Source organism: Barbatula barbatula, assembly GCF_947034865.1.
Source record: "Barbatula barbatula genome assembly, chromosome: 6".
Taxonomy (NCBI): domain Eukaryota; kingdom Metazoa; phylum Chordata; class Actinopteri; order Cypriniformes; family Nemacheilidae; genus Barbatula; species Barbatula barbatula.
Genome location: NC_136765.1, coordinates 11,350,720 through 11,422,808, shown reverse-complemented (window position 1 = coordinate 11,422,808; position 72,089 = coordinate 11,350,720). Strand labels below are relative to the sequence as shown.

General features: G+C 41.9%; 2 protein-coding genes across 2 annotated transcripts; both read left to right on the top strand.

Annotated features, from left to right (window-relative positions):
• Positions 1-2,950: 2,950 nt before the first annotated feature.
• Positions 2,951-6,277, top strand: LOC306895062 (uncharacterized protein). The gene is made up of 8 exons (XM_079457968.1): positions 2,951-3,531; positions 3,676-3,728; positions 4,048-4,090; positions 4,209-4,261; positions 4,581-4,623; positions 4,742-4,794; positions 5,111-5,259; positions 6,050-6,277. Exons 1-7 carry the CDS (start codon positions 3,366-3,368, stop codon positions 5,231-5,233), a joined length of 534 nt encoding a protein of 177 aa, XP_079314094.1. The 5' UTR covers positions 2,951-3,365; the 3' UTR covers positions 5,234-5,259; positions 6,050-6,277.
• Positions 6,278-24,211: 17,934 nt separating this feature from the next.
• eprs1 (glutamyl-prolyl-tRNA synthetase 1) lies at positions 24,212-41,375 on the top strand. The gene is made up of 34 exons (XM_079458559.1): positions 24,212-24,383; positions 25,988-26,072; positions 26,157-26,256; positions 26,500-26,656; positions 26,858-26,991; positions 27,608-27,708; positions 27,792-27,918; positions 28,103-28,295; positions 28,384-28,555; positions 28,857-29,090; positions 29,172-29,256; positions 30,283-30,342; positions 32,720-32,830; positions 33,035-33,171; positions 33,374-33,581; positions 33,727-33,839; positions 34,656-34,773; positions 35,260-35,646; positions 36,268-36,477; positions 36,551-36,787; positions 36,874-37,119; positions 37,215-37,480; positions 37,722-37,773; positions 38,091-38,300; positions 38,934-39,006; positions 39,091-39,170; positions 39,253-39,354; positions 39,467-39,622; positions 39,701-39,898; positions 39,996-40,169; positions 40,254-40,414; positions 40,568-40,646; positions 40,741-40,805; positions 40,888-41,375. The coding sequence occupies exons 1-34, from the start codon at positions 24,341-24,343 to the stop codon at positions 41,036-41,038; spliced, it is 5,025 nt and encodes a 1,674-aa protein (XP_079314685.1). The 5' UTR covers positions 24,212-24,340; the 3' UTR covers positions 41,039-41,375.
• The last annotated feature ends 30,714 nt before the right edge of the window (positions 41,376-72,089 follow it).

Below are 72,089 nucleotides of genomic sequence, written 5' to 3'. Positions count from 1 at the left end.
GCTGTCTGTATTTCTCAGCAAATATTACCAGCCTTTATTTGCAGCACTCTCGCTTCAGACTCAGAAACGCAGTGACAACCTAATAAGAAGCTTTGTAAATTTGTTCAACTGTGTCCAAATACCAGTGTGTTGTTGCTTGTTGTTGATGGTCTAGGCAACGGCGCCCCAGTGGCCTAATGGATAAGGCTAGCCTCCTAAGCCAGGTATTGTGGGGATTTGTATTGCTCGTACATGTCATTTCTAAGAGCTCCGAACTGTGATTGTGTGTGGAGCTAGAGAGCATGTTAGCTGATGGCAGAAACTCTTTGAATTAGCGCCCTTGGAGAAGCGGAATGAGGTATGAAGGAAAATGTGTGGATTTTATATTATTATCAGAACGGATTTTAAGTTAAAGAGAATGTCAGTACTTAATTTGTTTGTGAGTTTATTGCACATGCTATCAACATAAAAACATATTTTATTTCATTTCATATTGGTCATTTGTTACAATTATTTGTATTGTGTGTAAACATGATTCATATGTGAAGCCACATAGAAGCATTTTGTATTTCTTCTATTCTTCTGTAGTTTTCACGGTGTTCATGGTGCATGGTGCTCGTTAAGAGGAATAAATAAATTGACCCGTTTTAAACTCTCTGCGTCTTGATGAATATAACCAAGGGGCCGCTACAGACACCACCAGCAATGAAGCCAGTATCACAGCAGCGACCACCCCCGCAGAGACCCGAGCTTCCAACAAGTGTTCTGCAGCAGCAGACATTACTCGCCATGAAGCCAGTATCGCAGTAGCGACCGCCCCCGCAGGGCCCCGAGCTTCCAACTAGTGCTCTGAAGCAGCAGACACCATTAGCAATGAAGCCAGTATCGCAGCAGCAATCGCCCCCGGGGTGTATGCATACTCCGGCGGCTGTCCAGCTCTATCTGCATTTGGGGGGGTGTTCTGGGCTCGAGCCGGTTGCCCTGACCAGGGTAGAGTGCTCCGGGTTCGGATAGATCCAGCGAGCTCGGAGCACACTCCCTGCACAACAAGCCAAATACGCATAACCTTCATGCCCATGCTTTACCAATCTATCCTAACAAGGAGCTGTTTATTCACGAGGGCGAACTCGTGAAATTATGTTTTATTAACAAAGCTCGGGAGGAACCTAAGCATATAAATCTATTACAACAGTTGATGACTCTGTGTAACATCAGATTATTAAGAACCACGTATGTAAACATTTCAATGGGATCATTTTTGTTAATTCGGTAATTAGTCTGTCTTTTGGATAATATGTAAACATATGTTATGTTAAACAGCTTGTTAGTAGCATTGCAAAATTAAAAACTGAATTTTTCATACATTTTATGGATTCTGAAAGATGCATATATAAACTTAAGACCACAACTGTGTAAAAATGTCTTTATTTAATTGTTTTCAATAACCTATTTTCAGGACTCGGATAAGAACGACTTTGAGCACATCCCTGTTGGCATTCTGACAGTCATCAATGAAGATTCTCCTCACTCTCCACAGCCATCATCATAGAGGGAGATATCGCAATGGATGAAGTCAGAGATATGCCTCTTGCGGTTTGTCTCTTGTTTGGACCCTATCTAAACCTATTTAATGCTTACCTGAGGTTATCAAGTTGATGTACGTTTACTGTGAAAACTTTGATGAAGAACTTGTATGTTCAGTTTCATGTTTTTCAATTGATTCAGCTCTCAGTCTCTTCTGTCGCAGTTTATCAGTACGAGCAATTGTTTTATACTGTTTCAGATATGCAAGAAATTTAATAATTGTTTATGCCTCACAATGTTTTAACACATGTTTAAAAATAAATGTTTTGAAACGTTATGATTCGAGATCTGTGGCTTTTTTATTACCATATGGATTAAACAAAAAAAAGACTATAAAAGAATGCAAAGAAAAACATGTTATATTTTTAGTTTTAACTGTTAAAGTAAGCTTTACTGAACATGTTGGAGTAGGTTACGGTCACTGGTTCACATATTAAATTGAGTTACTTAACTTACTGTCTTTAATTTAATGTTAAAGTCTGAAGAAGGAAACATTCAATATTTTAGGAAATTGGACTTCAATTGATAAACTGACACTATATCCCGTCCTTGCCCCTGCTTAAATAGTCACTCACTGGTTTATGATGTACATTGTTGCCTGACTTTATGTGCATTCTGTATATTTGTGGTGCGTACCATTGGAATCTATTGCAGCTGGGAAGATGGAGAGATCCAAGTTAAAGAGAGGAAAAGGAAAAGTTGGAGAACTATGGTCAGGAATACTACATAATGCATTAACCAGCGAAGTACCTAAAAGCAATACTAGAGTAAAAGTACAAATATCTTGCCAGAAAATGACTCTGGTAGAAGTGACAGTAACATAGAATATAACTTGAGTAAAAGTCTTAAAGTATCAGATAAATATTGTACTTTAGTATCAAAAGTACTTTTTATATTAAATCTACTGAAGTATTTAAAGTAAAGTTGAAGCAAACGTTGTTAATATAAATGTATATTTTAGATAAAGATAAAAAACGGTGCTTACATAGAAATGTATAACTTTGGAAGAGCTCTGTCTCAAGCTCAGTAGTTTTATCTCGAACAACATGTTGGCAAATTGCTAAACTATCAAAATTCAAGTTCAGAAACCACATCTTTATAACTTCACTTTATAACTTATAACTTTATAAAAGGATAGTTCCCTCCCACCCCAATGTCATCCATCTAAGAGAACAACTTGGAACAAAATCAGAACAAATCTGTCTGGCCCTTATTTCTTTCTTTCCTTGCATTTCTCTTATACAGGAAGGAACAACAAGTCATTTGATAATTCAATGAAACGGAAACAATTTCGGTTTATCTTTAAAAGAAGCAGCACATTATAACCTTGTGTTGACATTAACCGCGTAGACATTGAGCTTTAAACCATAAGTGATTCAGGTTCTATGCTTTTATTTTGTAGTAACGCGCTTAGGGGAAACGTATCAGAGTAAACGTCTGCAGAAATATTTAGACTAAAGTAAAGTACAGATACTCCCAAAAATACATAATTACAGTTCTTGAGTATTTTACTTCATACATTGCAACACTGCTCTTGAGACCTTTTTTCACTTTGCAGATGTAAAGTAAAATTTCTACAAAAGTCTTGTTCTCGGTGTGCGGGTAAAAAAATATTATTTTACACTTTACAAATATCGGTAGTTTTTAAGATGTTCAGATTATTGAGATGAATTAAGATGAATGGACATTTTGTCCAACAATATGTTTTTATTCAATGTTTTGAGGTAACGTAACGTTACAAGCACAGCGCGCGCGGTCTACGTGCTGTTTTTAAGCGGACAAACGACTTTCATCGAGTGAAAATGAGCGCAACGGAGACTTCTCGACGCTGTCGGTTGGGAAAAGTGCTATACGAGTTATTTTGCATGCCGGTTATCATCGAATGCAACTGCGAAGAGTGTAAACCTGTAGGATCTCCTCAGCTCGACTCCTCGAGCGTTTCTAGAGAATCCGAGATGTTGGTCACAGGTAAAAAAAAAACATGTTTCTCTAACGTTATTTGTGGCTAATGTCTCATCTGCCAAGTATATACTGCAATTCATCAATGTTTTATACATTAAAATGACGAACGACGTCCGTTTAGTAAATTGATGTTTTTGTTTTCATATACAGCGGAAACAATCTTGGTGTCACTTATGGAAGATGCCACACAAGACAACGTGGAGGTAAATGTCCTTTCTTTTTATTTCCTTTAATATCAAAGTCAAAAGAAGACATTGCTTTGGAAGTGCTTGTGCTGTGATCATCTTTTGTTCCTTCATGATAATATTGAGCTGTTTAATAGCCTTGAAATTATTCATATTGCCTGTAAAACAATAATATTTGTTAACATTTATATTAACCAAAGAAAGTACTAATATAAAAAGTCCTTCAAGTTTGTCTAAAGTGTCATTTTTGTCAGTGTATCACACATGTATATATGAATGTATTGACAGCTGTACAAGAGCTTATTTTGACTTTTTTTCTCCAATTCTTTTTGATTAGATTGCTCTTCCTGAAGAAGGAAAATCTGAGGTGGTTGTCACGGGTAAGAACCTTTTTCTCTTTATGTGACTAATGTCAATTCTGCCCAGCGATGTATAATATACATTTAAATGAAGTACGATGTCTGTTCAGTAAGGGAATATTTTTGTTTTCATATACAGCGGAAACAAGCTTGGTGTCACTTATGGAAGATGCCACACAAGACAACGTGGAGGTAAATGTCCTTTCTTCTTATTTCCTTTAATATCAAAGTCAAAAGAAGACATTGCTTTGGAAATGCTTGTGCTGTGATCATCTTTTGTTCCTTCATGATAATATTGAGCTGTTTAATAGCCTTGAAATTATTCATATTGCCTGTAAAACAATAATATTTGTTAACATTTATATTAACCAAAGAAAGTACTAATATAAAAAGTCCTTCAAGTTTGTCTAAAGTGTCATTTTTGTCAGTGTATCACACATGTATATATGAATGTATTGACAGCTGTACAAGAGCTTATTTTGACTTTTTTTCTCCAATTCTTTTTGATTAGATTGCTCTTCCTGAAGAAGGAAAATCTGAGGTGGTTGTCACGGGTAAGAACCTTTTACTCTTTATGTGACTAATGTCAATTCTGCCCAGCGATGGTTAATATACATTTAAATGAAGTACGATGTCTGTTCAGTAAGTGAATATTTTTGTTTTCATATACAGTGGAAACAAGCTTGGTGTCACTTATGGAAGATGCCACACAAGACAACGTGGAGGTAAATGTCCTTTCTTCTTATTTCCTTTAATATCAAAGTCAAAAGAAGACATTGCTTTGGAAATGCTTGTGCTGTGATCATCTTTTGTTCCTTCATGATAATATTGAGCTGTTTAATAGCCTTGAAATTATTCATATTGCCTGTAAAACAATAATATTTGTTAACATTGATATTAACCAAAGTGCCAATATAAAAGTCCTTCTTTAAGTTTGTCTAAAGTGTCATTTTTGTCAGTGTATCACACATGTATATATGAATGTATTGACAGCTGTACAAGAGCTTATTTTGTCTTTTTTCTTCAATTCTTTTTTACAAGATTGCTCTTCCAAAAAAAGGAAATTGGAGAAGGATTGCAAAAGCGGTTAAAAACTTCTTTTGCATGCCGGTAGTAATCGACTGCTCATGTGAAGAGTGTAAAGCTCGATTCCCACAGCTTTAGTTGAGAATCTGAGAGGTTTGTCACGGGTAAGGTTTTTCTCTATATGTAGCTAGTGTCAATTCTGTACAGCGATGTATAAAATACATTTAAATGAGGAACGATGTCTGTTTAGTAAGCATAAATAGCGAAAACAAGCTTGATGTCACATGTGGAAGACAATGCAACACAACCATGAGGTAAAATGTTTGGTTGCTAATGAGTTACAGAAACTCATCACAAGACAAAATTGAAAACACAGTGTATGACATCCGTACAAGTGTGTTTATTCTGTCTTCATAGAAAAATATTCTCTCCTGCTCTTGTCCTTAGATCGAAAAATGTCCTCCAGAGGTAACTGAGGTAATTGAGGTGCTCCCCTGGTAAAAATCGTTCTAAGTTTACTAGCCACAGAAACACAACCCCCCCCCCCCCCCCACATTTCTATAGGATTCCTTAATAGCTTTTAGCATGTTAGTTAGAATGTGTATTATCTTTTAGCATGTTAGTTAGAATGTGAATTAGCATGTTAGTTAGAATGTGAATGAGCTTTTAGCATGTTGCCGTTTGTTGTCTTAGTGTAAATTAGATTTTAGAATGTGGTGTTCATTGGTTTTTCGCAGGTCTTGATTTCAGAATGTTTGTTATTGTTTGGCTTTGGGTAGGTTCGAGTAATTGGTGTTTGTTTGTGTATTTTGATTTGATGGTGTATTATCAACTTCTTCTTTTGTATCCATGTTCTATGCCTGGGTTGCCCGGGCACTCCTGAGATTGACAGATCCAGCTCTCCACATGATGACCTTTCTCTCTTTTTTCTCTTCTCTTTTCTTCAACACTTAGTAACCACTTCTGCTAACCGCAGATAGAGTCCTTGTCGTTGGAGACTTCAACATCCACGTAGATCAGGATACAGATATTTATGGACTGGCCTGCAAAGACATTCTCAACTCTATAGGCAATAAACAACACGTGTCAGGACCTACTGACCTTAGGAATCATAGTCTAGATTTAATACTGTTGTATAATGCCTATATCTATAAATTATAAACACGGTAGAACAATAACTTCAAATACCAAAGACTTGTTTTTCAATATTTTGCCTGAATTGTATCAATTCTCTAGCACAGGGGTCTTCAATCGGGGGTCCGCGGCCCCTACGGGGTCCTCTGTGGAACTGCAAGGGGTCTGCTAATTTCAGTTTACACAGAGGCAACTTTTTGTTAAATACATCCAGAAGCAATAGAAGAAACATTACATCTGCTTCTTAAATCTCCCTTACGATAAGTTGCAGAAAAATAGTCACAAATGTGTAAACTGGCATTTGCAAAATACATTGGCAGATACAAATGCATTGGACATATTTACACGTTTGCAACCACAAATAGGCATCTGCTACTTCTCAAACCAGTCAGTTTCAAATCTTCCCACCTTGACCTTTGCTATTATTTTCGCGTTTAACCTGTTGCAAAACTAACTTGTGTACTTGAAAGCTCAGAGGCCAGAGACAGGGGTGCATTTGATGAAGTCATGCGGCTGAGCCACACCGCTCCCATATGGCAGGAAAATCAAAATGAAAGGGTTAAAATAATACTGTTTTCAATTAAGTGAAACCATCACACTTATGTAGACTATCATGTATAACTATTTCATGACTTATAGTAAACATTCCTAAATGTATTTTACTGACATCACTCTGTTTACTTTCGTTATTCCGTTGTGTACAATGGTTTGTTTTAGAATTTAATGCCAGGTTGACTATAATGTCACCATAAACAGTATTGGGGTTGTGGGTTTAACTGGAAGTTTTTTTCTCATGGAAGGTTTAGATTTTTACAGATGAACTTAAAAATATTTAATCAATATTTGTTCAATTATTTACTCATGTTGTAATGACTAGCCGCAGGATAATGTGCCAGGCCACAATGACGGGCCGACTGTATATTTTCTGTTATTTAATATTGATCATTATCATTAGCAAACTTGCTAATTTATACATCTGCCTTATCAGATTCAATATCTTTATTGTCATTTATGCCTAAAATTATATTTATAAAACTCCTTTCAAAGTGATTTTCCTGCCAGTCGAGGGCGGTGTGGCTCAGCTGCATGACGTCATCAAATGCACCTCTTTCTCTTGCCTCTGAGCTTTCAAGTGCACAAGTTAGTTTTGCAACTGGTTTATCTTGAAAGTAGTAGCAAAAGTCAAGGTGGGAAGATTTCAAACTGCAATGACAGATTTGAGAGGTTATAGATGCCTTTTTGTTTATGCATACGTGTAAATATGTGCAATGCATGCTAAATCTGAATATTTTCCATGAGCACTAAAATATATTGTGATTTGTGGTCCTAATGTGTCTGTAGGCTAGTAAATCATGTAGATGTTAAAACATGGGAACTAGTTTAAACCAAATAAATATATTTATTTATTACTGTAATAGAATTTGCAAACATGAGCTTTGCACTAAATTATTACTGGAAAAAAGTAACAATAACAGGTTAACAGAACAGAAAAACGATATATAAAACAAAACCATTTCTCCTTATCCCAATACTACTTATCTTTAAAGTAGCACAAAATTATTACTGAAGAACAAAGATTTTAAAACTGCTTTTCCGTTTTTGTTCTGTGTTGTGTTTAGACACAATAATAGAACACATTATCACGTTTCCTTTTCATTACACTTTAAGGTAATTTATAAACAAAGTGCACACAACAAAGTAAATAAAGTGCCTAAATAATAAAGTGCTAAAAAGGTGCTTTCTTCACATTTGTGGATCACTTTCTGCCCTATTGGTCAACGAATGCGGAAGTTATCCGAAAGTCCACCTTTTTGTGGATTGTGCGCACACCTTGACGTTAGAAATGTTTAAAAATCCACAAATGCACAGAGAGCCATCCACAAATGTGTGCAGCGATCCACAAATGTGAAGAAAGCGATCTAGAAAATTAATGCCATTAAAATAATTTTTTAAATATTTTTTATCTGCAAATCTCATTTTATTTATTTGTGAATTCCATTTCTTCCAAGAAATGTATGTGAAACTCTCTACATTCATTTGCGGATTATAGTTTATTTATTCAGAGTATTGCAACAATTCTGATCCCATAGTTCCCGGGTTTTTATTCACCGAGCTCCTCTTCTTTTCGCTGGCTGCAGCAGCATCTGTGTGCTTGCGGTTATTGCTGCTGAGTCACGTGATAGCGGACTACAAAACGCAGCAGGGCAGAGCAACGTGTGCAAAACTAGATGTATGGGAAATCATTTTCTTCATTATACAATTATAAATAAAATCAGTAGTAAAACACATTAGGATCGATATTTTATGTTAGGATCGATCCTTTTCGATACAACCTCCGTATCCTCAATATCGAATGTTCAAAATGAATCCTCCCACTGCTAGTTGCTCGTTTGTGATGCGTGTGCATCACTGTGTTCTACGTTGTGAAAAAAGTCCATCTTATTTAAACTACCAAAAGAAGAACTTCTGAGGAAACAATGGTTACAATTAATTTTTCAAATGACACCAAAGGAGTATAACCCCAGGGTTTTACTGTGTGCGCGTCATTTCACAGAAGATTGCTTCAATAATCTTGGCGCGTTCACTGCAGGATATGTTAAAAGACTATGCTTGAAGCAAATACCAACTTTAGCTGTTAGCTCCACCGAATCGCAACCTGAAAGTGTGACGATTTTTTTTGTCTTAAATAAATATTTGTTTACCTTATGTCTGTGTTTAGCTAATGCATAGAACACTACCGTTAACATGTACCTTTATTTCTTGGGTATTATAGTTTGTTTATCTAGCTATGAACTCAGCTAATTTAAGTGTTTAATCTTATAACTCTCAAAGTATTTATTTCAAGAATTGAGTGGAGTACTATCTGTATTGTAATAACATCTGAAGATACGAACACCGTACACTGTATGCCGTGACAACTAGTCCAAGTATAATACTGTTACTAGAGAATTGTAAATGTCCTTTTTGCACCTATATAGATATATAGGGGTGAAACTAAAATCATTTTTTATAACGTCGACTTTCTGAAATGCAATGTAATGTAACAACAACACAGAGTAAAGACAAAATATTATTATTACTTACGTATAAACAGTATTTTAAGTAAAAATTATATTTTATTTCAATGATGAGCAAAAGCACAACATGCATGTGGTCAGACTGGAAGTTTTGATGACAAGAGTTGTCATTTGCCACTGAGAAACATCGTGCTCCAGTCATGCTGAAGTTTCTTCCCAGCAAACATGCCCCTTTGGACCCGGTGTGGGCCCACTGCAGGCCCTATACCAGCGTGAAATGTGGGGCACGCTGTGGGTACACTGGGGGAAGTGTGGCCTGGGTCTGGGTACAAAGGGGGGAAGTCTAGACATACACTGGGCACAGCGTGAGCTTACTGTAGGCACACTGAACAAGAGTGGGGAAAGTGGTTCGTCTTAACACCACAATATTACTATTGATGCATATGCAGAACAACTGCACTTGTCAAAGGTAACCGTTTTAAACCGATGATGATTTTAAAATAATTTATTTACAGCCCAAAAAATAAGCTTACAGGAAAGCTTCAAAATATCTTCTGTGCTATGCAGAAGAAAGAAGTCATACAGGTTTGAAAGACAAGAGGGTGAGTAAATAATGACAGAATTTTATTTTTTTGAGTGAACTATCCCTTTAAGGTACTCTGTGCATTTGTGGATTTTGAAACATTTCCAACGTCAAGAAGTGCGCACATCCACAAACAGGATTGTATCGTTTCCAGCATTTGATTGATTAAATTATTATTATTTTGTTGCTGGGTTGCTGTCATTTAATCAAACCAAACTTTTCCATTCAGTAAAGAAACTAACAAAGGCCTATGTATATAAAGAGCCACGGACCCTTTTGTTATGAGTTTGGGAAATTCTGTTAAATTTCAGTTCCCCTTCAGTCGGTCTCTCGACGTTGTGAGAGACTGACTGGGGTTTGATCTTGAGAACCTACCTTCTCCGAGATAATTAATTATAAAACGCCAATGGGCTTGGCAAATGCGCACGCCAGTCTCCGCATCGTGAATACGGGTATAAAGGAAGATGGCGGCGGTCATTCACTCATCCTTTGTTCTTCGGAACCTGTGTGTTTGCTGATGCTACACGCGATACTCGACTTCGAGAAAACTTTTAACCTGCTGGATTTATGACGCGGAGCAGCGGACTTCTCCTTTCGGTGGACTTCCCCTGGGCGTTTCAGCAGAAGGCTACAGACCTTAAGAGGTAAGTCCCTCTGGCTACGAGCACGTCCCCGTAGCTGTATCCTTGGGTGCGACAGACTCATCCCGGAGTCTGACGGCCATGATTCCTGTGTCACTTGCTTGGGGCTCAAGCATGCTGAGACAGGTTTCACTGAAGCAATGTCCCGTGTGTGCGGACATAGCAATCAGGGTGTTGCGGTCACGGTTGGCTACGTTCTTTCGAGCGCTGCCACCACCCCGTCTGTTTCCCAGGCGTGTTCAGCTGCCGTTCGGCGAGGTTGACCGCTTTGGCAAGCGGCGGGGGTGATTTAGGGACGCCGATAGATGTTGCTCCGTCAGCTTCACGCTCGCGGACCATCTATACCCCTTCACGCTCACCTGGTTCGTCCCCTACGAGCGGCAGACGGCCGTCTCATAGTGGTAAGACTTCGCAAACGGATGATGACACTATCTCTGTCGCTGCGTCGGACAGCTGCCTGCTGGCATCGGATGCGGAAGACTCCTCTGATCTCCTGTCGTCAGGCAGTCGAGCTCCGGAGGAGACTGATGCTGAGATGTCGGCCATGCTTTCCTGGGCAGCCGGGTGCATCTGGTTCCAGGGTGTAACAACATCCTCCCCGGAACGCTCGCGGCTAGATGCGCGGTTTCGGGGGCGTGGTCAAAAGCCACGCCCCGCTCCGTTACCATTCTTCCCGGAGGTTCGCCAAGTCCTGGAATGCGCCCCTTTTGGCGCGTTTCAGGCCGGATGGCTCTGTGGCTGTGACTTCCCTGGTTGGTGGGGCGGCTAGAGTCTATGTTGACGTTCCCCGCGTGGAGCGCGCAGTCGCGGGCCACTTGTGCCCGCAGACAGCTGCCACTTGGGGGGCTCGACCTAGACTCCCGTCCAGACCATGTAAGCTCTCTTCGACACTCGTCGAAGGCTTGCAGTGCTGCTGCACGAACCGCCTCCGCTCTCCACGCCATGACGGTCCTCCGGGTTTTTCAGGCGAAAGTCCTGAAGGATTTGGACGGCGGGAAGTTCGACCCAACTCGTATGAGTGAGCTACGTACTGCCACAGACCTCGCGCTATGAGCGACGAAGGCCACGGCACGTGCACTGGGTCGGTCGATGTCCACAATGGTGGTCCAAGAGAGGCATCTGTGGCTTAGTCTTGCGCAGGTGAGCGGCGCCCAGAACGCCCGTTCTGGATGCGCCCATCTCGCAAGCAGGGCTGCTTGGTGATACCGTGGAGGACGGCAGTTCTCCGCGGTCTGGCAGACTGAGGCGATCGAACAGATCCTGCCACGCAGCAACGTGCCCGCCAACAGGTCGGCATGGTCTCGGGCACAGCCTGGTTCCCAGCAGCCCTCCCGCGGCGGCCCTCCGGTTGAGGAACCTCCCAGAGGACGACCCACCAGAGACGTAGACCCCCGCGGAAGAGGGCATCTGTTCCCCGTCAGCAGCTCGCCAAGAGGTTCTTTAAGCGGCCCTGACGGGACGAACCAGGGGGAGATTATACTGGGCCCGAATCCCGGCCTTTCCAACGCCGGATCGGAGAAGGACGCTGCCTGCCGCGTTCCATCGAGTCTGGGCCCTTTTTAGGGTCCGGCGCCCACATACTCACAAAGAGAAAAATCTCCCCTGGGTTTTCCTCCACAACACTCTCGTCCAGACGGTGTATTGGATGGATCGGGCCGCCGACCGCAATCTCCCCTGGACATTGCGTCAGGCCGCCTGAAGCAGGTAAACATACAGAGCCGTCAACCTCCCGGGGGGTCCCCCCTGTGCGAGGTGACCGTACTGTCAGCCACCAAACCAGCCTCCCCCGGCACGGTGAGGCAGATTGTCCCTCTGGTCCCGTTGTTGCGGTTCTTGGGCGCTTGGTAGCGCACCAGCCCGTCACACTGGATAGAGAGGACAGTCCGTCTCGGTTACTCGATCCAATTCGCCAGGCGCCCCCCCAAGTTTCGGGGCATTCTGTACACCTTGGGGCGAGGAGAGAATGCTTCCGTACTTCGGCAGGAGGTCGCCGCCCTTCTGGCGAAGGGTGCGGTCGAACCCGTCCCTATAACCGAGATGTCGTCCGGGTTTTACAGCCAGTACTTCATCGTGCCCAAAAAGGGCGGGGGGCTGCGGCCCATTTTGGATCTGCGGCACCTGAACAAGCACCTGCACAAGCTGCCGTTCAGAATGCTGACGCAGAGGCGCATCCTGGGCTCGGTACGTCACCAGGACTGGTTTGTGGCGATCGACCTGAAGGACGGGTACTTTCACGTCTCTATTCTCCCCCGACACCGGCCGCTCCTACGGTTCGCGTTCGAGGGAAGGGCGTATCAGTACAGGGTCCTGCCATTCGGTCTGGCCCTGTCTCCACGTGTTTTTTCCAAACAAGTGGAGGCTGCCTTAGCTCCTGTCAGGGAGCAAGGCTCGCGAGTGCTAAACTATCTCGACGACTGGCTTATCTTGGCACACTCGCGAGATGTGTTGTGCACGCACAGGGACCTTGTGCTTCGGCACCTAGACCGTCTAGGCCTCCGGGTCAACCAGGAGCAGAGCAAGCTCTCCCCCGCGCAGAGCACCTCTTACCTCGGTATGGAACTAGACTCTGTCCGTATGTCAGCACGTCTCACCAACGAGCGTGCACAGTCAGTGCTGCGCTGTCTGAGGTTGATCAGTCAGAATCCCTCGACGCCGCTGAAGAATTTTCAGAGGCTCCTGGGGCACATGCCGTCCTCGACGGGGGTAATCCCTCTCGGGTTGATGCACATGCGGCCGCTTCAGCACTGGCACGCCGGCACCAGGCGGATTACGGTAACGCCTCAGTGCCTTCGCACTCTCTTACCCTGGTCAGACTTGACCTTTTCTCCGAGCGTGGGTTCCGCTTGGACAGGTTTCGAGGCGTGTCGTGGCAACGACAGACGCCTCCCTGCAAGGGTGGGGTGCGGTGTGCAAGTGGGCACGCAGTATCGGGTCGGTGGACAGGTCCCCGACTGCGTTGGCATATCAACTGCCTAGAGTTGTTGGCAGTCCTTCTGGCACTGAGGAGGCTCCAGCCCCTCGTGCAGGACAAACACGTGCTAGTCCGGTTGGACAGCACGACTGCCGTGGCGTACATCAATCGCAAGGCGGCATACACTCACCGCAGTTATCACAACTCGCCCGACGCCTCCTCCTTTGGAGTCAGCAGGTGAAATCCCTGCGGGCCACGTTTCTTCCGGGCAACCTGAACCAGACAGCCGATGCGCTCTCTCGACAGTGTACTCCCCACGGAGAGTGGCGACTCCATCCCCGTGCAGCCCGGCTCATGTGGGAAGCGGTTCGGCAGGCACAGGTGGACCTGTTGCCTCCCCGGACTCCACCCATAAGGTCCTGTGCAAGGTCAGGGAAAGGGGCATCAGGTTCTGGTGAGTGGTGCCATACTGGCCCAACCAGACCTGGCTCTCGGATCTGGTAGATCTGACGACGGCCCCCCCTGGCCCATTCCCCTGACGAAGGACCTTCCGTTGCAGGGGAAGGGCACGTTGTGGCACCCCAACGCAGGCCTCTGGAACCTCCATGCGTGGCCCCTGGACGGGACGAGGGCTTGCCCGTTAGCGGTCCGGGAGACTGTCTTACAGGCTAGAGCCCTGCCTCTAGGCGGTCATACGCTTATAAGTGGCGCCAATTTGTCCTGGTGTTCTCCCCGGGAGGAGAACCCACGGAGTTGCCTGATCGGATCAGTGCTGACCCGCTGGTAAGTATCCCCGTCAGCACAACCTGGTCACCAGGTTCCTCAGGAGCGCGAGAAGGGTGTGTCCACCTTGGCCGCGCTCCGTACCCTCTTGGGACCCTAATGTGGTCCTACAGGGCCTTGGTACGGCCCTGGTGAGCCCCTAAGAATTGCCAATCTTCCTCAGTTGGATGAAAGATGCACTCTTTGTGGCGCTCACCTCCATCAAGAGGGTGGGGGACCTACAGGCATTCTCTGTGTCCCAAAGGTGCCTGGAACTCGGGATCGGTAATTCTCACGAGATCCTATCCCGACGACGTGCCCAAGCTTCCCACTACTCCCTTCCGGGACCAGGTGGTGAACCTGCAGGCGCTCCCCTCCGGAGAGGAAGAGCCAACCTTTTTATGTGTTGTGTCCAGTACACGCGCTGCGCCTCGGTCTGGACCGCACACAGAGCCTCAGAAGCTCTGAGCAGCTCTTTGTCTGTTCTGGGAGACGGCACCCGGGGGGGGCTGTCTCCAAACAGAGGTGGCGCACTGGGTACCAATCCCAGGATCGCCGTGCCCGCTGGCAGTGAGAGCCCACTCCACTCGTGGGCACTTGCACAGGGCGCCTCTCTGGCAGACATTTGTAGAACTGCGGGTTGGGCTACGCCCAGTACCTTCACGAGATTTTACAATCTCCACGTGGAACCATTGCAGCACATGCCCTTAAACGCAGCCAACGTTTAGGGTGGGCTCCTGGTTTGGGCGTACGCCTGCGAAAGCACCTTCTCCCCTCACAGGTGAGACTAGTGCGCTATTGTAGCCTACCTACTTTCCCCTCTCGGGCGAAGTATAGGCATTCCATCCATCACTAAACATTGCACTTGGTAACAGACTGAGCGGAGCCGTCTGTTAGAACCAGGTCCGTTATAGGTAGAGTCATCCCTGCTCAGGCAGACCCCTGTATTAGGACTAGTGCCCCATACGTAGTGACTCCCCTCTGGGTCGTTCCGTGTGTTGAATTCCTCACTCAGGATTTCCCGATTGGTGAATCTGTGACCTCCCCGCCGGTGGTAATCCCACCTGGATTGTCCCCCTATTCGGGCTAACACCTTTCCGCATGTTGTTCTCCCTGCCGGGGAGACCATGTCATGTCTCCACATGTACCTCCCCTCCGGGTAGGATGTGGCCTCCGTAACACACTCTTCTAAGAGGAGAGCAGTGTTTCCCCAGTGTTCGGCTCCGGACAGCTCCTCGCTACTAGAGGCGTACGCCACTGTCCGTGAGGCCGTCAGTAGAGGCTTCTCAGTATGACCAATACTATATGACTGGAAGATTACGTCTCGCGGTAGCACTCTTGTGACTCGCTAGCCCAGTCAGGGTCGCTCCGCTAGAGGTTGTGATATCGGTGCAAGCGCTGTGGTGTTTAAGATTGATCCCCAGTCAGTCTCTCACAACTTAGAGAGACCGACTGAAGGGGAACGTCTCGGTTACGTCTGTAACCTCGGTTCCCTGATGGAGGGAACGAGACGTTGTGACTTCATGCCACAACGCTGCACCGAATCACTGCAGTGAACGGGAGTGCCCTCTCAGGTTCCTCAGTACAAAGGGTGAGTGAATGACCGCCGCCATCTTCCTTTATACCCGTATGCACGGGGCGGAGACTGGCGTGCGCGTGCCATTCGCCAAGCCCATTGGCGTTTTATAATTAATTATCTCGGAGAAGGTAGGTTCTCAAGATCAAACCCCAGTCAGTCTCTCACAACCGAGGTTACAGACGTAACCGAGACGTTATATGTGACAGCCTTCACAGAGAGAAAAAACAAAACAACAAAAGTGACATAAATCACCTTATTCATTTTGCGAATCTGATCTTACGGTGTATGTGAGAGAACTTTTTTAAGAACTGAACGCACTTTAAACGTTTTACAAACACTCACAGTAAATGAATTAAAGCAGTCTGTTTAATTAAACAAGAGTTGTTTTTTTATGTTCTATGTGTAATTGATACAGTTACTTTGTTGTTTTTTTACAATAAAGCAGATTTTGTAAAATAATTACGGACTTGAGTTTGATGTTGTTGTTTCTTTGTGTGATCTGCAAATGCAGACGCGCGCAACGTGGAAAAAAAGACAACATAAGTCCTTATAATCAGTAATTATGTTCCAATTAGAGGCAACAAATGTCGTGTTTATAATGGGGTTTATTGTCTTTGTTGAGTCGTGACGAGGCATGGTGTAACACTGGTGGATCAAGAAGGGCCGAAGCACTCGCGGTATTTATTATGTTACCATTCCCTGCTGTAAAATGAGCTTATTTCTATCTTGTATCGGCTTGATCTTCATTTTCCGGATCAGATTCGGGCTCTATTGATAAGGAAGGATCATTGCCATTTTATTTTGCAACCCGATGTTTAGAGGCGCTATATATTTCTGTGCAGTATTCGACCAATCACTACGCACTAGTGAACTGGCCATTCATAGCACACCTCGCTTTTCAGAGCTATGCGCTTCGTAAAATATCAGCACGTTTCAGAGAAGCGGAGGATATCTAATCCTGCACAGTATGTGGAAAATACCGTGTTTTTTTACCTTAAATCGTGTATACACATTGTATTACATCTAAAGCAAACAATAATATTAGTTTTAGCCGCGTCAAATGACCCCTTTAATACTGTTTAGGTTTTTCTTAGGTATATCAGTAAATAACAGTGCACAGTGCATGTAAAATCATCTAATCAAATCATCTAAAATCACTCAGAAATTACACAATAGGCGCCAGTCCCGTCGGCGGCTCGCTGGCTGCATGCTTACTAACAAAATCTCAGAGGCCGGCGACGGTGGTGTAATATATAGGGGTGGATACCACGCCCCTAAGCACATTTACATAGTCATTTAGCAGACGCTTTTATCCAAAGCGACTTACAGATGAGGAAACATTGGAAGCAATTATAACAACATAGGCAACAAAATACATAAGTGCATCAAACTAGTCCATTAAAGTCTAGCACAGTATACAAAGCTAAGAATAGTGAGGTTAGTACGTTTCTTTTTTCTTTTGGACAACAATGGCCAGTTACATTTTCATTTCTACTGGCATTATTCAATAAGATTTCAGTAAGGTTTAGAGAAGGGGAGTCCCCTAGCGTTTCACGCAATGTTGGGAGGAGCGTTGAAGGTAAGGGGACTAAAAGCTCACGTTACCCCAAGGCGTCCAACTATGCCGAAGCTGTAGTACACTAAGAACAGCGGGAATAGCAACCCGTTCGCGGGGTACTCCGGACTACACTCTTCGGCGGAGTTGAAACAGAACGCAAGGTGTCCGCCGATGTCTGACACCGCGGTCAAGCCAGCCGCAGTTCGAAAATACACGGTCAAGCCAGCCGCCGTTTAGATTCATTATGCGCCCATACTTCGTAAACTACGGTACTTTCTAGAAACACCGCTTTAAAAGCTTTATTTAAATGCGGATCGTCTGTGTGTCTCCTCAATATTATATATTGCGTTTTACGTTTAGAATATGTCGTTTTTGTAGTAATTTATGTATTTTTTCGGAATGTTTGCATTATAATTTCTGTAGGCTAAAGTAGGCCTACTTTATTGTAAAAACAATGTGTTCAAAACAAGTTTAGTGGTTTTAATACACGATTTCTAATAAGTTTCACAAACGGATGGTCGGATCCTGTAGGGGGCATCCCACACTATGTGCACACCATATATGGTCTCATTTTACTGAAGCATTTGGAAGAAATGGTCATTTTTTTCACTTTAAATGCCTATAGAAACTTGATTTCTAATAAGTTTCACAAACGGATGGTCGGACTCTGTAGGGGGCATTCCACAGTATATGCACACCATATATGGACTCATTTTACTGTAGCATTTGAGAGAAATTGTAATTTTTTCATTTTAAATGCCTATAGAAACATGATTTCTAATAAGTTTCACAAACGGATGGTCGGATCCTGTAGGGGGCATCCCACAGTATATGCACACAATATATGGACTCATTTTACTGTAGCATTTGAGAGAAATTGTAATTTTTCCACTTTAAATGCCTATAGAAAGATGATTACTAATAAGTTTCGCAAGCGGATGGTCGGATCCTGTAGGGGGAATCCCACACTATATGCACACCATATATGGACTTATTTTACTGTAGCATTTGGGAGAAATTGTCATTTTTCCAATTTAAATGCCTATAGAAACATGATTTCCAATAAGTTTCACAAACGGATGGTCTCTTCCTGTAGGGGGCATCCCACACTATATACACACCATATATGGACTCATTTTACTGTAGCATTTGGGAGAAATTGTCATTTTTCCACTTTAAATGCCTATAGAAACATGATTTCTAATAAGTTTCACAAACGGATGGTCGGATCCTGTAGGGGGCATCCCACAGTATATGCATACAATATATGGCCTCATTTTACTGTAGCATTTGAGAGAAATTGTAATTTTTTCATTTTAAATGCCTATAGAAACATGATTTCTAATAAGTTTCACAAACGGATGGTCGGATCCTGTAGGGGGAATCCCACACTATATGCACACCATATATGGACTTATTTTACTGTAGCATTTGGAGAAATTGTCATTTTTCCAATTTAAATGCCTATAGAAACATGATTTCTAATAAGTTTCACAAACGGATGGTCTCTTCCTGTAGGGGGCATCCCACATTATATACACACCATATATGGACTCATTTTATTGTAGCATTTGGGAGAAATTGTCATTTTTCCACTTTAAATGCCTATAGAAACATGATTTCTAATAAGTTTCACAAACGGATGGTCTCTTCCTGTAGGGGGCATCCCACATTATATACACACCATATATGGACTCATTTTATTGTAGCATTTGGGAGAAATTGTCATTTGTCCACTTTAAATGCCTATAGAAACATGATTTCTAATAAGTTTCACAAACGGATGGTCGGATCCTGTAGGGGGCATCCCACAGTATATGCACACCATATATGGCCTCATTTTACTGTAGCATTTGAGAGAAATTGTAATTTTTTCACTTTAAATGCCTATAGAAACATGATTTCTAATAAGTTTCACAAACGGATGGTCGGATCCTGTAGGGGGCATCCCACAGTATATGCACACAATATATGGCCTCATTTTACTGTAGCATTTGGGAGAAATTGTCATTTTTCCACTTTAAATGCCTATAGAAACATGATTTCTAATAAGTTTCACAAACGGATGGTCGGATCCTGTAGGGGGCATCCCACAGTATATGCACACAATATATGGCCTCATTTTACTGTAGCATTTGGGAGAAATTGTCATTTTTCCACTTTAAATGCCTATAGAAACATGATTTCCAATAAGTTTCACAAACGGATGGTCGGTTCCTGTAGGGGGCATTCCACACTATATGCACAAATAATTATTATTGTGACTTTTTTTCGGCCCGTAACTAGTCGTAACAAATCGTCTGGCTTATTGAGGAATGGTGAGCTATGACCTTTATAAGCGATCATGCGTTGGGGGTATGATAGGGGGGCAAAAACTCGCCCCAAAAATCCCATTGACTTAACTTTACGACAAATTTCAGCGGGTCGTAGCTCCGAGCGAGAATTTCGTTGAGATACATGCTGGTAACGACATTTGAAGAGGCTGGCAGGCCCTGTAAGAACATACCTCACAATGGGGTGTAAGTTGCACCCCTGGGGCGTAGGAGCACCCCCAAAAAGCCCCACTGACTATAATGGATGCCCATATAAAGAGTTAAAATGTCCCGCATGATATAACTTAGCAGTACCAGGCAACGAATCAGCATCCCAGGAACTTCAAAAAGATATGAAGCCACGCCCATAGCAACCATTTACATGGACTTAGCAACCGATCCTATAGACTTCCATTATAAATGGCCCACATTGATATCTTGTCCACACAGTGTCGTAGAGACAAGGGGTGTTCTCATTTGACTCAGGCATTCAATTAATCTGTCACAGGATCATTGTAAAGCTTTTAAGCCACGCCCATTGCAACCAAATAGGTTTACTTATTTTACAAGATGTATATCTCTGCATCAGAACATCGTAGAGACATGGGAGTTGGTTCATTTCACTTATACCTCAGAGTTTTAAAAAAAATTGTTTAATGCCAAGCCACGCAACCGTTAGGGCCAATAGCAAAACCTTCATCTTTGCATCAGAACATCGTAGAGACATGGGGGTTGGCTGTTTCACTAGTGGTTTGAAGGGTCATCCCCCTAGCCCAACACCAGCATTTTGCCACATTAGCACCACTTTACAATTTCTTCAGAGAATGTACCTTTCAATTTATAATTAATGTGTCTATAACTTTTGAAGCAGAAAAATGACAATTTTGGCCATCCGTTTTTGAAACTTATTAGAAATCGTGTTTCTATAGGCATTTAAAGTGGAAAAATGACATTTTCTCCCAAATGCTACAGTAAAATAAGTCCATATATGGTGTGCATATACTGTGGGATGCCCCCTACTGGAACCGACCATCCGTTTGCGAAACTTATTAGAAATCATGTTTCTATAGGCATTTAAATTGGAAAAATGACAATTTCTCCCAAATGCTACAGTAAAATGAGGCCATATATGGTGTGCATATAGTGTGGGATGCCCCCTACAGAATCCAACCATCCGTTTGTGAAACTTATTAGAAATCATGTTTCTATAGGCATTTAAAGTGGAGAAATTACAATTTCTCTCAAATGCTACAGTAAAATTAGACCATATATGGTGTGCATATACTGTGGGATGCCCCCTACTGGAACCGACCATCCGTTTTTGAAACTTATTAGAAATCGTGTTTCTATAGGCATTTAAAGTGGAAAAATGACATTTTCTCCCAAATGCTACAGTAAAATAAGTCCATATATGGTGTGCATATAGTGTGGGATGCCCCCTACAGGATCCGACCATCCGCTTGCGAAACTTATTAGAAATCATCTTTCTATAGGCATTTAAAGTGGAAAAATTACAATTTCTCTCAAATGCTACAGTAAAATGAGTCCATATATGGTGTGCATATACTGTGGGATGCCCCCTACAGGATCCGACCATCCGCTTGCGAAACTTATTAGAAATCATCTTTCTATAGGGATTTAAATTGGAAAAATTACAATTTCTCTCAAATGCTAGAGTAAAATTAGTCCATATATTGTGTGCATATACTGTGGGATGCCCCCTACAGAGTCCGACCATCCGCTTGTGAAACTTATTAGAAATCATGTTTCTATAGGCATTTAAAGTGGAAAAATGACAATTTCTCACAAATGCTACAGTAAAATAAGTCCATATATGGTGTGCATATACTGTGGGATGCCCCCTACTGGAACCGACCATCCGGTTGTGAAACTTATTAGAAATCATGTTTCTATAGGCATTTAAATTGGAAAAATGACAATTTCTCCCAAATGCTACAGTAAAATGAGGCCATATATGGTGTGCATATACTGTGGGATGCCCCCTACAGAATCCGACCATCCGTTTGTGAAACTTATTAGAAATCATGTTTCTATAGGCATTTAAAGTGGAGAAATTACAATTTCTCTCAAATGCTACAGTAAAATTAGACCATATATGGTGTGCATATAGTGTGGGATGCCCCCAACAGAGTCCGACCATCCGTTTGTGAAACTTATTAGAAATCATGTTTCTATAGGCATTTAAATTGGGGAAATCGCCATTTCTCCCAAATGCTACAGTAAAATGAGGCCATATATGGTGTGCATATACTGTGGGATGCCCCCTACAGGATCCGACCATCCGTTTGTGAAACTTATTAGAAATCATGTTTCTATAGGCATTTAAAGTGGAAAAATCGCAATTTCTACCAAATGCTACAGTAAAATGAGGCCATATATGGTGTGCATATACTGTGGGATGCCCCTACAGGAAGAGACCATCTGTTTGTGAAACTTATTAGAAATCATGTTTCTATAGGCATTTAAAGTGGAAAAATCGCAATTTCTACCAAATGCTACAGTAAAATGAGTCCATATATGGTGTGCATATAGTGTGGGATGCCCCCTACAGGATCCGACCATCCGCTTGCGAAACTTATTAGAAATCATCTTTCTATAGGCATTTAATGTGGAAAAATTACAATTTCTCTCAAATGCTACAGTAAAATGAGTCCATATATGGTGTGCATATACTGTGGGATGCCCCCTACAGGATCCGACCATCCGCTTGCGAAACTTATTAGAAATCATCTTTCTATAGGCATTTAAATTGGAAAAATGACAATTTCTCTCAAATGCTAGAGTAAAATTAGTCCATATATTGTGTGCATATACTGTGGGATGCCCCCTACAGAGTCCAACCATCCGCTTGTGAAACTTATTAGAAATCATGTTTCTATAGGCATTTAAAATGGAAAAATGACAATTTCTCCCAAATGCTACAGTAAAATAAGTCCATATATGGTGTGCATATACTGTGGGATGCCCCCTACTGGAACCGACCATCCGGTTGTGAAACTTATTAGAAATCATGTTTCTATAGGCATTTAAATTGGAAAAATGACAATTTCTCCCAAATGCTACAGTAAAATGAGGCCATATATGGTGTGCATATAGTGTGGGATGCCCCCTACAGAATCCGACCATCCGTTTGTGAAACTTATTAGAAATCATGTTTCTATAGGCATTTAAAGTGGAGAAATTACAATTTCTCTCAAATGCTACAGTAAAATTAGACCATATATGGTGTGCATATAGTGTGGGATGCCCCCAACAGAGTCCGACCATCCGTTTGTGAAACTTATTAGAAGTCAAGTCTCTATAGGCATTTAAAGTGGAAAAATGACAATTTCTCCCAAATGCTACAGTAAAATGAGTCCATATATGGTGTGTATATAGTGTGGGATGCCCCCTACAGGAAGAGACCATCCGTTTGTGAAACTTATTAGAAATCATGTTTCTATAGGCATTTAAATTGGGGAAATCGCCATTTCTCCCAAATGCTACAGTAAAATGAGGCCATATATGGTGTGCATATACTGTGGGATGCCCCCTACAGGATCCGACCATCCGTTTGTGAAACTTATTAGAAATCATGTTTCTATAGGCATTTAAAGTGGAAAAATCGCAATTTCTACCAAATGCTACAGTAAAATGAGGCCATATATGGTGTGCATATACTGTGGGATGCCCCCTACAGGAAGAGACCATCTGTTTGTGAAACTTATTAGAAATCATGTTTCTATAGGCATTTAAAGTGGAAAAATCGCAATTTCTACCAAATGCTACAGTAAAATGAGTCCATATATGGTGTGCATATAGTGTGGGATGCCCCCTACAGAGTCCGACCAGCTGTTTGTGAAACTTATTAGAAATCATGTTTCTTGGGGCATTTAAAGTGGAAAAATGACAATTTCCCCCAAATGCTACAGTAAACCATTACCATTAGTTATAAGTCATTATAGTAGGAAAGCATGTTTTTTCAAAACGCTATAATACGCTTTCAAAAGCCATTCCACAGTTAAACTTGTACAAATTTATGTTACTGCATTAAAATCATGTATTTGCATTTTGTAGCTAATCATTTAGACACTAACAACACATTTACTATAGGATACACATTAAAAAAATAATTTCACAGGAGTAGGCTACAGGTAAAACAATTTTAACACGTTTTATTTGATGGAAATATCAGTAACAGTAACTGTTAAACAAAAGTTGCAGACGGAGACATTGATAATGCAAACAATCTGACAAAAATGTTCATCAATTACGGAAATTCTAAACGTAAAACAAAATATATAATATTGAGGAGACACACAGATGATCCTTATTTAAATAAAGCTTTAAAAGCGGTGTTTCTAGAAATTACCGTTGTCTACTAAGTATGCGCGCATAATGAATCAAACGGCGGCTGGCTTGACCGTGTTTTTTCGAACTGCGGCTGGCTTGACCGCGGTCTGTATGAATACATATACATATATCATCCTATACAACTACAAAATATTTGATGTAAAGTTGAATGTTGTAAATATTAAGTTAAATATTTAATATAAAAATGAAAAAGTTACAACCAATCAATATTGTTTGTTTAACATCGGAACCTTTTTGGGGGGTTTGATGTTATCCGGTTCATTTAAGTGCAGCACGCGCACAGCAGGCGGAGCTGAGCGGCTTGTGGTTCCTGAAATAACTCGATACAGAAAGTGTGACAGTATCATCATTAGGAACGGATCGGGAGGAACGACATGGCCTTAAATCTGACTATCAACAGCAGCAACCCACCTTTAGGTAAGAACGCGTGCATTTTACATTTACTGCACTCGAGGCTCGGAAATACGTCAGCAAAGGGCTCAATGTATTGACACGCAGAATATCCTCCTCGTGCCATCGTGGCATAGCCTGCAATTACCCGTCTGCCTTTTATTGCACCTTTGGTCTTTATTGCTTTCCAACGCTATACGTTTGAATGAAAAAACAACAACGCAGGAGTGTTTATTGTAGTTTCAGATTACCTATTTAGATAATAACAAATCAAACGTATTTGTATGGTGCCATTATTATGAAGATCAAGTTTACTGTCACGCAGACTTCCGGTTATTTCAGATCTTGTCTATCACAACATGTTGGTATAAAAATGCTGTTATATTGTAGTTGCTGAATGTTAATGTTTGTGAAGTGCGCCGTCCAGTGCTGAAGAGCAGTGACACTGGCTGATGCAAGACACTTGAAACAGCAGCTGTCTACCCAAATGTGTCTATTCCACAGGACAACCTGGCATTACGTGCTGCAGTGCAGTGCAATGCAACTGTCTTGTTGTCCAGAATGCTTGTTTATTTATGTATATTAAAGTGAGATTATTTTGATTATAAACGAAGTAGACTGTCATCATAATGATTTCAAAACCAAAAGTTAAACACTGCAGCAAACCAAAACCAAATGTGTGCTTTATTTATTATTTCACTTGTGAACTCCGTATTGGAAATAAGTCCTATGCAGTCAAGTTTCTTTTCCGTAATGATGCCGTTCTTTACATTATGAATATGTAATGTTTTAACATAATTTCAAAGTTTAAGTTAAAATTGTTTTTAAAGTTCTACATGCATTTAATGATGATAAGGGTAAATTGTAATTTACAAAGGCTAAATGTTCTATTTGCAGTACAATCAAATTTGCACAGTGAATAAGTCTGGCTGGACCTGTTTTCTCAGTTTGCATTTGAGGGCCTTGAATTATGTAACTCGAAAACATACTTGCGTTTTATGTTTTCAAGCCTTCGCCTGCCTCACCCATGATTTTGATTCAGGATTAAAGAGAATGCCGTTGACACGGATGTTTCTTCAGTTCTATAACTTCATCAACACAATCTGTAATTTATGCACATCGGTATCATGTCTGTGTGCAATGAATGATTTAACAAACCCAAATCGTTTATTCCCTTTTGTTGCATAGGTCACTCAAGACTTATGCATGCGTTTTGTTAATCATATGAAGAAATGTTTATATTTTTTAAGGTAGAAATTATTAAACACCTTCTATCCCACACAAAAACACATTATTGTCAGTAAACGCAAGCAAACCAATGTAATTCGAATGAGTCGATGTCCCGTTTATGTCATGTTAAAGGTGTAGTTCACCTTCAAAATGAAAATCCTGTCATCATTTACACGCCCCCTTGCTGTTAATAACATTCCTCAAAATATCTTCTTTTGTGTTCTCCGGCGAATAAGTCATACAGGTTTGTAATGAAAGAGGGTGAGTAAATGATCACAGTTTTTCAATTTTTGGATAAATTATCACTTTAACTTGGTGTTCCTCTCCACTGGTGGTTACCCTTTTTTTTGGCATGTATTTGCATAATGTAAATTAATGAAAATGTATATATCTGCCTGTAGGGGCGCTGTTGGCTGCAGAACATGTGAAAGGTAGCATCAATCTTTCTGTGGAGGAGGGGAAAGACACCAAGCTTCATGTGTCTGAGTAAGTATACGATCACTAGAGGATTTTCTGATTCTAGACAAAAAACTAACTATTGATCTTTGATTCTACGTCTCTCCTCTTTAGTCATGTGCAGTTCAATGACGTGAACTCCATCACACGTTATCTCGCCCGAGTGGCTCCAGCATTAGGACTGTATGGTTCTAACATGATGGAGCAGACTGAGGTTAGAATCATACACTAACACTACAGTTCACTCGTTTTTATTATGCATTATTTTATTGGATAATGAATATTGGTTGAATTATTTGCTGTACTGACGGGGATAAACAAATCTAGGATGCAAAATTTGGATTTAACTTAGAAATAGAAAAAGTGATAAAAACAAAACAAAAGATGTATGTATTGCTAGGCCACCAGAAATCAAGTAAACCTTGTTTGATTATTAAAGTTGTTCTCTTTCTTGCAGGTTGATCATTGGCTGGAGTTTAGTGCGTGTCGTCTTTGTGGTCAGTCTGATCTGTCTCTTGCTCTGCTTGAACTGGATAAAACTCTGGCGTTGAGAACCTTCCTGGTTGGTCACAGTGTAACCCTGGCTGACCTCTCCGTGTGGGCCGCTCTCAAAGGTGAGGCTATTAGCTGTACAGTTCATAAAGAAATGGTTTCAAGATCTAGGAATGCATATTAAATGTACTATGGTGATGTAATCCCTGAGATATAAATCTGTAGTTAATCTTCGTGTATTCTTGTAACTACAAACGTTGTTTTTATATGATCTGCTCTGCTAGATGTCAGGACAACTAAAACTATTATGTTTCCACTCAAAGGTAATGTAGAGTCACAGGTCAAGTCAGGCTCTTACCCAAATCTCTGCCGCTGGTTTTCATTCCTGAGCTCTCAGGTGCCATTCAGTTCTGTAGGCAGTAAATGGGCCAGCAGGATCAACACCAGCAAAGCTGCAGTGAGTATAGCATTGTTTCACTTGCCACGAAGGTGAAACTAAAATGTTTACATCAATACACTAAAAATAAATTTAATGGGACTGAGCTTTGAAATGGATTGGCTTTCTTGAGGTATTTCTTTTTATAGCTTCAGATGTGAATAAAAATAATATCCTTAAAAGTCCAGTGTGTCATTTTATTTTTACAGGATCTATTGAAAGAAATGCAATAAAATAGACATAACTAGGTTTTCAGAGACCTTACATAATAAAGCGTTATGCTTTTATTACCTTACAATGAGCTATTCCTGTCTACATACACCACGGGTCCTCTTGCATGGAATTCATCATGTTGTTTCTACAATAGCTCTAAACGGACAAACTGCTCTACAGATGGCGTGTCGTAAATGTTATCTCCTTCGGCAAAGAAGTTAGCCACCGTATTGTTTTGAAAGTGAGGAGGGAGGGAGCCGTTGGTTGCAATTCACAATCTCACTGCTAGATGTCACAAAATTTCATACACTGGACCTTTAAAGCAAAAAAGTGAATAATTTGCATGATTTTGAGGAAACTTTAAACGAACATGCAGTGCATCGTGATGTGCTCGCCATAAAGTCTCAATGCCATGTGTTTGTAGCCTGTGGAAAAAGAGAAGAAACAGGATTTGGGAAAGTTTGTGGAGCTTCCTGGAGCCGAGATGGGCAAAGTTGTGGTGAGGTTTCCTCCAGAGGCTAGTGGGTAAGTAACCCTAACACCCCCACATTGTTTTTATCTTTGGCGGTAAAGATATGAGTTTCTGAGGTAAACCACCACCTCCACAGATACCTGCACATCGGCCACGCCAAGGCAGCTCTCCTTAACCAGCACTACCAGATCAGCTTCAAGGGCAAGCTTATAATGCGCTTTGATGACACCAACCCTGAGAAGGAGAAGGAGGACTTTGAGAAGGTATGACATAACGCCCTTTCCTCATTTTGAGATCAAATAAATAAATCTGATTTCAGTAATATAATATAATAATATTGGTGCCATGATATAGCTTGCATTCATTCAGTGTAAACTTATTGGGTCTTTTATCATCCACCATTCTGAAAATACAAAGTTTCTTACAATGGATGCTCTCTTGCTGCAGGTGATCCTGGAGGACGTGGCCATGTTACAGATCAAACCAGACCAGTTCACCTACACCAGCGACCACTTTCCCACCATCCAGCGGCTGGCAGAGAAACTTCTGCAGGAAGGCAAAGCCTACATAGATGACACTCCCCCAGACGTTATGAAGCAAGAGAGAGAGCAAAGGGTCGAGTCTCAAAACCGCAGTAACTGTAAGGGCACATTGCTGGCTGTTACTTCCACAGTTTATTCCACACTACAGAAACTATGATATTGAATGTGCTCTTGGTTTTGCTGCAGCTGTGGAGAAGAACATGCAGATGTGGGAGGAGATGAAGAAAGGCTCAGAGTATGGCCAAACCTGCTGCATGAGAGCAAAGATTGACATGAACTCCAACAATGGATGTTTGCGTGACCCAACACTGTACCGCTGTAAAAATGCTCCTCATCCTCGCACTGGCACCACTTACAAGTAAGGAAATAAATGCTCAGATCAGCTGAGCTCTACTTTAAAGGCCTACATGGGGCTGAATGTTACCTGATATTAAGTTTTTTATATTTTCACCCTCAATACAAAATATTGTTTGAGAAACAGCTGTGTGCCTGTTCAATGCAAGTCAATAGGGTCCAATAGGGTGTTTTTTTGTTTACCAACATATCTTCAAAATATCTTCTTTTGTGATCTGCAAAAGAAAGTCCTACAGGTTTTCATTGACATGAGAGTGAATAAATGATGATTAAAATATGTTTGTCTTATTGTTTTCTTGTCCTAGAGTGTACCCCACATATGACTTTGCTTGCCCTATCGTGGACAGCGTTGAGGGTGTGACTCATGCTCTGCGTACAACCGAGTACCACGACAGAGACGAACAGTTCTATTGGGTGATAGATGCTCTGGGTGTGCGTAAACCATACATCTGGGAGTATGCCAGACTCAATCTCAACAACACTGTGCTATCCAAGAGGAAACTCACCTGGTTTGTCAATGAGGGCTATGTGGATGGCTGGTGAGTTGATGACTTTAATAATAATAATTAAGAAATATTAGTGCACTTAGTTCATTTTATTTTGTCTGTTCTTTCCTACAGGGACGACCCACGTTTCCCCACAGTCAGAGGTGTGTTGCGAAGAGGAATGACTGTTGAGGGACTTAAACAGTTCATTGCTGCGCAGGTATGTGTATCATCAACACAGTCCAAAAGATGAGCCAAAAGATTATGTCCATTTGCATTTCTCACACTTTCAGTGTCAAATTTTCCTTACACACACAGTTTCAGCCAATGTCATGTTTATCTTGACTACCTATAGAGTAGTATTGCATCCTTTATATCTCTGAAGAGTCCTTAGTTTTATCACATTTAGAAAAGACCGATACAGCTGTACTGCATCTTTCCAAAAACAGACAAGTTCCTGGTGGCGTTCAGGGGACGGAGCTAAAGAGTCACAAGCATACATCATCACATTATCCCTGGATAACATTCAATTCACAATACATTCATGTTGTTTATATGATATGGACTTATGGGCTGCTTGTCAACAAAACACAGACATTTGACAAAGTTTTACCTAACGCTTCATTTATGACGGGGACTGCCACATCTTTCAGTATCAAATGATCTGCACATCCTAGGTTGAACTAGCTGTGGTTTATAAAACCAAATGACTAGGGATGTAATGATTCACGGCAAGCTGGTTGAAAATCAATTATTATTATATTTGACGACAAGTCAGATGAGATTTTATATGAATCGCAATACATGTTTTGAACAGCAGGAGTCACTGTGTTTACTGCAAACTTGGAAAATGCTGAAATTTTTCTAGATGTAAAAAATTCAGAGAAAAGCACAGACAAACTCTTTTTATATTAAATACATTGTTTTGATTTTTATTTCATATGGAATTTCTTTTAAAATAGCAGTTTGTTTTTGTTTTTATAATGCTATCTTTTATTTTACAAAGAAATGTGCTGCATTTGAGATGATAGAACAGCAGTTGTTCTTTTCTAATATGTCTCAACTCATTTTGTAAATATAAATCATATTGCATTGTGAGCTAAGTGAATGGTTACATCCCTGGAAATGACAAATCTTCCAAGGATTTCGTTCCTAATGACATCTTCAGGGCCATACTCGAAAAAAAAAGACCTTTTTCAGACCTTTCGCCACATTTAACCTCAGTCTCATTCACTCTCTATTATAGGGAGGTTCAAGATCCGTGGTCAACATGGAGTGGGACAAGATCTGGTCATTTAACAAGAAGGTAAATGTTGCGACCACACCTGAGATCCACCGTCCCTGCACCTGAACTCCAGCTGGTCCTTGTGATCCCATTTATTCCCTAGCTATAATGCCCTAAACAAATCGGCTGCCTAATATCTTCTCACATTATCAGCAACATTATTTTGAACGAAGACTAAAGTTAATCTGAAAGTATCAAGACACTAATCTCTCCAGCCCCAACAGCCAAGTCACCATTCACCTACTAACTCACCTCTGCATCCGTCTTTTGTTGTGTCAGATGTTGTAATGTTAATCATTTGTGTGTTTTCATGCCTATTTATTTCCATCTGGTTCATGATGTACTTCCATGTTCATTCAAAATTAACAGGCATCATTCAAAACAATCTGGAAACGTGTTTGTTTTTTAGTGTCTGTCTTTGGTCATCTGCACTTCATTTTCTGCATCAGGCATGTCTTGAGCCCTATAACACTGCTCGCTAGTTGCAAGCTTTATCAACCATCTTCTCTTTACTTTTTTGTGCTGTTCATTATTTCATTTCTTTCTTTGACACCATCATCTCTTGGCACTGTCTTTTGCCTAAGAGGAGAAATGTTGTTGCATTCATGGCCAGGAAATGGAACAATCAAAAACATGATAATTCTGGCCATTACATTGAAACCATGGCTTTTTAATTTTATAGTAGCCTGTAATGGGCTTGGTCTAAAATTATTATAGGTCAGGAATTTGTGACCTTCTATGACTAATGGTGATATGCACTCTGGAACACTTCCTGTTCTGTCCATCTCTGAGCTGTGTGTCCCCTGTTCTGCATTAAAATGCATCTCACTTCTCTGTTTACAAGCTGCCAGTTAGCTGTAAAAAGGTATTCCTACTCCTCCTCTTCCTCTTTCCCACTGTTTCTTTTCCTCACGTCTCCCCTGCATTGTCTCTTTCCCTCTCAGATCTTATTCGCTAATCTTACACTTAAACACAGAATGTTGGTTGAAAGGTTCTCAAAAAGTGAACTAAAGACAAATTCCTTCACCATTTTCTCATTTGAAAATGTTTCTTTCTTTTGTGCAGCACGACATCTTTGTCCACCTTTATTTTTATAAAAAAAACAAGCGGGACACACTACTGTTTATTATATATTGTATTGTTCCTCCTGTATGACATATCGCTTTTATAGCTTGTAAAAAATCAACTATTATTACTCATCGTGGTGATTAGCATATTCATGACGTCATTACGCTGTACTTGCGTTTAGTATCTGAATTTGCTGTATTTTAATACAATTAAATGGCCAATAAAGCCGTTGTTGTTCATATTCATTTATATAATATATTCAATGTGCTGTCTGCAGCTCACTGAACAGAGAAGACGTAGAGAAATGTTTCCACTCACTGAAACTTTTTCTTCACTGCGCGCCTTTGTGTGTTTGCGTGCATGCGATGGGGGGGATGCATCTGCACCGCGAGTCTCTGTTTATTATATTTATTTACAAAACTATTCTTTAAAGTCGATATCGGTACTTATGCATACTGTTATCGATACTTCGCTCTATAATTTGACGCGAAAAGATGTTAAACATTTTAAGTTTCTTTATTACAGCTGAGCTTTAGAACTGCAGTTTACAAATGCTTTCGAGCAAACAGAAAATGCTACATAACAAAATGTATTAGTGTTCCTTGGCATACCAATTATGGCACTTAGCATGTGCATAGGAGCACATCGTAATGTATTTCACAAAAATCACTATGGTATTTGGCTGGTAGACCATATTTCATTTTTCCTTTCTGGTTTTAGGTCTACATAAATCTAGCATCGTTTGTCATGAAGCTTATCGATACTCTGGTATCGACCCTATTATGTACTGGTCCATAAAAGTTCCGTTTCTCTGTACCCATCCTTAGTGAGGAGACTCCCCTGTGCAGTCTGTGTTTGTGCTATAAATCATCCCCAATAATCACCCCGACCCCGCCCCCCACCCCCTCATACAGCTTCTGGCAGATTTCATAGAAAATGCTTTGAACGAATTGTGATGTCTTATTCTAGTTCTCTGTAGACGCATTCCAAGTCAAATAGAAAAGCTTTTGAATACAAACTTCCAAATTAAAAACTACACATTGTGGGCAGTATCATGGTTATAGAGCATTTCTATGATTTACAGAGTGTTCAGTTAAGTGTTTGGCTTTCCCTGCTCTTCATTTCACACTTCTCTCCCTCCTCTTCTTTCTTCATCCTGTCACATTCTTGTCTCCATCATGTATTATATGTTTAAGTTGCTCTTTTGGTCCATGCAGAACAATGTTTGAGCTGTAAAGCCGAGAGAATTTGGTCTCGCTTTACTCTCTAATTTGATCTGAATACCTGTCATTGAATGTCTCTTCTCTCTGTCTCTTTTGTCGCTTTGTAGGTCATTGACCCAGTAGCCCCTAGGTTCACTGCGCTGCTGAGCTCTCAGGTCATTCCCATTTTCGTTTCCGAAGCCAAGGAGGAGATGAAAGAGGTTGCCAAACATCCCAAGGTAATAAATACTGCATAAGTAAAAGTTGGTTTATTATTTGACATTGACAGGAGTATCAGCAGATCATTTTATTGGAAATCCAAAATTTGCCTCTGTTTGGTTGAAATTTGCTTTTATTTGACTTTTGTAGTTTAACTACTCAGGCTTGGTAAACCTTGTCAAATAAAAAAGATTTTCAGTCCTATCTACTGTGGGAATTTTCAGAATGCAGACGTAGGAATGAAGCAGGTGTGGTACGGGCCGAAGGTCTTAATCGAGGGTGCTGATGCCGAAACACTTACAGAGGGAGAGATGGTCACCTTCATCAACTGGGGAAACCTGATCATCACCAAAATCAACAGGTAAAGCTAAATTCACAACAGAGTGTTGTGTATGAAAGGGATCAACAAATGTATTAATAAAATCCTCTCTCATTTCACTCGGTTCCATACAGAGTTAGATGGCCTCACAATAGCTTTTTATTTGGAGCAAACCAGCAGCCTTCAATTTAACCACTTTGCTACTTTTCATCAGTTAAACTTTTTTTTGCCTTCCTTTTTACAGGGACAGCAGTGGAGTGATAACCTCTCTGAACGCCCGTCTGAATTTGGAGAACACAGATTTTAAAAAGACAACTAAGATCACTTGGATAGCGGAGACTGCCCGTGCCCCGCTTGTGCCCACTGTATGTGTGAACTACCAGCACCTCATTACCAAACCAGTGCTAGGCAAAGATGATGATTTCAAAAATTTCATCAACAAGAACAGCAAGGTATGTCATGCTTGATATTGTATGATACGGGAGACATATGAAATATGGGGCTTTAGGACGGGGTTGAGAATCACTGTGATAGGTAAATGGCAATATGATACAGAAAGTTCTTCTTGCCCATATCAAACTATTATTTTGTTTCCAGATTGAGGAGAAGATGCTGGGAGATCCTTGCCTGAAGGATTTGAAGAAAGGTGACATTATACAGCTGCAGAGGCGGGGCTTCTATATCTGTGATCAACCCTATGAGCCAATCAGGTTAAACCTATAATCTATTCTAACAAAATCATCTTTTAAATGTACTGTAAATCTTGTTGCCAGAAACACATCAACCAAGTACAGACAGAAACGACTCTTTACAACAGCAGCTGGGCTTTTCTCCACATGCTCAGTGCCAGCGCTCTGCTCTTTTTTTTTTTCCCACGCTACGCGCACCAGAGCCCGATTAGGCAGCACGCGATAAGCGCATGCAGAGCTCACCAGAAAACTCCATGGAATTTAACGCTTGTTATTGACAAGTATACAGACACAACATGAGCGCATCACTATAAGGCACTGTTTGCTGTGACAGATTTTAGTGAGCCTGAGGACGAACAATGTGATATTTGAGACGATCAAAACTAAACTAACCACGAAAAGTTCAGGGAATGTACACACAAGAGGATAACTCATATTTTTAAATGACGTACTTTTAAGTATATGGGGCTCTTAAAAAAAGAATTTTGGCGCCTTTGTTTTTTCCTCTAAATGAGCCAATGGCTCCTTAATTGATTAATTTTTTTCTGCAGCCCTGGCTCTTTAGATTTTGTTCTAAAAAAACATATGACTGCTCCCGCATGACAGTAGCTTGCATAAAAAACAGTGAAAGAAAAATTTATATTTTTTAATATAATAATGCATGAAACTGGCCTTGGGTAGCTAGAAACTTATCTATTTGGATACTTGCATAGAGAACGTTTCAGGAAAACAATAACGTTGTCGTACACATTGGTATGTGTCATTTCTCTTCTCTCATTTATTGTTTTAATAATTATGAATTGTATTTTTGTCTCAATTGTTTTTGACCTTGTTCAGCCCTAACAGCTGTAAAGAGAGTCCCTGTGTCCTGCTATACATCCCAGATGGACACACAAAAGAGATGCCTACAGCTGGTTCCAAGGACAAGAGCAAAAGCCAGGCAGCTGCCAAACCTGTAAGTACACAATATTGTCCATATTCCATCCACCATATTCTATGCCTCTTAGTTTTATACATAAGAGAGAGACAACTGTATAAATATAATTTTTTCCTTTATCACACTATAACCCATCACGCTCTCGAAGATCTCAAAACGCAGGACTTTTGATAATACCTAGAATAACTAAATCCACCAAAGGGGCCGAGCTTTCTCATACGTAGCACCTATTATTCGAGGATCAGACACACTCGCCCAATTTAAATCTAGATTAGACACATCTTTTCAGTCAAACATTCACTTAATGCTAAATATGCTAAATAAACCACCAGGAGATGCTGACATTAGATATTACTTTTTTATAACAAGTTAAACTATTCATGTTCTGTGTTTTACCCTTCTGTGTTTTTTGTTTTTCCCCTGTAAAGCTGCTTTGGAACAATGCAAATTGTGAAAAGCGCTATATACTGTAAATAAAATTGAATTGAATTGAATTCTCTGCAGAAGGCCGAGTCTGAGGCTCCCACTAAAGTCAAACAAGCTCCCACCTCCAATCCACCATCTGCCGGAGCAGGAGATGCTTCTGCCCTGTTCTCCAGCATTGTGGCTCAGGGAGATCTGGTGAGGCAACTCAAGACTGATAAAGCCCCTAAAGAGCAAGTGGACTCCACTGTTAAGCATCTTTTGGCCCTCAAAACTGAGTTTAAACAGCTGACTGGACAGGAGTACAAACCTGGCATGGCCTCGCCCACTTCTGCTGCAGCACCGAAGAGCTCCGCCCCCACGCCAGCAGCAGGAAGTCCAAGCCCTGCTTCCTCTTGTTGTCCTTTCACTCGTGTTGCTGAACAAGGGGAGGTGGTTCGTAAACTGAAAGCAGAAAAAGCACCAAAGGTCTGTATAAAACTATAATAGAAAATATAAAAAGTATTAAAAATATATATTTTTAGAATAAAACATTAATATTCAACATTATAGATGGACACTACAGTTTTATAGTTCTATTTAATTAACACTGCATATAGGATTTTATAGTCTGATATTTGACCTGTGTTTTGACTTATATTGACTATATGCAAAACATATAAGGTTATACGTTTTCTTGTACAGCTGCTTTGTAACAATGAAAATTGTAAAAAGCGCTTTTATAAATAAAGCTGACTTGACTTGGTCCTAAGTGAACTTATGTTTGGTTATAATATAACAATATTAATATATTATTTATATTAATTAATTTTTATATTTTATTGTATTTTAACTTTATTAAATTAAATGAAAACTACTCAACATTTATTTATTCTTTGTGGAGTTCTCTGCAGAAGTAAAGTTTGGGCCACCTAACGTTTATGTGGTTGCAGGTGAAAAAGTCTAACATTAATAAAGAATTCTACATAATAGACTGTAATACAATTCAATATTTACTAAAACTAAAAACATTTTTTTACCTTTTTTACTTATTTATTTTTGTTTAACAGTCAAATAATTCTTGACCATGTTCACATCACCTTCTTGCAGGAGCAAATAGATGCTGCAGTGAAAGAGCTCTTGGCTCTTAAAGCTGAATTTAAACAGCTTACTGGTCAAGACTACAAAACAGATATGGCTCCACCCACAGCATCATCACACCCTACCCCTTCATCTGACTCCCCCCCAGCTTCCCTGTACAGTCGTGTGTCAGACCAAGGAGAGGTCGTCAGAAAGCTGAAAACTGATAAAGCACCAAAAGTGAGACGAATGCTTTGATATTGCTTTGTGGTTTATTGGTCAGTCAAGCAGTAACATAACACATTCTCTTCAGGACCAGATTGATGCAGCAGTAAAGCAGCTTTTAGCCGTAAAGGCAGAGTATAAGCAGGTGATTGGCCACGACTACAAGCCCGGAGCTCCACCGACCGGTGCTTCTGCTCCAGCCCAGCCCGCAAGCACCGCTTCTACTATATCAAGATCCTCTGACGGCTCGCCTATGGCCATTTATGAAAGTGCAACTCAACAAGGAGACCTTGTGAGGAAACTGAAAACAGACAGGGCACCCAAGGTTTGAATTTGTTTTCAATATTGGTCTAATTTGTTTTGTTTCTCAAGTTTTCATCAGTGAAATTTGAAATCGTTCACTTTGTTCAGGATCAGATAGATGCAGCTGTGAAGCAACTGCTGAGTTTGAAAGCCAAGTACAAGCAGCAAACTGGACAAGACTACAAACCAGGTGTGCCTCCTTCAACAGGCCCTGCCCAATCCAGCCCTGCCCAACATTCCACCAGCTCCTCCCAACCTCAATCCAGCTCCTCCCCTCAGGCCCAAGCCCTGTTTGCAGATATAGCTCAGCAGGGTGAGCAAGTGAGACAACTCAAAACAGAGAAAGGCCCTAAGGTTTGTGTTGTGTATTCAGCTGCACCTTTACTACAGTATGTCATTGTAAAAGTGGTATTATTTAACGCTCGTGTCATTGTAATTCATTTCTTCAGGAGCAAGTGGATAAAGCAGTGAAGACACTGCTTGAGCTGAAGGGTCAGTATAAAGCACTTACAGGAGAGGAGTACAAGCCTGTGACCACTCCAGGAGGAAACACGGGAGGAGAAGATAAAAGCCGTAAAGAGAGAGAAAACAAGTCTGAAAAGCAGGGAGGAGGAGGTGGTGGACGCAAGCAGCAGAAGGGAGGAGAGAAACCTCAAGGTCAGGATGCTGGAGCTGGTGGAGCAGGAGATGGCCAGGGGCCGAAGAAACAAACACGGTGAGACTCAAACACTCATATAGACACTAAATATTGCTACCTACTTTACTGGATGGGAGGCTTGAGAAAGTTTTGGTAATGTCACAACTGGTTCTGTCCTCCAAGATGAAATCTCAGTCTAAATAACATAAACTGTGTTTGTGTACACCACTAATGTCATTGAAACCTTCAAAGGTTGAATCATGTGTTGGAAATGTTCTGTAAAAGCAAGAATAATACATTTACTTTGTTTGGAATATAGGTTGGGACTTGAAGCAAAAAAAGAGGAAAACCTGGCTGATTGGTATTCTCAGGTACGCTTTGTGCCATCAGTTTCAAGTTGTTACTTCCAGAGATCATATCACCTTCTTGTTGAGTAAAGGTTTTATGTTTTTTTTGTATTTGTCATACAAACAATTTGTCATGCACAGAAACCTTGCACACTGAGTCTGATGCGTATTACTGAATCCATTGCGAAAAAATGCACAAAACGAAAATATTGAAGGCAGTGTTTCAATGTGATTGACACAACGTGAGGGCATATAATTTTTTAACGTGTGAAAATTTTGGGTGCAAAATGTCAGACTCTATGTGCAATTACCTTTAATCTTTTGCTTTACTCTGTGTTCAGGTGATCACCAAGGCTGAGATGATTGAGTACTATGACGTCAGTGGCTGTTACGTGTTGAGACCCTGGTCTTATGCCATCTGGGACACCATCAAAGAATTCTTTGACCGTGAGATCAAAAAGCTGGGTGTGGAGAACTGCTACTTCCCCATGTTTGTTTCTCAGGCTGCTCTGGAGAAAGAGAAAACACACATTGCAGATTTTGCTCCAGAGGTGAGGAGATTGAAGGGATGAGGGAGGGCAAAAATGTCTGGAGTGTGTTGTCTAAAGCAGTATTTACAAGTTTGTAGGAATGAGCAGGGTATAATTGACTTTCCACATCCATGTCCTTCTCGTGCACAAATGTGTCCGCACATCTTATTAAGCATACTCAATCGTGGATAAGCACGGATGGACGAGTTCGACATATGGTGATGCAGTACGTCACCTAGTGGACTCGGCCAATAAATTTTTTTGGATGTGTGGACGACCGCAGATGTCAGTTCATTAACAGTTCATTTTCAACATATTGACACATGTTTCCAGTTATTTGTCAACTACCCCTTTCATCGGTGCATTTATTTATCAGTCAGTATTTCTTACTTTTATTTGACAGAAGAGACACTCTGAACACTTTCAATGAGCTCATCAGAATTAAATAATGATAACGTAAATTTGAAGAAATGATAACGTAAATTTGAAGAAATGTGTTAATGGATTTAAACGCATTAACAGCATTTTATTAATTGTGTGTGTCAAAGCGATAAATTTGAAGTCTCCAGCTCCATGTCTGCCCTCAATTAGGACCATGAATGATAATTATGATCTGTGGCACAAGTCAACTTTTAATCTGCAAATTCTTATTAGGTTGCTTGGGTGACTAGATCAGGAAAGACAGAACTGGCTGAGCCCATCGCTGTACGGCCCACTAGTGAGACAGGTGAGCTAAAGTTGATGGAAAACACCTGAAATAATCAGATCAGACTCTGCTTGTCTCATATACCTTTAATCTCTGTTGTTGCAGCCATGTACCCGGCTTATGCCAAGTGGGTCCAGTCACACAGAGACCTGCCAATCAAACTCAACCAGTGGTGCAACGTTGTGGTCAGTTTTATATCTCCTTTACCAACATAAAATCTTAAATAAGCAGCAGTTGGATTCTTAAAGCTTTATTTTTTCCTTAAAGCGTTGGGAGTTCAAACACCCACAGCCCTTCCTGAGGACCAGAGAGTTCCTTTGGCAGGAGGGACACACAGCATTTGCCACAAAGGAAGAAGCTACAGAGGAGGTTAGATGTGGCTCATCATACCTCACTTATGACTTACTATTGGTGTATGCATCCGGAAACAATTATACCATGTTTTTGCAACCTCCCTCCACTCTTAATTCATCTTCTACAGGTTCTACAGATCCTGGAGCTGTATGCTCGAGTGTATGAGGAGCTCATGGCCATCCCTGTGGTCAAGGGTAAGAAAACTGAGAAGGAGAAGTTTGCAGGAGGAGACTACACCACAACTGTGGAAGCTTATATCTCAGCCAGCGGCAGAGCTATTCAGGTAAGCCTTGAATTTCTCAAAGCCCCAGCACTTTTATTGTATTGTAGTAAGATTAAAGTTCTCCAATCACTCCTTCAGGGTGCTACATCACATCACCTGGGTCAGAACTTCTCCAGAATGTTTGACATTGTCTTTGAAGATCCTAAAAAGCCAGGCGAGAAGCAGCTTGCCTTCCAGAACTCATGGGGCATCACAACACGTACCATTGGAGTCCTGACAATGGTCCATGGCGACAACATGGGGCTGGTGCTGCCACCCAGAGTAGCATGTCTACAGGTATGCTGGATGTCCATTCATCTCAAACTATCCACATGACCTTCTTGTTTTTTCAAATGAAAACACTGAATTCCCAATGGCACACTCTGTTCCACAGGTGATCATCATTCCTTGTGGAATCACAGTCACTCTGCCAGAAGCAGAGAAAGAGCTTTTGTTAGCCCAGTGCTCCAAGTATCTATCAAGGCTGCAGAAGGCCGACATCAGAGTGAAAGCTGACCTACGTGATAACTACTCACCTGGCTGGAAGTTCAACCATTGGGAGCTAAAGGTATGGAGGATGTCTTTTGGAGTGTTTAAGATTTTGAAGGATGTCACGTTGACTAAAGTTGGACTACCTGTTTTATCGATGCAGGGTGTGCCCATAAGGTTTGAGGTTGGGCCGAAAGACCTAAAGCAGGGTCAGTGCGTGGCAGTAAGAAGAGACACGGGAGTGAAGATCATATTGCAAGATGCTGAAATAGAGAAGAGAATAACAAGCCTCCTCGAGGAGATTCAGAACAATCTATTTAAAAGGTACAACGGTCATCAGATGTTAATGTGCAAAAACATTAGTTAATAAATTCCTACAGATTTTAATTTGCACATGTTCACATTGAAGCTCTTCTGTTTTTCGGGTGGCCAGATGTTTGATGACTTTATTAATTACTTGTTTTTCACTTATTTCAGGGCATCTGATGACCTAAAGAAACACATGGTTGTGGCAGATAGTATGGAGCAATTCCAGAAAGATCTGGACCAGGGAAAAGTAAGTAGATGTAGATTTTGGCTAGAAAAGGTAAATAATGTCGATTTTATTTTTTTTATTTTGTTTGAAAATCAACCCGTATATTTTTCCTCAGATTGTACAGATTCCCTTCTGTGGCGGCATTGAGTGCGAGGACTGGATTAAGAAGACCACAGCCAGGTTAGTGACTACATAATAACCAGAGATACTGTATGTTTGGATGCAGTTATCCATTAGTTGAGTCCTTTATATCTGTCTATAGGGATCAAGATCTGGAGCCTGGTGAACCTTCAATGGGAGCCAAGAGTCTGTGTATCCCGTTTGATCCCTTGAAGACCCTGCAACCTGGTCAGATGTGCGTTAGTGGCAAAGAACCGGCCCAGTACTATACATTGTTCGGCCGCAGTTACTAAGAGTCTCTCATTCCTGTCAGAGTTTTGGCTTCCCTTTTTAACAAATGCACTAGCAGGATTTGTTGTAACTTAGGATGCTCTCATAAGATCGCTACCACATTTAGAAGAAGCCCCGGAATTTAAACGGAATTCTCTGTGGCTGTACTAAACCTTTGCACATCTTTGTCCTTGACAACTGTAATGACCTAATATTTCCTGTAATAAAGGGATTCTTACTTTTTATCATTTTTGTGACTTTTGTATCGTTTATTGCCTTCAACAATAAATCGAATTTGGTCCGTTCCCATTTGGGTACTCAAAGTTGCCATGGATGAATAAACCTTGTTTCTTTGTCCTTCTCTGTCAGTTTTCTTTGTTTGCAAGATCAATCTCCTCAAGAGGCCATGAAGTAGCTATGTTTGACAGTCACTGGACACATTTTATTAACATTTATGTAATGATTATACACCATATTACGTGTGTGCGTACAAGTTTGTGTGTCTATAAGAGGAAGGATGTATGGAGGAAAAATAGTGGCAAAACTAAAAAAGTCCAACTATTTTTGCAAAAGAAACTCAACTCTGAAACAAACAAAAAAGCGTTTTATAAATACATAATGCAATTTGAGACAAAATGCCGTGTATAACGTGTGTAAGTCTCACCCTTTAATGAGATTCTCTCAGCTTGATTTTCTCAAGAATGGAATCATGCAGATTTTCTCACAAATGCATCCTCTTAAAAAAACAGCAGGTGGTGCTATTGGGAATTTTAGGAAGAAGCCATGAACATTACCTTGCGTGCCAGTGCCAGTGCCACCCATGCCAGAAACTGAATGAAGAATTAAAATTTCATTTATCAAGTTTCATTCAATTAGTCTCATGAAATATATTGAAGCTGTTAATAATAATCAGTTGCTCTTCTTAATAAATTATTCATTGGTTTTAATATAAAAATAATGTGCAACAAACTGGATGCATTTGCAATGATGTGACCCCATCTCATCATCTCGATCTTGTTTCCCAATTGATAACATTCACAAAACACACTACTTTTACAAGGATACTTTCTTATAAGGGAATTTTGACATAATTTAGTTTAGTTTAAAAGTTAGTTTACATAAAAAACAGCTGACACGATGTAAAGTTCTTTGTTCAATGTAATCAGATTAATTCATTCAATTCATTAAACAAAAACCTCAAGAGTGACTATGATTGAATTTCTTTTACTTTTTCTAACATGTACAAACATTAGTTTTGTGTAGCTTTCCTGTAGCTCAGTGGGAAGAACATTGCGTTAACAAGGCAAGGTCGTGGGTTCTATAAATACTTGTAACCCAGAAGTGTGGATTCAGTTGTTTTGTCTCATATGTATGTTGAGAGAACAGCCCCAGCTGGAAGAAGCTTTTACATCTGATAATAAATTCTACTTAAACTTATTGGGAAAAACGATCTCTTTGACTTTTCTTCAAATTTTGAACACGCGGGACTCGAGTTTCAAAAGTCCAATAGTTGGTGACCCCGACGTGATTTGAAGACAAAGAGAAGTTTTGGCGCCACATTTCGGCGGACCCCGTGGGGGAGGGAAAAGATATCGAGACGGATTCAGATTTAACACAAAAGCCGGCTAAAATAAATAAGGTAAGGGCAGAAACCTGTTATTCCGAATTCTGCTATTGGATATACTAAATTTCTGTGTTGAATTTGATGAACATCTCGATGAATAGACGAGTAAAATTGAAATAAGGAAAATCAGATTTAAAAGATTCTTACGGGTTAGAGTCCCTTGGCTAAGGAAGCCATAAATTAAAGGGTTAGAGTCCCTGAAATTAAAACAGTTAAAGTCTGTTGGGAAAGAAATCCCGTGATCGGCGTATCACAAATTCTGTTGGGTTGAAGTCCCTTGGATTAAAGAGTAATCCATAAATTCGATACTTTGGTATGAATGGTATTGGGGATGAAAGTATTTAGACGTGGTGTTTAGTTGAATGCATAAGTAAACGGAAAATTTGCACGTGGTGTGTGTGGGCTTTGTGTATGTGTATAATTTAAGTTGGGGTAAGGAGACGATCGTAAAGAAACTAGTAGGAAAGTTATATTGAATACATATATATATATATACAAGTAAATAAATAGAATGGCAGAGTTTCAAAAGGAGTGTGATGAGTACGAATGTCCGACCGTATTAGCGCAATGGCAGAGTATCGCTGAGATGATGATAGCACAGGCTGAACCAAAATCCAGTAAAGCGACACAAAGAGAGGTTGAGGAATGTTGGGTAGAATTGTGTGATAATTATGCATGGACGAAAGAGGCAGAGAAACTTAAAGTGGCCCTGGCCCCGAAAATAAGAAATATGGAGAAAAAGGCTCATTGTAGGTTAGTCAGACATAAAGGTGATGAAAAAACGATTAAATGGTATAATGCAAGTCGATATAAAAATAAAGGGTGTGACTTAGAAAAACAGTTAAGAAAATGGAGTCGTGTTGCCCTCGTGGCAACAGCTTTATCGCCCATTAGACATAGGAAGGAAGGGAAAGCTACAGAGGATGATGTTAGACTGAAAGTGAAGGATGGAAACAGGGAGACCGAGTCACTAGCACCGCCCCCTGAACGGTACCGCCCATTGTATCCGCCTCTTGCTCCGCCTATTGCTCAGCCCCCACCCTACATCTCACAAAATACGACTGACAGCAAACAACAGGTCGTGCTTGAGGTACGAGAGGGAGTTTTAGACTGTAATTTAAAAGAATTAGAAGAACTTCGACAGGAGGTACAACACCTGGGCAAGGTAGTGACAGAACAGGTACATGCGGCACGAGCTCAGGTGAATGAGACAATGCGCCACATGGCAGAAAATATGGAACTTCCAGAGGGAAGTGATGGTAGTGAGAACGGAGTAGGAAGTGAAGATGAAAGGGGAAGTTGTAGAGCAGCTGGCCCTATAGAAACAACAGGTCAGGCCCAGGGCACGATGCATACAGTATGTATTAAGGGAACGATGGTAATGGATGAGGAGCCAATAGCAAAACGAACTAGGGGAAGGGAAAAAGAACAGCAGCTGTCTAATTTTTCAATTGATCATTGCCCCCCTAACGTACCAGAGCAGAGAGAGCAGGCAATGAGTCATCATACTAATCAATTATATCCAGGCGTACAAGCCCCATTGTTAGCAAAGAGCACTGGGGTGCAGTACCAGCCCTGGTCACACAGTGACATGACTGCTATTTCCAGTAAACTTCCTCCAATTACATCAGGGGGCTCTAAGTGGTTGAGTAAATTAACGGCCTTGAGTCATGGTACCGTTTTGGCTTTGGGTGACATAAGGTGTCTGTTGGGTCAGATTTTGACAGCCTCTCAGATGGGGAGTTTTGAACTCGAAGCCCAAACATTACAATATCCAAATGATCTTGATTTTTCAAAAGTAATCACAATGGTGGGCAGGGCACTCGGTCGATTGTACCCATTGCCACCCACCGTATACCAAAACATAAAGTTTCGCATAAAACCAGGTGAGACAGGCGCAGCATATTATTTCAGGTGCGCTGCTGAGTGGGAACAGATGGTGGAAGAAAATAGTTTAATCAACCCAATTACACGAGACATATTCAGAGCAGCAGTCATGGCAGGTGCCCCTAGTGGTGTTAAACAAATCATGGAAAATAACCCTGACATTCCAATTGCTAGTAACGAAATATGGGAAAGGCATTTAGTCCACCACACAGATAGGGCTGTAGAGAAAACAGGAAAAGAGGAAGAACAATTAGAAAAGATAAAAATAGAGTTGCTAAAACTACAGTTAGAACAAGCAAAAAATGAGGGAGGAACAAAAAAAGAGTAAGCAAATGCCACAACAACCCTATCAGCCACCCCCTTACCAATATAACGGCCCACCCTATGGTACAGACGCCCATGCAGCAGGTGGGAGGGGAAATAGACAAAGGAGCAATTGGAGGGGTAGTAATAGAGGGAGGGGGTCTTATGGAGGGAGGCAGCAGGGCGAGGGAAATTGTTACGTGTGTGGTGAGGCAGGCCACTGGATGAGAGAGTGTCCACAGCTTTCAGGTCAGTTTAACGGACCACCTGCGGAGGGATGGGGTCCTCGAAGAGGTGGTGCCGGTGGTCGCGGCAGGGAACCACAAACCCCATACAACCCGGGGCAATACCCTCCACCACCCTCCAACCTACAGGTGCCGATGTTCCCGCCATCGGGCCCCGAGGGTGGCGCGAGCGTTTATTGAAGGGGCCCCCAGAGAACTGAAATGAGGGCTAGGGCCGAACCTCTCATTTCGTTAATGGTAAACAACAAACCATTAATAGCTCTGGTGGACACCGGAGCCACCTATTCGACTGTCACAGGCGGCATAAAACAATCTGATTTGAGTGACAAGACTATGACGGTCGTCGGATTCTCTGGGGGCAGAGAAAGCTGGCAAATGACACAACCACTTAAAGTTGAAGTGGCAAATCAATGCTTATCACACTCGTTCCTTTTCTCCAGCAATGCTCCCATTCCTCTTTTGGGTAGAGATTTATTAATAAAATTAGGGGCTAGCATTTTGTGCTCAGCAGAAGGGGTAATAGTTACATTTCCAGATGGTACAACCATTAACTGTTCCCTATCAGGTAATACGACAGACAGCCAGTGGATGCTGACCTCGTGTGGGGAGGAGGAGGCAGCTGATCTTTACTGGGTAAAATTAGATGATGACGCACAGTGGGGCACCACAATGGAACTGTATAACAAATACCGTTCATGGATTTCAAATTTAGATATCTATTTACCCCCCATAGACCCATTGCATTGCACATTGTTTTATGACAGAAATGACATAACCATTTATGAAGACATGTTTCAGGAAGTGGAGGGAGACAGATGGGTGTTGGAGGGAGCTGGAATTTTTGTGAGTAAAGAAGGAGTGATGGCTCCAGTGAAGCTGACAGAAGAGCAGTTGAAGTGGTATGAGATGGCAGACACAGCAGCACCTCACATATCGTTAGCCTTACACCCAAGCCATGAAGCCAGGGAGCTAGGTAAGATTACAAAAACACTGTTGGCCACCCAGGATTGGGAGCCCACGGAAAAAACAGATGTTAAATATTCACCTAAACACAAAGCCTATTGGATAGAAGGTGCCACACGAGACACTGGAGCTCTAGAGCATGTGCAGGTTTCTAGATTCCATGGTAGGGAGCTGTCAGATAGTGTGGGAGCACCAGACATCATAAAAAATTTACCTGAGGATCTTTGGTCTCAGGGCCCAACAGATGTAGGTTTTTGTAACATGTCTCCAGTTTACTTTCAGTTAAGCACGCCTGACCCCATCTGGATTCCACAATACCGCAACAAACCTGAGGCGGACGAGGGTGTGGCCGCAACAGTAAAAGGTCTCCTAGAGAGGGGTGTTATTACACCATACAAATCTAGGTGGAACACACCTATTTTTCCGGTGCCGAAACCAGGCACGAATAAGTACAGGTTGGTACATGATTTGAGAGCAATCAATGCTGTTGTGGCTACACCATCGTTAACAGTGCCTAATCCGTATACTGCACTCTCTGTGATAACACCTGAGCACAATTGGTTTACATGTATTGATTTGGCTAACGCATTTTTCTGTATCCCTTTAGCAGAGGAATGCAAGGCGTGTGTGGCTTTTACATACAAAGGTTGTCAATATTCTTACAACAGATTACCCCAGGGGTTTGTTTTATCACCAGGAATTTTTAACCATGCATTAAAACAACAATTACAGGACTGTAGTTTGCCTGGAGACTGTGTGTTGATCATGTATGTTGATGACCTCCTTTTGGCAGCCAAAACAGAGCAAGGATGCCTGGAGGGGAGCGAAGCTGTGTTAAGACAATTACACAAAAGTGGCTTCAAGGTAAGCAAGGAAAAGCTGCAATTTTGCAGACCTTGTGTTACATTTCTAGGTCGCATGATCACCCCAGAGGGCTCCACGCTAACTGTAGCACATAGACGAGGAATTCTGAGTCATCCAAAACCAACCACGGTTAAAGAGATGTTGTCATTTCTAGGCCTAACAGGGTATAGTAGACATTATATTCCAATGTATGTTTCATTAACAGCCCCTTTGAGAGATCTTGTAAAACAACAGGGTATGAAGAATTTGAGAGCAGACATTGAGTGGACACAGGAAGCTGAACGGACGTTCATTAACTTGAAACAACAGATGGCACATGCAGCTAATCTCAGCAGTGCCGATTACAGATCACCATTTCACTTAGACGTCTCTGAGACAGGGTCAAGTGCACATGGGGTACTTTATCAAAAAGACCAGGGGGGCAGAAAAGTGTTGATGTATGTTAGCATGTTGTTGGACAGTGTAGAACAAAGACAGCCACCATGCAGCAGGTTTGTCGCAGGATTGGCAAAGATAGTGAAGAAAACGTCTCACATCGTTATGGGCCACCACCTAATTGTTTTAACCACGCATTCAATCGCATCTTTTGTTAATTCTGAATCATTCACATTTTCCCCTTTACGACAGCGACGCATTGCAGCAATTTTGCTCGCCGACCATATCATGTGAGCACGTGTGAAGTATGTCAGCGATATAACGTTAAACCGACGATTAAACCAACAAGGGGTTCGTTTCCTTTGACCGGTGGTCGGGGGGACGAAATCGTGATTGATTTCACAGATATGATCACGAGGATACAGGGTAAGCGTTATCTTCTGGTAATCGTAGACTATTTCACTGGATGGCCTGAAGCTTATCCTGTAGGCAGAGAAGAGAGTACGGCGGTGATAAAATGTTTAATTAACCATTATATTCCGCGCTATGGTTTCGCCCGGCGTTTACGATCAGATAATGGCAGCCATTTTAAGAATGAACATTTGCGAGTCGTCGAAAAGGCCCTAGGCCTCAAACATGCATTTGGTGCAGTCTGGCATCCTGCCAGCCAAGGTAAGGTTGAACGAATGAATCTCACACTAAAACTCAAATTGGCTAAAATCTGTGCACAGGCAAAACTAAATTGGTTGTCAGCTTTGCCATTGGCCTTAATGTCAGTAAGATCATCTGTTAACCGAATCACAGGATTCACCCCTTTTGAATTATTTACAGGTCGCCAGTTTCCAGGGCCACGGAATGCACTGTCGGATGCCATTGTGACACCATTATCTCACGCTGTCTATTTTGATAAACTGACTGCTCTCATTAAGACTTTTTCATGCCAGGTCAATCCATCTCCAGCAGCAGACCCCCCTCCAACGACGGTACAGTGGGTGAGGCTGAGGACGTTCAGGAGAAAGTGGAATGAGCCGAGGTGGTCGAAACCCCATAGGGTGACAGCAAGGACATCACACTGTGTTCGATTGCAGGGCAAGGGTGACACTTGGTTTCATTTAACCTCATGTGTAGCTTGTGACCCCCCCCTCAAGGGATCTTGCAGAGACACGGGTGGACCTGCGTAGACAGGTCCAAGAGAGGGAAGGAGAATCAGAGGCTGAAGAAGCCACAGGTGAAATCACAACACCACCAGTACAATAACAATTGCAAATCGTTCACAAGACAGGTGTCCCAGGTGAATGTGCTGTGACCAAAGAGAAGGACGGTAGAATCATTTTCCAAAAGTGCAATAAATTTTGAGTGAATACTCACGGAGGTGGAAATACGTATTACCATATATTCTTTATAACCATATTATATATTGTTCTTATTGTGATTTTCATATTTATTATTTTCATATCTATTGTTTATCTATTGTTTTCATATCTATTGTTTTTCATATTTTTTAATATTTACTATTTTTTATACCTTTATATTGCTATTGTGATTTTGATATTGTCATTCCTTACCATTTTATTTTGTGTGATTTTAACCATATATTTTTCCTTAATTGCATATTCCCATTAAGTATACTGTGTGTTTAACCATTTTGATTTCCAAGAGTGTGTTTATTATTCCTTTAAAGTCCAAGAGAGGGCAACAAGATGAAGCTGTGGGAAAACTGTAAGCTGTCGGGGATCCTATTAATAATTTCAGGAGTTATAGTAGGAATAATTTTTAGCCTAACTAAGGGTCAGGAAAGCAACAACACCATATCAAAATCGAGACATAAAAAAGCCATAGCCGATACGAGGTTACCGTGTGAACAACTCGTAATTAACTATGTTTGGGGTAAGACTACATCATTTACTTTCGACCTATGCGCTGTCATAAATTGTGGGGGAAAAAATAGCTCATGGAGGGGGTACAATATATATATATGTATGGATGGGAATATGGACAGTGTTTGTAAGGTGTCCCAGTCTAGGCAAACCTATAGGGGTGAATGGTGTCCATCATGGAATAAGGTAATCGCATATACAGGTGCTTGGACTCCGGAACAACCTAGCCTTTGGACCCGTACCTCGGCAAAATTTGATTTCAAAATGCAGAGAGATTACAGTGCAAGTCAAAATCCACTCACCCTTTCAATATCCACCAGAACGGGATCAGCCAATTATACAGGGGAGTTTTTCCTTATAATGGGGGTGCACAGCCCAGGAACAGATAAAAAAGCAGTAATAAAATTTGTTGTGGACAGTTCACCTGAGGAGGAAAGAAATGAGACAATAGCTGGGCCATTATCGGTAGGACAAAAGAATGTAGTGGTGGAAATAGATTACACCATGTTAAAACCAGAAGATATGATAGAAAGAGCCACAGGATATGGGGAAAATAATTTGTGGCTGGAATGGATAATTACCACAGCCAGAGAACAGAGGTTAGATGATTGTGTTGGATGTGCTAATGCAAGACCACATTTATACATTGAACCAGCCCCGTTGTACCAAAATGATACGTGGGGCTATGAGTGTATGCTGGCATTGACACGGATGGCCAGTCCAAAAAATTGTACCACATTGGCAGCAATATTCCCACCAATAACCAACCTTTCACGGGCAGGTCCATTTACACCAAAGAAAGCAAATTATACCTGTTTTGATATTAAACGTCTATCACCAACCAGCAACCTGGGGGAGATAAATAAGGAGTGGTGTGATCAGATCATAGTAGATAATGGGACTGAAATAGGTACGTGGGCTAGAGCAGGTTTGTATTATTATTGTGGAGATCGAAGATTGTTTACTAGGATACCTGAGAAGGCAAAGGGAGTGTGTGCTTTGGTAAGACTGGGAGCCCCAATAACTCTGATAGGTGACAGAGCAGTCAGAACGGAAACCATAAATTCAGCAACATTGACAAGAAGACGTAGGAGACATATCATTAAACAGAGAGCAATAGGTTCAAGTGTAGATTTATCATTAAATAGTCCGACATACATCGATGCGATAGGCATTCCACGAGGTGTTCCAGATGAATATAAGCTAGCGAACCAAGTGGCAGCAGGTTTTGAGAATATACCCATAATAGCTGCTCTTTTTCCAGTCACCCCAAACAAGAATGTAGATAGGATTAATTATGTGCATTATAATGTGATGAGGTTAGCAAATATGACAAGGGATGCCGTAGATGGTTTAGCGGAGCAGCTAGCACCAACTTCACTGATGGCTATACAGAACCGTATGGCTCTGGACATGCTGTTGGCAGAGAAGGGAGGAGTATGTGTAATGTTTGGTGATCTTTGTTGTACGTACATTCCCAATAATACTGCCCCAGATGGATCAGTGACGAGGGCATTGGAAGGTTTGAAAACTTTGTCTATCGAAATGAAGGAACATTCAGGAGTAAATAATCCTATAGGAGATTGGCTAGACAAAACATTGGGAAGATGGAAAGCAATAGTAATGTCTATTGTGATGTCTATAGGGGTATTCATAGCAATTTTGATTACGTGTGGTTGTTGTTGCATTCCTTGCCTTAGATCACTGTGTAATCGTTTAATAGTTTCAGCTATTGAGAGACCGGAAAGCCCCAAACCATTTAATATGCCATTGTTATCCAGCTATACTGACGACACGGAGGACCAAGAATTTTGACCTCTGTCGAGGTCAAGAGAGGGATTATTGGGATTATGATGTTTTATGTATTATAAATTCATGTTTACTGTTGTTTTACTGTTAAATATAATGATATGAGTATGTCCATGCTGTGCTGGGTTTTTGTCTTGAAAACTAGTTGGCAGAAGTGTGTAACACGAGCTCTGAGGAATGCAGAAGCAGGGTCTCAGATAACAAGTGTGTGAGTGTATGTGTGTGTGTGCGTCAATCGCATCTCCCGGCAGGACCGGCTATTTTCAAAATGTTTTGCAGGAACCAATGGTTGGGGGAGAATGGAGTCAGATTTACATGTCCCGAGTTGATAGGTTCCGGAGGATTCAACGCCCGTCCAATGAAGGGGAGGAGCCGAAGAGAGAATCGACGTCACATATTTTATAAATACTTGTAACCCAGAAGTGTGGATTCAGTTGTTTTGTCTCATATGTATGTTGAGAGAACAGCCCCAGCTGGAAGAAGCTTTTACATCTGATAATAAATTCTACTTAAACTTATTGGGAAAAACGATCTCTTTGACTTTTCTTCAAATTTTGAACACGCGGGACTCGAGTTTCAAAAGTCCAATAGTTCGATCCCAGGGGATTGCAGATACCTATGCTGTGAAACATGTATAGGATAATGCAATGTCAGTCGCTTAAAGCATCTGCCAAAAGCATAAATGTAAATGCTTAGAAACACAGCAAAAAACCATTTCACATTTAGTTTTATTTTAAAAACACAGATCATATATTTTCCGTTGTTTTGACCTGTTTTTTCAAGTTAATTGTCTGCATTTTTTAATGCACGCCACATTGTGGGAGGTGAGCGTCCCCCCTCCAGGACATCTACACCAGGCGGTGTAAAAGGAATGCCCGGAGGATCATCAGTAACCATTCCCACTATGGCAAGCCATTTCGACATCAAATACTCCTGGCTGTACTAGTCATAATATAGTTTTGACCAGTCAAAATTCTAATTACAGAAATCTCTTCAGTAATATTGACTCGTGATAATTGGAGTAAGTGTATCTGAGGATTTTTACGGTACTCGGAGGAAAAGTTTGTTGTTTTCCACCTCTTAGAAAGTTGCGACGAACCGCGTGCTAACATGGCGGAACAACGGAGGACGTACAGTTTGCCTCGACTGACATTAGACGGAGATGAGACTAAGTATGAGATTTAGGAGACCAAAATGTTGGGACGTTTTCATTTATCAGGGCTAAAGGACAGGATTTTACTGTTAGATAATAAAAGCCTCTCGTTAATTATGAGGGATGCGCCCAATAACGGAAGAAAAGCTCAACGATGAAAGTGTAATGGACTATATCATCAGAGCAGAGACTGCCATCACAGCACTGCGAAACGCAGGTGAAACATTAGGAGACAGGCTGCTAGGGGCTATGGTCTTAAAGGGACTGCATGAGAGTTTTAAGCTATTCACAATACATGTGGTGCATGCAGATGATAAAATTACGTTTGCGGAGTTCAAGACTAAACTATGTAGTCTTGAAGAAACAGAAAAGATAAAAGCAGCTGAGTCGAGTGACAGTGTGATGAAGACTCAAGGGAAAGCCGGACGGCGGTCTGCAAAGTCAAGCGCACGTGGCTGGATCAAGGACGACGCAGGGCTAGTGTGCTTCAAGTGTGGTACTAAAGACCATCGAGCTAGAGGATGTCGACAGAAAGTGTGGTGTAGTATCTGTAGAAGTGACACACACAAAGACGCAACGTGTAGACATAAAGACAAGAACATTAAAGACAAATAGGATGGTGCGGGAAAACATCAGAAGATGTCGAGGACTATGTGTTCAAGATGAGAGACGGAGGGACCGGTGTCCAGCACCAGCCGACATTCAGCCTCCGGGAGAAGGATCTAATGGTGGACACAGGAGCTACTTACATTTTCATTTCATTTGGTACTTCTCATATCATAACGGACATGTTCAAGAGTTTTGACAGGGCGTTCAGACCAGAAACGCACAGTGTTGAGCTGGCAGACGGCACTCGGTGCAAAGGGGTCGCTCAGCGGAGGGGAAATGCTGAGGTTTCCCTCATCGATAGCAAAGGACAGCAACTCAAGGCGGTGCTGAAAGACGCTGTTTGTACCGTTGTACCCCCAAAACTGTAGGACCAGAGAAACACCATGCGAGCAAAAGTTAGTTTATACTGAGGATGCAGTTAAGATGAAAGATGTCAGAATGTACAGAGAAGCTGTGGGAAGTCTAATATACCTGACTACTTGCACCAGATCCGATTTGAGTTTCGTAGTGAGCAGGTTATCACAGTATTTTGCTGACCCTACAGAGGAACAGTGGGTCACTGTGAAGCACGCACTTAGGTATCTGAAAGGTACAGCAGGGAAAGGGTTACGTTTTAGGAGAAACGACTGTTAGAAACTAGGTATACAAGCCTACAGTGATGCTGACTGGGCAGCTGATACCAGCGACAGATGCAGTACTACGGGGTACTGTGTGAGACTAAACCAAAACGCTCTCTAGTATCGTGGAAGACTAGAAAACAGTCAACTGTGGCGCTATCCACATGCGAAGCGGAATATATGGCACTCGCTTCAACCATACAAGAGTTACTGGGAGGTATAGATAACAACAAGTACACGCAAACTGTAGTACATGAGGATAATCAGGGAACAATTGCACTCGCCAAAAACCCTATAAACAGACGGAGTTGCAAACACATAGACATAAAGTATCACTTTATCATGTCTATTGTGAATGATGGAAGAATGACCTTGATGTATTGTCCTATCCAATCCAACTTTATTTGATTAAGCGCTTTACACAGCCAAAGCTGACCAAAGTGCTGTACAGACAATTAAGAAATTATATGAAAAAATCTAGAAGCTCGCACAATTATACACATATAATACAACAATAAAAATTTTATAAAACAGAGAAACATGAAAAAATTATCTTAGCGCAATTAGCAATCCAAAAAATTTTTTTTACTGGAGTATATAAAATCAACATCTTACTAGGTATTCGTTATCCTACTGATAACATGATTGCTGATGTAATAAACAAACTTGTAAATAAGATGAAACTGGATAGGTTTGCAGGTGCTCTCTTTGGGGATTGATATGTGTATGACAGGGGTCCACATTCATTATACTTTATATATATATTTATTTTTTTGTAGCAACCTGAGTACAAGTGGGGGTGTTAAAATATGTTCATTATGTCCTCAGTTGTATATTTATGTAATGCTGTACTGGTCTGTATTTTTGTATATGTGTATGCCATAAGGGGGCACTAAAGTTTAAGCCACAGAAGACGTGTTTGAGTTATTATGTTTGTTCAAGTTGTTTTACGGTACTCTTACTGATGGCTGTGTAGTGCATCTCGGGAAACTATGAAGTTAACCACAATAAGATATGTATAATTAATGGTGATTTGACAGACTTTTTCGCTTCAGTCCTGCATGTTCAAAAATTTGAAGAAAAGTCAAAGAGACAGTTTTTCCCAATAAGTTTAAGTAGAATTTATTATCAGATGTAAAAGCTTCTTTCCAGCTGGGGTTGCCTCTCAACATATATATGAGCGAACAACTGAAAAACACACTTCCGGGTTACAGATATTTATAATGTATGTGACGTCGATTCTCTCTTCAGGCTCCTCCCCTTCCTCGGGCGGGCGTTCAATCCTCTGGAACCAATCACCTCGGGACATGTAAATCTGACTCCATTCTCCCCCAACCATTGGTTCCCTGCAAAACATTTTGAAAATAGCCGCCCTGCCAAAAAATGTGATTTATGCACACACACACACACACGTTATTTGAAACTCAGCTCCTGCATCCGTCACGGCTCTTGTTTCACACTCCTGCAAACTAATTTTCAAGATAAGAAGCCAGCACAGCATGGACATACTCATATCATTATATTTGACAGTAAAACAACAGTAAACATAAACTTATATTACATAGAACATCGTAACCCCAATAATCCCCCTCTTGACCTCGAAAGAGGTCAAAATTCTTGGTCCTCCGTGTCGTTATTATAGCTAGATAACAATGGCATATTAAATGGTTTGGGGCTTTCCGGTCTCTCAATAGCTGAAATTATTATGCGATTACACAGTGATCTAAGGCAAGGAATGCAACAACAACCACACGTAATCAAAATTGCTACAAATATCCCTATGGACATCACAATAGACATTACTATTGCTTTCCATCTTCCCAATGTTTTGTCTAGCCAATCTCCAATAGGATTATTTACTCCTGAATGTTCCTTCATTTCGATAGACAAAGTTTTCAAACCTTCCAACGCCCTCGTCACTGATCCATCTGGGGCAGTATTATTGGGAATGTACGTACAACAAAGATCACCAAACATTACACATACTCCTCCCTTCTCTGCCAACAGCATGTCCAGAGCCATACGGTTCTGGATAGCCATCAGTGAAGTTGGTGCTAGTTGCTCCGCTAAACCATCTACTGCATCCCTTGTCATATTTGCTAATCTTATCACATTATAATGCACATAATTAATCCTATCTACATTCTTGTTTGGGGTGACTGGAAAAAGAGCAGCTATTATTGGTATATTCTCAAAACCTGCTGCCACTTGGTTCGCTAGCTTATATTCATCTGGCACACCTCTGGGAATTCCTATCGCATCGATATACGTGAGACTATTTAATGATAAATCTACACTTGAACCTATTGCTCTCTGTTTAATGATATGTCTCCTACGTCTTCTAGTCAATGTTGCTGAATTTATGGTTTCCGTTCTGACTGCTCTGTCACCTATCAGAGTTATTGGGGCTCCCAGTCTTACCAAAGCACACACTCCCTTTGCCTTCTCAGGTATCCTAGTAAATAATCTTCGATCTCCACAATAATAATACAAACCTGCCCTAGCCCACGTACCTATTTTAGTCCCATTATCTACTATTATCTGATCACACCACTCGTTGTTTATCTCCCCCAGGTTGCTGGTTGGTAATTGACGTTTAATATCAAAACAAGTATAATTTGCTTTCTTTGGTGTAAATGGACCTGCCCGTGAAAGGTTGGTTATTGGTGGGAATATTGCTGCCAATGTGGTACAATTTTTTGGACTGGCCATCCGTGTCAATGCCAGCATACACTCATAGCCCCACGTATCGTTTTGGTACAACGGGGCTGGTTCAATATATACATGGGGTCTTGCATTCGCACATCCTACACAATCGTCTAACCTCTGTTCTCTGGCTGTGGTAATTATCCATTCCAGCCACAAATTATTTTCCCCATATCCTGTGGCTCTCTCTATCATATCTTCTGGTTTTAACATGGTGTAATCTATTTCTACCACTCCATTCTTTTGTTCTACCGATAATGGCTCAGCTATTGTCTCATTTCTTTCCTCCTCAGGTGAACTGTCCACAACAAATTTTATTACTGCTTTTCTATCTGTTCCTTGCATGTGCACCCCCATTATAAGGAAAAATTCCCCTGTATAATTGGCTGATCCCGTTCTGGTGGATATTGAAAGGGTGAGTGGATTTTGACTTGCACTGTAATCTCTCTGCATTTTGAAATCAAATTTTGCCGAGGTACGGGTCCAAAGGCTAGGTTTTTCCGGGGTCCAACCACTGGTATATGCTACTACCTTATTCCATGACGGACACCATTCACCCCTATAGGTTTGCCTAGACTGGTACGCCTTACAAACACTGTCCATATTCCCGTCCATACATACATATATGTTGTACCCCCTCCATGAGCTATTTTTTCCCCCACAATTTATGACAGCGCATAGGTCGAAAGTGAATGATGTGGTCTTACCCCAAACATAGTTAATTACGAGTTGTTCACACGGTAACCTCGTATCGGCTATGGCTTTTTTGTGTCTCGATTTCGATATGGTGTTGTTGCTTCCCTGACCCTCAGCTAGGCTAAAAATTATTCCTACTATAACTCCTGAAATTATTAATAGGATCCCCGACAGCTTACAGTTTTCCCACAGCTTCATCTTGTTGCCCTCTCTTGGACTTTAAAGGAACAATAAACACACTCTTGGAAATTAAAATGGTTAAACACACAGTATACTTAATGGGAATATGCAATTAAGGAAAAATATATGGTTAAAATCCCACAAAATAGAAACGTAAGGAATAAATGGTTATACGTTAATAAATATGACAATATAAAAATCACAATAGCAATATAAAAGTATGAAAAATAGTAAATATAAAAATAGTAAATATATGAAAAATATGAAAATAAATAAATATGAAAATAATAAATATGGAAAAAATTGAATATTTAAAATATGAAAAATCAAAATTATAACAATATATATTGATTATAAAGAATAAATGGTAATACGTATTTCCACCTCCGTTATTATTCACTCAAAGTTTGTTGCACTTTTGGAAAATGATTCCACCGTCCTTCTCTTTGGTCACAGCACATTCACCTGGTTGTCTGTTCTGTGCAATCACCTTTTCAGTACCATATCTGTGTATGGACTTGTGAACACGACACCAGTCTTGTGAACGATTTGCAATTGTTATTGTACTGGTGGTGTTGTGATTTCACCTGTGGCTTCTTCAGCCTCTGGTTCTCCACCCGCACTTTCCCCCTCTTGGACCTGACGACTCAGGTCCACCCGTGTCTCTGCAAGATCCCTTGAGGGGGGGTCACAAGCTACACATGAGGTTAAAAGAAACCAAGTGTCACCCTTGCCCTGCAATTGAACACAGTGTGATGTCCTCGCTGTCACCCTATGGGGTTTCGACCACCTTGGCTCATTCCACTTTCTCCTGAACGTCCTCAGCCTCACCCACTGTACCGTCGTTGGAGGGGGGTCTGCTGCTGGAGATGGGTTGACCTGGCATGAAAAAGTCTTAATGAGAGCAGTCAGTTTATCAAAATAGACAGTGTGAGATAATGGTGTCACAATGGCATCCGACAGTGCATTCCGTGGCCCTGGAAACTGGCGACCTGTAAGCAATTCAAAAGGGGTGAGTCCTGTGTTTCGGTTAACAGATTATCTTTCTGACATTAAGGCCAATGGCAAAGCTGACAACCAATTTAGTTTTGTCTGTGCACAGATTTTAGCCAATTTGAGTTTTAGTATGAGATTCATTCGTTCAACCTTACCTTGGCTGGCAGGATGCCAGACAGCACCAAATGCATGTTTTAGGCCTAGGGCCTTTTCGACGATTCGCAAATGTTCATTTTTAAAGTGACTGCCATTATCTGATCGTAAACGGCGAGGAAAACCGTAACGAGGTTTATAATGATTTATTAAACATTTTATCACCGCCGTACTGTCTTCTCTGCCGACAGGATAAGCTTCAGGCCATCCAGTGAAATAGTCTACGATTACCAGAACATAACGCTTACCCTGTAACCTCGTGATCATGTCTGTGAAATCAATCACGATTTTGTCCCCTGGACCACCGGTCAAAGGAAACGAACCCCTTGTTGGTTTAATCGTGGGTTTAACGTTATATCCCTGACAAACTTCACACGTGCTCACATGTGCTGAGACCATCGCTTTTAAAAAAGGATGCCACCAATATTCAAGCGCTCTCATCATCTGTTTGTCCCCGACATGGCTCACTCCATGAACCTCTACCATGATGGAATAACACAGACTCGCTGGGAGCGCCGGACGTCCGTCCGGAGCTTGCCACAGTCCGTCAGAGGCACGAACGGCTCCATGTTGGGCCCACACAGAGACTTCTTCAGGGGTACAGCGCTGATGCTCTGTATGTCGCAAGGCTTTGATCACTGCTACCATTTCTGCCCTCTGTGCTGACTGCTTCCCATCTAACCTTGCTGCATCCCTCGTAATCATCTCATGTCCTACCTGCTCTACCACTGCATAAGCCGCTTTCAAACTTCCGTCCTCAGCCCTGAAACAGCACCCGTCAGTGAACAAAGTCATGACTGGCTCAGGGCCAGTCAATGGTTTTGCAAACAAACCTGGTCTGACCACTGATGCCCTCTCTGTGATCGGTGTACAGTCGTGTGGTTCTCCCTCCTCCACCAAATCTGCCATGTTAATGCCCTCATGTGTGTATATGATATGGTCGGCAAGCAAAATTGCTGCAATGCGTCGCTGTCGCAAAGGGGAAAATGTGAATGATTCAGAATTAACAAAATATGCGATTGAATGCGTGGTTAAAACAATTAGGTGGTGGCCAATAACGATGTGAGACGTTTTCTTCGCTATCTTTGCCAGGCCTGCGACGAATCTGCTGCATGGTGGCTGTCTTTGTTCTACACTGTCCAACAACATGCTAACATACATCAACACTTTTCTGCCCCCCTGGTCTTTTTGATAAAGTACCCCATGTGCACTTGACCCCGTCTCAGAGACGTATAAGTGAAATGGTGATCTGTAATCGGCACTGCTGAGATTAGCTGCATGTGCCATTTGTTGTTTCAGGTTAATGAACGTCCGTTCAGCTTCCTGTGTCCACTCAATGTCTGCTCTCAAATTCTTCATACCCTGTTGTTTTACAAGATCTCTCAAAGGGGCTGTTAATGAAACATACATTGGAATATAATGTCTACTATACCCTGTTAGGCCTAGGAATGACAACATCTCCTTAACCGTGGTTGGCTTTGGATGATTCAGAATTCCTCGTCTATGGGCTACAGTTAGCGTGGAGCCCTCTGGGGTGATCATGCGACCTAGAAATGTAACACAAGGTCTGCAAAATTGCAGCTTTTCCTTGCTTACCTTGAAGCCACTTTTGTGTAATTGTCTTAACACAGCTTCGCTCCCCTCCAGGCATCCTTGCTCTGTTTTGGCTGCCAAGAGGAGGTCATCAACATACATGATCAACACACAGTCTCCAGGCAAACTACAGTCCTGTAATTGTTGTTTTAGTGCATGGTTAAAAATTCCTGGTGATAAAACAAACCCCTGGGGTAATCGGTTGTAAGAATATTGACAAGCTTTGTACGTGAAAGCCACACACGCCTTGCATTCCTCTGCTAAAGGGATACAGAAAAATGCGTTAGCCAAATCAATACATGTAAACCAATTGTGCTCAGGTGTTATCACAGAGAGTGCAGTATACGGATTAGGCACTGTTAACGATGGTGTAGCCACAACAGCATTGATTGCTCTCAAATCATGTACCAACCTGTACTTATTCGTGCCTGGTTTCGGCACCGGAAAAATAGGCGTGTTCCACCTAGATTTATATGGTGTAATAACACCCCTCTCTAGGAGACCTTTTACTGTTGCGGCAACACCCTCGTCCGCATCAGGTTTGTTGCGGTATTGTGGAATCCAGATGGGGTCAGGTGTGCTTAACTGAAAGTAAACTGGAGACATGTTACAAAAACCTACATCTGTTGGGCCCTGAGACCAAAGATCCTCAGGTAAATTTTTTATGATATCTGGTGCTCCCACACTATCTGCACTATCTGCACCTACAGCTCCCTGCCATGGAATCTAGAAACCTGCACATGCTCTAGAGCTCCAGTGTCTCGTGTGGCACCTTCTATCCAATAGGCTTTGTGCTTAGGTGAATATTTAACCTCTGTCTTCTCCGTGGGCTCCCAATCCTGGGTGGCCAACAGTGTTTTTGTAATCTTACCTAGCTCCCTGGCTTCATGGCTTGGGTGTAAGGCTAACGATATGTGCAGTGCTGCTGTGTCTGCCATCTCATACCACTTCAACTGCTCTTCTGTCAGCTTCACTGGAGCCATCACTCCTTCTTTACTCACAAAAATTCCGGCTCCCTCCAACACCCATCTGTCCCCCTCCACTTCCTGAAACATTTCTTCATAAATGGTTATGTCATTCCTGTCATAAAACAATGTACAATGCAATGGGTCTATGGGGGGCAAATAGATATCTAAATTTGAAATCCATGAACGGTATTTATTATACAGTTCCATTGCTGTGCCCCACTGTGTGTCATCATCTAATTTTACCCAGTAAAGATCAGCTGCCTCCTCCTCCCCACACGAGGTCAGCATCCACTGGCTGTCTGTCGTATTACCTGATAGTGAACAGTTAATGGTTGTACCATCTGGAAATTTAACAATTACCCCTTCTGCTGAGCACAGAATGCTAGCCCCTAATTTTATTAATAAATCTCTACCCAAAAGAGGAATGGGAGCATTGCTGGAGAAAAGGAACGAGTGTGATAAGCATTGATTTGCCACTTCAACTTTAAGTGGTTGTGTCATTTTCCAGCTTTCACTTCCCCCAGAGAACCCGATGACTGTCACAGTTTTGTCACTCAGATCAGATTGTTTTATGCCGCCTGTGACAGTCGAATAGGTGGCTCCGGTGTCCACCAGAGCTTTTAATGGTTTGTTGTTTACCATTAACGAAATGAGAGGTTCGGCCCCAGCCCTCATTTCGGTTCTCTGGGGGTCCCTTCAATAAACGCTCGCGCCACCCTCGGGGCCCGATGGCGGGAACATCGGCACCTGTAGGTTGGAGGGTGGTGGAGGGTATTGCCCCGGGTTGTATGGGGTTTGTGGTTCCCTGCCGCGACCACCGGCACCACCTCTTCGAGGACCCCATCCCTCCGCAGGTGGTCCGTTAAACTGACCTGAAAGCTGTGGACACTCTCTCATCCAGTGGCCTGCCTCACCACACACGTAACAATTTCCCCCGCCCTGCTGCCTCCCTCCATAAGACCCCCTCCCTCTATTACTACCCCTCCAATTTCTCCTTTGTCTATTTCCCCTCCCACCTGCTGCATGGGCTTCTGTATCATAGGGTGGGCCGTTATATTGGTAAGGGGGTGGCTGATAGGGTTGTTGTGGCATTTGCTTAATCTTTTTTGTCCCTCCCTCATTCTTTGCTTGTTCTAACTGTAGTTTTAGCAACTCTATTTTTATCTTTTCTAATTGTTCTTCCTCTTTTCCTGTTTTCTCAACAGCCCTATCTGTGTGGTGGACTAAATGCCTTTCCCATATTTCGTTACTAGCAATTGGAATGTCAGGGTTATTTTCCATGATTTGTTTAACACCACTAGGGGCACCTGCCATGACTGCTGCTCTGAATATGTCTCGTGTAATTGGGTTGGTTAAACTATTTTCTTCCACCATCTGTTCCCACTCAGCAGCGCACCTGAAATAATATGCTGCACCTGTCTCACCTGGTTTTATGCGAAACTTTATGTTTTGGTATACGGTGGGTGGCAATGGGTACAATCGACCGAGTGCCCTGCCCACCATTGTGATTACCTTTGAAAAATCAAGATCATTTGGATATTGTAATGTTTGGGCTTCGAGTTCAAAACTCCCCATCTGAGAGGCCGTCAAAATCTGACCCAACAGACACCTTGTGTCACCCAAAGCCAGAACGGTACCATGACTCAAGGCCGTTAATTTACATAACCACTTAGAGCCCCCTGATGTAATTGGAGGAAGTTTACTTGAAATAGCAGTCATGTCACTGTGTGACCAGGGCTGGTACTGCACCCCAGTGCTCTTTACTAACAATGGGGCTTGTACGCCTGGATATAGCTGATTAGTATGGTGACTCATTGCCTGCTCTCTCTGCTCTGGTTCGTTAGGGGGGCAATGATCAGTTGAAAAGTTAGACAACACCTGCTCTTTTTCCCTTCCCCTAGTACGCTTTGCTATTGGCTCCTCATCCATTACCATCGTTCCCTTGGTACCATCATAACCTGTTGTTTGCTGTGAGTCGTGTTTGGTGAGATGTAGGGTGGGGGCTGAGCAAGGGGCGGATACAATGGGCGGTACTGTTCAGGGGGCGGTGCTAATGACTCAGTCTCCCTGTTTCCATCCTTCACTTCCAGTCTAACATCATCCCCTGTAGCCTTCACTTCCTTTCTATCATGTCTACTGGGTGATAAAGCTGTTGCCACGAGGGCAATGCGAGTCCATTTTCTTAACTGTTTTTCTAAGTCACACCCTTTATTCTTATATCTACTTGCATTATACCATTTAATCGTTTTTTCATCACCTTTATGTCTGACTAACCTACAATGAGCCTTTTTCTCCATATTTCTTATTTTCGGGGTCAGCGGCACTTTAGGTTTCTCTGCCTCTTTTGTCCATGCATAATTATCACACAATTGTATCCAACATTCCTCAACTCTTTGTCTCCCTTTCCTGTCTTTTGGTTCAGCCTGCGCTATCATCATATCAGCGATACTCTGCCATTGCGCTAATACGGTCGGACATTCGTATTCATCACCCTCCTTTTTAAACTCTGCCATTCTATTATATTTATTTACTTATATATATATATATATATATATATTCAATATAATTTCCCTACTAGTTTCTTTACGATCGTCTCCTCACCCCAATTTAAGTTATACACATACACATAGCCTATTCACACCACACATTCACACCAGAATAATGAATTTATGGATTATTTTTTAATCCACGGGACTTTAACCCTTTATACATATTTTAAACAGACTCTAACTGTTTTAAATTTATGGCTTTTTCTCGCCAAAGGACTTCAACCTCTATTAAACAGAACTTTAATCTGTATTTAATTTATGGCTTTTTTCTCGCCAAGGGACTCTAACCCGTAAGAATCTTTTAAATCTGATTTTCCTTACTTTACTATTTCAATTTTACTCGTCTATTCATCGAGATGTTCATCAAATTCAACACAGAAATTTAGTATATCCAATAGCAGAATTCGGATTAACAAGTTCCTGCTTACCTCAGTTATTTATTTAGCCGGCTTTTGTGTTAAATCTGAATCCGTCTCGAGATCTTTTCCCTCCCCCGCAGGGTCCGCCGAAATGTGGCGCGAAAACGTTCCTTTGTCTTCAAATCACGTCGGCGGTCACCATGTGACGGACTTTTTCGCTTGAGTCCTGCGTGTTCAAAAATTTGAAGAAAGTCAAAGAGATCGTTTTTCCCAATAAGTTTAAGTTTAAGTAGAATTTATTATCAGATGTAAAAGCTTCTTCCAGCTGGGGTTGTCTCTCAACATGAGCGAACAACTGAAAACACACTTCCGGGTTACAAGTATTTATAAAATATGCGACGTCGATTCTCTCTTCGGGCTTCCTCCCCTTCATTGGGCGGGCGTTCAATCCTCCGGAACCAATCACCTCGTGACATGTTAATCTGACTCCATTCTCCCCCAACCATTGGTCCCTGCAAAACATTTTGAAAATAGCCTGCAGAAAGATGCAATTTGACGCACACACACACACACACACTCACTCACACACTTGTTATCTGAGACCCCGCTTCTGCATTCCTCAGAGATCGTGTTACACACTTCTGCCAACTAGTTTTCAAGACAAAAAACCCAGCACAAAATGGACATATATTTGACAGTAAACATGAATGTATAATACATAAAACATCATAATCCCAATAATTGTCAGTTTCCATCGCTCCAACATCATCATCAACCACGTTGAGGAATTTTTCTCAGCATGAAGATTAAAAGTATATGATCGCCAGCCGCATACACAGATGACCCCTCTGGATGCCATGGATGTAACGTGTGATGACATCACAGCTGATGCCTGCAGAGGTTGGATTAGACACACTGAAAGATGATTTTCACGCTGTATCGCAAGAGAAGATATTTGTTGTGATGTGGATGAGAATCCGTTGCCCAAAAGACAGGAACGTCAGGAGGTGTAGGAAGACTGCACTGTAATTCCACTGCACTGCATGTACAGTTTTCCCTAAGGAGATTGTCTTATGTTCAGATTTCTACATTTGTTTGTGCTATGCAGTGCTGTCTTTTCCTGTCTGCATCACAATGACACTGTCTGTCAATAAATTACTGTACAAACAGTAAAAGCGTTAACGTGAATCATGTGCAGTCTCTTGCAATCAAACAATCAAAATCAGAAATGCACTTACTGTTTTGCAAATATTTAGATTAGATTACATTCAACTTTATTGTCATTACACATATACAAGTACAGTGTAACGAAATGCAGTTTAAGTCTAACCAGAAGTGCAATTAGCAAGTGCAGGATATACAGTATAAATACAGAATACAATATTGATAAAACATTATACAGTTATGAAAATATTTTACAGTAGGTATTTACTATGAACAATATATAGAGATGACTATATACTATGAACATTAACACTATGAACATTAATGTACAGGTGGATATGAGCAGATAATAATTTAGACTAAACAATAGTGCAAATGATTAAGTGTGCATAGATTATTGACATTAGCTGTTACAGTTGCAATGCAATAGGTGAGTTAATGCATTTGTTGAAGTAACAGTGCAGTGGATGAGTTATGCGGCTATTAAAGTTACGGTGCAGTATAAGAGTTAATAATAGGTTGCAGTCCAGAAGATGAGTTGATGCAGTTAATTAGGTCACAGTGCAGTAGATTAGTTAATGCAGTTATTTAGGTTACAGTGCAATAGATGAGTAGATGCAGTTAATAGAGTTACAGACACTAGATAAAATAGAGCAGTTATGAAAGTGGTCCATTAGTGCAAATGAGCGTATTTCAGATGTGCAAGTGAGCAGTATAGAGTGCAAATGATGCTGTGCGTGTGTAAACAGTCCAGTAGAGCAGATAACATGAAGTACTGGTGTGTGCAGTTCAGTCATGCATGCAGCCCTGTAGTGCAGTGTAAACAATGTTATAGCAGCTTGGAGTTCAAAGTAAGAGAGGTAGTGGAATCGGTGGGGGGCAGAGTTCAATAATGAAACAGCTCTGGGAAAAAAGCTGTTTCTTAGTCTGCTGGTTCTTGTCCGGAGGCACCGGAAGCGCCTACCGGAAGGCAGGAGAGTAAACAGTCTATGAGCGGGGTGAGAGGAGTCCTTGAGAATGCTGCGAGCTCGATGCAGACAGCGTTTCTTCAGGATGTCCTCAATGGGAGAAAGTGTAGTCCCTGTGATGCGCTGGGCTGTTTTCACCACCCGCTGCAGTGCCTTGCGCTCAGCAACAGAACAGATCCCGTACCAGACTGTGACACAGTTGGTCAGGATGCTCTCTATCGTGCAGCGATAGAAGTTCACCAGGATAGTTGAAGACAGTTGGTTCTTCTTCAGTGTCATGAGAAAGAAGAGACGCTGGTGAGCCTTCTTGACCAGGCATGAGGTGTTGGTGGTCCAGGACAGGTCCTCCGAAATGTGAGTCCCCAGGAACTTAAACCTGGAAACACGTTCAACAGCCATCCCATTAATGTTGATGGGGTCGTGTGTGCCTCCTTTCGCCTTCCTGAAGTCCACGATGATCTCCTTTGTCTTGGAGGTGTTAAGGAGCAGGTTGTTGTCTGAGCACCATGTGGCTAGGAGCCGGACCTCCTCCCTGTATGCAGTCTCATCGTTGTTGCTGATAAGGCCAATCACCGTTGTATCGTCTGCAAACTTGATGAAGGAGTTAGATCCGTTCACAGGCCTGCAGTCGAGGGTGAAAAGGGAGTAGAGAAAGGGGCTCAGTGCGCAGCCCTGTGGTACACCAGTGTTGAGGGTGGTGGTGGAGCAGATGTGGCCTAACCTAACAAGCTGAGGCCTGTTCGTCAGGAAGTCCATAATCCAGTTGCAGGTAGGGTTGTTGATGCCTAGGTTTCCAAGTTTGACGATTAGTTTGGAAGGGATGACGGTATTGAAAGCAGAGCTGAAGTCTATGTAACCCAATAGAACTATGGTCCTATTAGTAATTGGGTAAAAACCTTTATTTTTTTAGTTTTACTGTGTTTATTTTCTGTATGTTTCTGTATGTTCTGTATGTTTCTGGTGTAGTCTCTAATTCAGAGATACTGTTTACACGATTACGTTTGCTACGCACAATGTTCATTACGTTTTCTACGTAAGGGTTGGTAGATTTACACATGTAACCAACGTGTGTGGACAATCAAGTGTGCTGTGTCTCATGTTATTGGGTGTCTAGTAGCTTAAACCCGCCTCCAAGGTGCGTGAAGGTATTGCTATTGGGTAATGGAAAAAAGGACAAGAGAGAAAAAATGGAGTAGAGACGCGAGAAGTTTGTCGTAGGTAAAACACTTACGATTTGTAAGCTAACGTTGTTTCGTATCTTCATAAAGAGATAAGATATTGTTTATATGATTTAAAAGCGGAAGTTAACTCAGGATATGAGTTTGTAAGGCATTTGAGACATTGCTGCTTTTAAACGAGACGGCTCACGCTTTCTTTTCACGAATCAGTGCGTGTTAAATTGTAATCGCATTTTTGTTGCCGTTTGGTTTGCCGTGGTTCGACTTTGTGGGAGATTTTACGACGTTTTGAAACCCGAAGTGCGATAAAATTGATATCTACGAGGGAGAGCAACGGACATAACCGGATAGTGCACCCAGCCACCGGAAGCGTTGGGTGTTCCTCCGGCTACGAGGGACGATCTGTGTTTTCCGGGAGGAGCATGGTGGTCGATTGTACATGTGCTTTGGAGTAAAAGAGCACAGGTACGGTTTCTATTGTTTTGTTTGCTCACGCGAGCGAAGCGGCCATTTTAAGTTTTAACGGCCTCTACGCACTCCAGCAACGGCACAGGCCTGCATCACGGGGGGTTATGTGAGTACTGTTGCGTGTGTGAGTGGGCCCACTTGCTGAATGATTGCATTTAATTTCCTATGTTCTCATGTTTATGTAAAGTTTGGTTACTGTGAGATGCTTTGGGTTACCATGTGAAGACCCATGTTATAGTTTTCTTATATCCTATTTGGACGAAAAATAATACCTTAAGGGGTTGATATTTTATACTTGAAGTGTAATACGGTGCTCTTGGTGTTCGGAAACTGCCAGTAAATATTTTGTGTATGTAAAAGTGAACACATCTTCCGTAATTTCACTCAGTGTGGTTGTGCCTTGGTAAGGGTTGTAGCTATCTTTTATTTCCACTGGTTATAATTGTATACACTGAATGTATATTCATTTGTGCTGAACCTATCACTCAACTTTAAACTTATTTTATTTGATCCTTTAATCTCTTGTTTCTTTTATATTTTCCATATCTTTAATTAAATACCCTTAAAGTATTACTTGCCATTGTTCATTTACTTGCACTTCCTAAGAGCAGGATAGTTGTGTCAGAGTAGGGTAGTTATATATTTTAAACAGTCGAGAGACAAAGAAGAAGAATCCGGTGGCCGCCCTAAGGAAAAATTGGGTAACTACACACCAAATAGGGTAGGGGGCGCTACATAAAGTGGGGGCTCGTCCGGGATCTACTACTCTGATGCACAAAACTCTGAAAGACAAGAAAAAGTGTTCAAGTACATTTCTACAGTTTATTTGAAGGGGCAGTGGAAATATAAAAACTCACCATGGCTCTACAAGTGGAGTTGTCCAATTGGTGTAAAGAAGTGGGCATTTCTGAGACGCATGCTGTGATGTTGTTCAATGTACCTACAGATACTGAAGTAGCAGTTATTGAAGATGTAATGCAGACTGTGAAAGCACTAGGAAAAGTTCGTGTAAGAGACACAAGAGAAGGACCTACCTCACATGCCATGCTGGTGTTATGCGAATGCAAACAAGCTGTTGATTCTACACGTGTACCCCAAGAAGTGACTCCTAATGAGACTGGTGAGTCATGGACCGTGGTAGTAGTATCTGAAAAAGAAGCTCCACCTGAAACTACCTCTGAGGGTTTTACAGAAAAGCTTACAAAGTTCCTGATGGCAGAGGGAAAGTCCTTAACAGATGTACAAGCTCTGTTTACTACACGCAGCTCGGCTGATGGTTCCCCTGAATCCATTATACGGGCAGTGGGCGAGATTCTGGAAAAGACTGCAAAGCACCCTGGAGATAGCAGCGCTTACCGACGACTGCGTACCTTTTCTGCCACAGTACCAACACCCATGGGGGAAGAAAGTATGGAAAACTGGATGGAACAAGCCCGTCTTATGATAACTGAGTGTGAATGCTCTGAAAAGGAAAAACGGCGCAGGATTATCGAGAGTGTCAAGGGACCTGCTTTGGAAATCATACGAGCTGTCCGCTTCTCAAATCCTGAGGCAAGTGCATTTCAGTATTTGGAGGCCTTAGAGAGTACTTTTGGATCATCAGAGTCTGGCGAGGACTTGTACTTCAAGTTTCGGTTGATGCGGCAAAATGCAGGCGAAGCTCTGTCTGAATTCCTGAGAAGAATTGATAAGGCTCTCAACAAAGTTGTAGAACGTGATGGATTGTCCTCCAGCTTGGTAGGTAAAGTGCGAGTGGAACAGCTGATAAGAGGCGCTGTACATTCGGATATGCTGCTGTTACAGTTAGGACTGAGAGAGCGAAAGAATCGTCCGCCATCTTTCCTGAGTCTGTTAAAGGAGATACGTGAAGCCGAGGAAAATGAAGCGGCCCGACACAGGATGACTGCAAAAGCCAAAGCCATACAGTATCACGAAGATGAGAGAGTAAGCCATTCTGTCATTCAGGAGCTTAAGTCTGAAATTCAGGAATTAAGGACACATCTAATCGGTGGTGATTTCAAACCCGTGGCTACTTCATCCATGGTGCTAAAAGCTAAAGAGAAGTCCTCTAAGCCGAGCGAGAAAGCTGATGATTCAGAAGAGCTAGAGCTGAGAAAACAGATTCGACAGCTGCAGCAACAGTTGGCTGTCAACCACAGCAGTCACTCCAAATCCCAGAGCAAAGGCCTAGACCCCACCAGTCCCAAGCTGTCTCTGCCTCCTCTAGAGTTAAGCCGCCCAGAACTAAAGATGACTACTTCTGCTACCACTGCGGCGAAGATGGCCATATATCCTCGAGGTGTCAAGTTGCACCTAATGCCAACCAAGTGATTCAGAAGCTGATTCGTTCTCTACGAAAAGCAAAGATGGGAACGTGTGAAGAATCGGGTGACCATAAAAAGGATTCAGATCAAGTATGTTTTTCAAAAAAGAGCCATACTGAGGTCTATGAGTCGAGTGGTTTTCCCAAAGGACTTGTTGGTCCTGCCTCCACTGTGAAAGTGAAGCTAAATGGTAGTGGATGTCAAGCTCTGTTAGACAGCGGGTCGCAAGTGACCATTGTGTTTGAAGACTGGTATTCCAAGAACCTGCCTGATGTGCCCATTCACCCTTTGACTGGCCTATCCATATGGGGTCTCAGTTCTTCAAGTTACCCATATAAGGGATACATTGTTGTTGATGTCACATTTCCTGCTTCAGTCATTGGGGTGGAAGAGTCCTTGTCCATCTTGGCACTGGTGTGTCCAGCACCTCAGGGTCCTACGCAGTCGCCCGTCATAATTGGTACTAATGCTAGCTTCTTTACACGTCTTGCTGCACTCAGCCGAGAGTTTGATGGGTCCAGTGTTGCACATGCTTTGAGAATACAGACTTGTCACTCAGAAATCTGCATTCCAGAAATACCTGAGGATAAAACTATTTCTGACACATCTGAAGGAAACATAACGTGGATGGGCCCGGGGATTGTGTTATACCATCACGCGGAGAAGTATGCACCTTTTGCCAACTACAGACTGACAAGCCGCTGAAGAGAGAGTTATTTGTGGTGGACCGACCTGTTGGGGATAGTTTACCTGCTGGACTTCTAATAATTCCAGTGTTACTGCCCTTTGCTGCTATTGACCAAAAGACAATCAAAATGTTGATGCAGAATGAGACCTCAAAAGATATTCCTATCCCAGCTGGCACAGTTATCGCCAACGTGTATCCTGCTGACACGGTCCTTGCTACATTTGGATGTCAAAACTCAACCGTGATCGACCCTAAACTGTTTGATTTTGGTGAAGCAGAAATTCCCGAGTCATGGGAAAAGAGGCTGAGACAGAAGCTGTCCGTTCGAGGAGATGTGTTCTCTATACACGAATGGGATGTGGGATTAGCGCAAGGAGTGGAACATCATATTCGGCTTCACGACAGCAAACCATTCAGAGAACGCTCCAGACGCCTTGCCCTGGCAGACATTGAGGATGTACGACGACACATCAGGGATTTACTGGCAGCAGGAATCATAAAGGAATCAAGGAGCCCATATGCGTCCCCAATAGTAATTGCACGGAAGAAAAGTGGGGCAATCAGAATGTGCATCGACTACCGAACTCTTAATGCGCGTACTATACCAGATCAGTACACCACACCTAGAATCGAGGATGCGCTGGACTGTTTAGCAGGCAGTAAGTGGTTTTCTGTGTTAGATCTTCGAAGTGGATATTATCAGATACCCATGGCGGAAGAAGATAAAGAGAAGACGGCTTTCATCTGTCCTGTTGGTTTCTTCCAGTTTGAACGTATGCCTCAAGGCATTACAGGAGCTCCAGCCACGTTCCAGCAGCTAATGGAGAAGGCCGTTGGTGATATGCACCTCCTTCAAGTAATTGTTTACCTTGATGACATCATTGTGTTTGGGAGTACACTGGAAGAACATGAGGAAAGGCTGTTGAAGGTTCTGGACCGTCTGAGAGAGTGTGGACTCAAAGTGTCAATTGACAAATGCCAATTTTGTCAACCACAAGTACGTTACGTGGGTCATATTGTGTCAGCCGCTGGGGTGGCACCCGATCCAGCCAAAATTGAAGCTGTAACTAAATGGAAGATGCCTACTGATTTAAAGTCCCTCAGGTCTTTCCTTGGATTTTGTGGATTTTATCGGCGGTTTGTAAAGGATTATTCCACCATAGTACGGCCCCTAACGGAACTTACCAAAGGTTATCCACCGACATCTGGGCGTACCAAGAAATCTGCAGAAAGTCCTTTGTACTTCAAGGAGTCTGATCCATTTGGAACCCGCTGGGATGATGCCTGCATCACAGCTTTTCATAAAATCATTCACTGCCTCACCCATGCACCTGTGCTCACTTTTGCAGATCCTACCAAGCCGTATGTCTTACACGTGGATGCCAGCCTGACTGGACTTGGGGCTGTCTTGAATCAAGAATACCCTGATGGATTAAGGCCAGTGGCCTATGCAAGTAGGAAGCTGAGTTTATCAGAACGACGATATCCTGTACATCAACTTGAGTTCCTGGCGTTGAAGTGGGCGGTAGTGGACAAGTTCCATGACTATCTCTACGGAGCCCAGTTTGTGGTAATGACGGACAATAATCCACTCACCTATGTTTTGTCCAGTGCCAAATTAAACGCTACAGGCCATCGGTGGTTAGCTGCCTTAGCTACGTATAACTTTAGCTTGAGGTATAAACCTGGTAGACACAACGTTGATGCAGACCTGTTATCCCGTCATCCATGTGAACCTCCCCAGTGCTCTGAGTGGAA

Excerpts from the sequence above, each read along its gene's own strand:
- LOC306895062 (XM_079457968.1), top strand. The coding sequence starts at position 3,366 with ATGAGCGCAACGGAGACTTCTCGACGCTGTCGGTTGGGAAAAGTGCTA. Across the intron at positions 4,091-4,208 it reads ATCTGAGGTGGTTGTCACGG|CGGAAACAAGCTTGGTGTCA; the intron begins GTAAGAACCTTT and ends TTTCATATACAG. Across the intron at positions 4,262-4,580 it reads CCACACAAGACAACGTGGAG|ATTGCTCTTCCTGAAGAAGG; the intron begins GTAAATGTCCTT and ends CTTTTTGATTAG.
- eprs1 (XM_079458559.1), top strand. The coding sequence starts at position 24,341 with ATGGCCTTAAATCTGACTATCAACAGCAGCAACCCACCTTTAG. Across the intron at positions 27,709-27,791 it reads TTTCCTCCAGAGGCTAGTGG|ATACCTGCACATCGGCCACG; the intron begins GTAAGTAACCCT and ends CCACCTCCACAG. Across the intron at positions 40,647-40,740 it reads AAGATCTGGACCAGGGAAAA|ATTGTACAGATTCCCTTCTG; the intron begins GTAAGTAGATGT and ends ATTTTTCCTCAG.